Source organism: Impatiens glandulifera, chromosome 5 (genome assembly GCF_907164915.1).
Source record: "Impatiens glandulifera chromosome 5, dImpGla2.1, whole genome shotgun sequence".
Taxonomy (NCBI): domain Eukaryota; kingdom Viridiplantae; phylum Streptophyta; class Magnoliopsida; order Ericales; family Balsaminaceae; genus Impatiens; species Impatiens glandulifera.
The window spans coordinates 21,982,517-22,054,605 of NC_061866.1; the positions used below are offsets into that span (position 1 = coordinate 21,982,517).

The window sequence follows — 72,089 nt, forward strand, 5'->3', positions numbered from 1 at the left end:
AATGTTACAATACTTGTCGTCAATCATGCAAATTATGCCCTAGAGTAGAAATGGACACTCAAATTTATTAGTTGATAATAATGCATTACAATAGATGAATTTCAAAAACAATTATAGTTACACATGTACATATAGATCGTACATGGTACTACAAAATATCATAACATAGACATAACGCTAAGGGCTCAAGCCACGGTCGGATTATGCGAACTTGTTATCGTTGGTAACATGGAGCCTTTCAGAAGCGGTGTTTGCACGATTAAACTATAACATCAGCTAAGCATCAAGTGTTGCATCATAAGTATCTAACATCTCATGATCAGGAGAGGAAATGAAATGACTAGTCTTAGGATAGTAAGGTGATTCATCCTCCTTGGTGACTTTCATCTAGAGCACATTAAGATCAATCAGGTAGGTTGCACGCCACATATCCTCATATGTATCACATATAACAGTTGTGATATGACTTTTCTCAAAAATAATGGGGATCATTTTTAGATAAAATTAGATCGGTTAAACAAAACTTAACAAAAACAAACTCCTTGTGCAGGAACAGGCAAAGAATCGAACCGGTCAAAGAACTTAACCGGTTAAGAAACTCAACCGGTCAAGCAATAAAACCGACCAGAAACATGACCGCACAAGAAAATCAAGAACGGTCAAAACAGAAGGCCAGAATCAATTAAACAGTCGGTCAATCAGAAGCAACGGAAAAACCGGAAGTCATCCGGTTAATGTAAATAACCGACCAGCATAAAAAGACACTTCGGGTATCTGTTGAGAATGATACCGAAGGAACAGATTGAGTATTGCCATATTCATACAAGTCTGAGGACAGTCTGCAGGCTGTAGAAGACCGTCCTACAAGATCTGTCTACTTCAGGATAAATCAAAAAGGCAATCTTCCAAGTACAGACAACTGTCCAACCGACAGTTGCTATATTGAGTAAAAGACAAACCTAGCCGGTTTGACTTACACACTGGAAGACTAGACCGCCAGGTCTGAATCAATGAACCTCTGCTCAACCAATCAGATTCAAGGAAATGAAATGTGACCGTTGGCACATTTCACATATAAAAGAAGGAGCTGAAGAGGAATAAATGCGGGTTACAAGTTTTGAATTTTCTACAGCCTAAGAAAAATATTGTGTTCCATCTCTAGAAAGCTTAAGCGCTTATTTGAAGTGTATTCTACAATTTCGGTTAAAATTGTACGAGTGTTATCGAGCAGGAAATAAGTCTCGATCGGATTGTGTTTATATTCCTTAGTGAATATCCTTCTCGCGGTTTCGAGAGGAAGGGGTGACGTAGGAGTTTCATCTCCGAACATCCATAAAAACCAGTCTTCTCATTTACTTTCCGCCTACTTTACTTTATAACTGATCTGCATTAACCTACTAATACCGCTCCAACTGACTCTACATCACCTAAACCGAATTACTAAGTTCCAAAACCGACCCAGCTATCTCCAAACCTGTCTTATTCAAATCCGGTCCTGCCTATCTCGTGTGTGTGTTGCTTCAACCTGAAACAAACCACTTCCGCGCTTGAACTTTGTTCAAGGGTTTGTGACTGTTTGTGTAGTGTTTAAACTCCGGTATTAATCTTTAACCGGATTAATCACCACCCTTTGAGTGAGACGCAATAACCGGCCAACCCCGGTCCCCCAGCCTCGACCTAGATCCTAACAATTGGTATCAGAGCAGTTAGTTTCAATACTCAAGCAAGCATGTCTTTCAATAGGCCCCCAATGCTAGAAGGTGACGACTTTGCCAACTGGAAGGCACGCATGCACCTGCATTTAATCACCATGGATGACGAGATGCAGTTCATCATAGCCGAAGGACCGATAATAATTGACAAAGACAGAAAGGATTGGACAACTGAAGATAGGAGAAGAAACAATCTGGATAACCATGCCAGAAACCGCATCTCCAACGGTTTGGACAGAAACACGTATTGCAAGGTCCGAGATTACAAAAAAGCAAAGGAAACATGGGAAGTAGTGATTCAGATTCATGAGGGAAACGAAAGAACCAAGGAAAATAAGATAATGGTGGCTACTTAGAAGTTTGAAAACATCAAGATGAGACCGGGAGAAACAATGAGGGAATACAATGACCGGTTCACAAGTGTGATAGACGAGCTAGCAACTCTTGGCAAAAGGTATGACAACAAGGAAGTTATCATGAAAGCGTTAAGATCTCTTCCAAGTGCATGGGACATAAAGACAATGGTGATGAGGGAATCAAACTACCTAAGCAAGATGAAGCTACACGATGTATTCGAAGATCTTAAGGCATATGAGTTTGAAATGAGATCTAGGACTGAAGAAGAAGTCTCAGCCTCAGCCTCAACTAGAGCATTGATCACATCCACAGAACCTGTTGCACCTGCACCAATCAGAACCGCTGAACAGTTCACCAAGGATGCCATGGCAATGCTTGCACAGAAATTTGGCAGATTCATGACGAGAAGCCAACCGACAAACAATAACTACAACTATGGTGATAAGTCTAATGTAAAATGTTATAACTGTAACTATTTAGGACACTTCAAGTGGGAATGCAGAAAACCGAGGAGGGATGACCGGAAACCGGACAATCAGAATAACCGAAATAACTATCAACAAACCGGTGAAGGAAGTGAGGTTCAGAAAGCACTGATAGCCGATGATGGAGGAAGCTTATGGGCTCACAGTGACAGTGATGATGAACTCACATGCCTCATGGAAAACGAGGAACAATTATTTGACTCTCCTTGTGAAGAATTTACTAAAGATGAGCTATATAATGCATTGAATGATATGGTAGCAGAGTATAAGAACCTATTAATGTTATTACCTAATCAACCCAACTTTAGAGACGACCTCATAGTACCTACCTTGACCGAACCAAAGACATTACAACCTGATGAAACCCCTACCCTAGAAACCGAGGTAGCACCTGAATTATCCTCTGAGACCGAACAACTCAAGGAGACAGTTCAAGAGCTGACCGAAGAGGAAAATGCCCGACTCTAGTATAGAATGGTCGCATGGAAAAGATCTAGTGAAATGGTAAGCAAAATGTGTAGTTATAAAAGACACCCTACTTGCATGTTTGGTCTAGGATACAAAAACAATAGATCCAAAAACCAAAAGCACTTCGACAAAATGAGGCTCACAAAGGAAAATCTTCCCTTTGTAAGTTTTGTCAGAAGTTCCTTAACCGTTGAAGAGGAATTAACTGCCTATTATACGGAAGACAAACTAACCTATGTAGGTCCAACTGATGCTGAGAAATGGCTTCACTCTGAGAAAAGGAAAGCCAACCAGTCCAAAAATAGGCAAGCCAACTCACAACTGCATAGGACAAACCAAAAATCATCCCCACATAAGGCCTTTTTAGGAAAACAGAAAGATTCCAAACCGAGTGCAAGAAAATTAGTTAAGACATTGATCAGGAAAGCTGTCCGGTTTGTCAAAATATGGATACCTAAGGGACTAATCGCTTGTGGACCCAAGTAAATGTGGGTACCAAATAGTTGTAAATATGTACATTTTACAGGACATGAAGAAACGACTAGGAAACTCTGAATGGTACTTGGATAGTGGTTGCTCCAGGCACATGACTGGGAACAACAACCTTCTAACCGACATCAGAATAGAAACCGGTGCATTAATCACCTTCGGTGACAACTCAAAAGGTAGAACCTTGGGCAAGGGTAAGATTGTCCATGGTAACTTAACAATTGATAATGTACTCTTAGTCGAAAACCTACGTTTTAACTTGCTAAGGATTAGTCAAATGTGTGATGCTGGATACACTGTAGAATTTCTTAAACATGCATGCTTAGTTAAAAATTCTCAAGGTATTACACTGCTAACCGGAAATAGGTTAGGAAACATTTACAAGGTAGACTGGAAGACTAAAGTAGAATATCCTATATGCATGATAGCTAAAACCGATCAAACTTGGTTGTGGCATAAGAGACTAAACCACTTAAACATGAAAACCTTAAACTATATCCGCGGTAAAAAGTTAGTCGAAGGAGTTCCTGACATAGTGTTTAATAAGGATAAAGTATGTTCAGCATGTCAAATGGGCAAACAAACTAAGTCAACCTTTAAGAGTAAAGGACACATTCAATCTAACTGATGTTAGATCTCCTTCACATGGATTATTTGGACCAATTAAGGTCGTCAGCCTAGGAGGTATGCTCTACACTATGGTAGTTGTTGATGATTATTCTAGGTATACATGGGTAACATTCTTGCCATCTAAACGTGAAACCGCATTAAATTTGATTACACTGCTTAAACGTTTGCAAAATGAAAAATCAACACGCATTAATAGCATTAGAAGTGATAGAGGAACCGAATTTACAAATAGTACTCTAAATGCTTTTCTCGATGAATCCGGTATTAGACACGAGTTGTCTAGTGCTAGGACTCCTCAACAGAACGGTCTGGCCGAGAGAAGAAACCGAACTCTCAAGGAAGCCACACGATCCATGATAGCCGATTCGGGTATTGCCCAGAAATTATGGGCTGAGGCTATCAACACCGCATGTCATACACAAAATTGTTCTCTGATTAACAAGTTTCACAACAAAACACCTTATGTGGTATACTTTGATAGGGTTCCTAACCTTAAGTATCTTAAGATTTTCGGATGTAAATGCTACATTCACATAAATGGCAAAACTTATCTATCTGCTTTCGATGCAAAATCCGATGTTTGGATCATGCTAGGTTACTCAGTAGTTAGTAAAGCATATAGAGTGTATAACACTAGAACTTTAACCGTGGAGGAATCACTTCATGTTGTTTTCGATGAATCGGTTGAAAGCAACACTGTATCATGCTTTGATCTACACAACAGATTGGAAAATAACAATATCCATTCTGACAGTGAAGATGAGATTTCGGTTTTTAGGCGGTTTGTCCATGACCAAATGGGTAATGATGAAACCCAGCCGGATCAAGTTGTCCCACGACAGGAAGCTGACACCTCGGTCCAAATCGAGGAAATCGGTCGGTCTGACATTCCTGTTCAGCCTACCGATATGTCTAGCCTTGATTAAATAAACGGTGATTTGGTAGACACTCCTGAACCGAACCTCAAAAGGAACACAAATCATCCTCCTGAGCTAATTATAGGTGACCCTTCAGAACCTGTTCGAACTAGGCGTCAAATCCTGGAGGAATATTTTAATTCTGCTTTTATATCCCAGATTGAGCCGAAAAGAGTGGATGAAGCATTGTCAAATCCGGATTGGATCTTGGGAATGCAAGAAGAGTTAAACCATTTTGAGAGTAACAAAGTCTGGTACCTAGTTCCTAGACCGAAAGATCAACCGGTCATAGGAACAAGATGGGTATTTAGAAATAAACTCAATGAAGACGGTTTGGTCATGAGGAATAAAGCCAGATTAGTGGCACAAAGATATAAACAGGAAGAAGACATTGATTTTGAAGAATCATTTGCCCCTGTAGCTAGGATTGAAGCTATTAGGATTTTTCTAGCTTTTGCTGCATTCAAAAACTTTAAAGTCTTTCAAATGGATGTTAAAAGTGTATTTTTGAATGGTGACCTACGTGAAGAAGTATATGTCGAACAACCACCAGGATTCAAAAATGTTGAACTACCCAACCATGTATACCGGTTAAACAAAGCTTTATTCGGTCTAAAGGAAGCTCCTAGAGCCTGGTATGACACACTAACCGCATTCTTGTTAAAACATGATTTCACCATCGGTTCAGTGGACAAAACAATATTTAAGTTTAAGAAAAAGGAACATATCCTACTTGTTCAAATATACGTAGATGATATCATCTTCGGTTCAACCGATCCTAAGTTATGTGATAAATTTTCAACCTTAATGACTAACAAGTTTGAAATGAGTATGATGGGAGAATTAAGTTTCTTCATAGGTCTTCAGGTTAAGCAACTTGAAGAAGGAACTTTCATAAGCCAACCTAAGTATACTAAGGAACTTTTAAAGAAATTTGGGATGGACACGTGCTCCTCAGCCGCTACCCCAATGAGTTCATCGGTCAAACTGGACAAGGATGATGACGGTCAAGCAGTAGACCTAACAGCTTACCGAGGAATCATCGGCTCTCTTCTATACCTGACAGCAAGTAGACCGGACATACTATTTGCGGTCGGTGTGTGTGGAAGATTCCAGGCTAATCCAAAACAGTCTCACTACACAGCCACAAAGAGAATCTTGAAATACCTAAAGGGAACTCCTGACGTCGGCTTGTGGTATCCAAAGGACTCATCTTTTAACCTCACAAGTTATTCAGATGTAGACTATGCAGGTTGCAAGGTTGATAGAAAAAGCACCAGCGGAACATGCCAATTCCTAGGTGATCGGCTTGTTTCATGGCACAACAAGAAACAGACATCAGTAGCCACATCAACCACAGAAGCTGAATACCTGGCAGCCGGAAGTTGTTGTTCACAACTTCTTTGGATCCAACAACAATTGAAGGATTTCGGTATCACAGCCGAAGAGTCTCCAATTTTCTGTGATAACACAAGTGCCATAGTAATCACCTACAATCCGGTTCTACATTCTAGAACCAAGCATATTGATATAAGGCACCACTTTATTCGGGAACATGTCATGCTGAAGCATATCCGACTGGAATATGTATCGACAGAACAACAAGTAGCTGATATCTTTACAAAGCCTCTGCAAGAAGCTAAGTTTTCTCAATTCAGACTCACACTCGGTTTAACCGATATTAGCCAGCTTATCCCTAAAAATGCTTAAAAAGGGAAATCAGTTCAGACAGACAAAACCGGTAGTTCCTCCTAAATTGTCGGATTCCAAATTTCCAAAGGTATTTATGGAAGAACCGCATGGTCTATCAGTTTGAGTAAACCGACTGGTTACTTAGTGCATGCACCAAATAACCGCATCGGAACGAATAATTGAAAACCAACCGGTTTGGAAGTAGTTTACTTCGGATTATTTGGCCTCCAAACAAAAGTGGAATAATTATTTGTGTTTAAAAGTATCTGTTCTGAAAAACTGCCTTTTCAAAGTAAAATCGGCCATACCTCAAAAGACGTGAAGATACGATATCTTTCACCGTCCAGGCCTATGACCCACATCCTAGGTTGTAGACATGCTTATTTCATGCAAAATGCTTTATCCTATGGATAATAGACATAATTACCTGCAACACACTGGATAATAAGATCATCCCTCCACTAATATATATAAGTTAGGCAAACCTTAAACAAAATAATCTCAAGATACATCTTATCCTTTCATTAAGACAAAATGTCTCAGTTCCAAATATCCTTCAAGTGGATTTCGATTCTGCTCAAGGCACTGAGCATTATGAAGTCTTCAAGATGATTAAGTCACTTGAAGACATCGGTCTCAAACACTTTCTAGATGACAAACATGTCATCTTTCCGGAATCTGTCCTGGAATTCTTTTACAATGCCAGGGTTTTTCGAGGTACTCCTCATTTTGACACCCACATTCCTTCCAAGGTGGGAGGGACTGTGTTCGACTTCACCGAAAGTGATTTCGCTATATGCTTCGACCTACCGAAGCAAGGGTTGACCGACCTAAACGTTCCGGCTGAACTAAAGGCCGAAATAGCCTTAAGCTTTGCTCGGTCAGACCGCCCGGTCAATGACCACGGTGCCAGATCATCGCTGAGAGATGAGTATCAGCTTTTCAACGATGTCATTGGTCGAGGCATCCTGGGTAGGGATGTAACAAACACTTACTGTGCTGCGGTCTTTAACATGATGTCTGCCATAACCATGGGTACGCTAGTTAACTGGTCAAGGGTGTTGTTTGACGTTCTAATCTGGATGATCGGCATTCGTCTAACCGGTCTCATCCCTCAGATAAGCTGTCTACTTCTAGAGCTTGGAGTTCCACTCTGTCCGGGCGAAGGGTTGAACCAGGCCCAGGTAATCACCAAAGAGGTCACCGACTCATTCTATGAGCGGTTTGAGAAAGCCTGGAAGAGGAGGAACCGCCACATCAATTCCAACGGCCGCACCAACTCCAACGGACACTAAGTCACTCCTTCTTACAACCGGTCATTTTGATGTACGCACCGGTTGTATCTCTGTTCAACTCTATTATGATCATTTCGGCTTAGTTTATGTTATCTTCGGTTTTAATCAGTTACTTTTCCGGTTTCGTGTAGTATCCGTCATTAATGAAAAGTAACTTTCAACTTCCAACTACATAAGTAATTGCTATCCAACCAACTTGGTTACTTTTGAACTAGACTCCTTACCTCGAGCTCTACATCCGGTCAAAAGTAACTCCTTCCCAAGGAGTTTTGGAAACATAAATATTCTCTTCTTTAATAAGACAAAACTGATCTTCAACATTAATTGATGATATTTTCCCTCCAAATTCGGATCTATATAAGGAACCCCCTCCTTATCAACTTAACACATATCAAAACAAAAATCTCTTGAACTCTCTCTCTCCTGGCAAAGTTTGAATCATGCCGAGCCGAACTCTAAGAAACTTCTTGAGCATCGATTTTGATTCTTGTATGGAACATTGGGACATGGAAACCAAAGAGCTCATGTTTGAGTCCCTGGTTGACACCGGTCTTCGCACTTTTCTCGAAGAATCCGGACCCATACTCCTTCCAGACGTAATCAACTTCTTCAGAAATGCCTGTATAAGAGGGAATTACATTGTTTCTACAGTGAGAGACCACACCTTCTGGCTGGATGAAAACGAATTTGCTCAAACGTTCAATCTGCCCACAGAAGGGTTTTCCGACTTCCCGACCTGGGTGGGAAGTGCAGCAACCGATTACTCAGAATTTTTCTCCAGAACCGATGTACCGGTGGAGAACTACGGGCTGAAAACCCGCCTTGCCCACCACATCCAACTCCTCCACGAGATTGTCAACCGTTCCATCATTTGCCAGTCTCCGAATCAACGCTACTCTAAGAGAATGTTTGACATGATGACCTACATTGTTAGCAATACGCCTATCAATTGGTCGTCGGTCATTTTCCAAAATCTGAGGACTATGGTGGAGACCAAGAAAGGTCTCGGTTACGCTCCTCACCTAAGCCGGATCTTTCTTAAGTATCGTCCAGAATTTGGACCGGGTACACCGGCATCCCCTTCGAACATTCTTGATGTGGATGGGGTGAAGGAAAAGCTCTCCAAGATAGTCATTACATAGGTTGTAATTTCATTTCCTATGTATTCTAAACCGATAAATGAATCGGCTCTTATCTTGTATCTTTCATTTCAATGAATATCTATTTCAATTTGATAACCGGGTCAGTAATTGCAAAATCAGAACATCCATCCATCCATCTACCTAACCGGTTCATATCAATAAACTACTTCGTTGAAAAATCCGGCCAACATCAAAAACCGCATCATCGCGGTTAATAAATCGCATCATTTACTAAAAGGTCTCTAGAAGGACCGCTTCATCAAAGGCTAAAATAACCGAAATCAAAAGACCGCTCAAAGTCTTCGGAGGGAAATTTCCCGCCCATAGACTCCCGCCAATAGTTCCCGCTCAAATATCCCTCCTTTGGATTCCCGCCTTTGGCTTGCCGCCTTTGGTTTGCCGCCCATGGTTTCCCGCTCAATGCATTTGGAGGGAAATTTCCCGCCTAAAAGTGATGGGACGGTTTGCGACGGTTGGAATTCCAAACCGCAACTATAAATAGGGTCCTTAGTCATTTTATTTCATTCTTACGCGAATCGGCTTTCTCTCTCTAGCTCTCAACTTCCTCAAACTCTCAAATTCCTTATTCTCTTGCTCTTCCGGTTCGTTTATCCAGTATGGGTCGCGATTCTGCACTATTCAAACATATCGTCCAGGTCGACTTTGAGGAAATCCGGGCAAACAGTTCGGCTCTGGCAAAGCAAGTCTTATCCCGGATCTCCGAGTCCGGCCTCGAATACTTTCTAGGCGGTCCATTTATTCTATACCAGGAAGCGGTTAACGAATTCTTCCAAACCGCATCTCTCACAGGAAGAAAAATAATTGCAAACATCGACGGTCAGCAGCTCGAACTGACAGAAGAGTCGATTACTGATATACTACGTCTACCATCAGAAGGAAGCAACCTCTCGGCGGCTTTAGATGGAGAGTCTTTCGAGGCAGCTTGTCAGGTTCTCTCGGAAACCGCGGTTCCTATCGAGGTCTCCGGGAAGAAATCATCACTTCGACCGGAGTACAGACTGCTATGTGATATTTTCACAAAATCGGTCCAAGCAAGAGGGGGAAACTATGACAGTCTCACCCGGGCGAAGATTGAGATGCTTGCCGGTTTAGTCAACGGCATCAGAATAAACTGGGCTAAGGTTGTTTTCAACAACCTATGTGAAATGGTGGATCTGGCTTCCACCCGGTCATGGGGATACGCCATCCCACTTGGGAAAATTATGCGCCATCTCAACATCAACACCGGTCCTGGCGTCCACCTCTCATCTAGCAAAATAATAAAGTCTAAGCAATTTAAGGAGAGGAACGGCAAAAGGAAGGCCTCCGGTTCTATAGGTGGCCGAAGGAAGAAGGCAACCGCTAAGAAAGCAGCTCCGGTCATAAAAAAATCTGGAAGCAAGAAAGTTAGACAACCAACCGGATCGGCTGATCCGCGGTCAGAAACACCCAATGATGAAGATTCGGCATCCAGTTCTGACCGAACCGCTTCACAGAATACCGGAGAAAATAAGTACGGTAAATGGAAAGGACCGATGGTCGAGGATCAATCGGTAAGTCATGATAACGCTGACATCGGTTCTGTCGGACTTGGGGAGGAAGATGCCAACGACAATGATGACACCCGGAAAACGGTCGAGGATCTCGTCAGCAGAATTATGGACGAAATACATCAAGAGGCTAACGCGGCATCCGAAGTATTCTGTCAATGGATCCGGCACCGGCATCACTTATTCTACAAAGACATGCTACCAGGTCTAACCGTTGGCCAAAAATTCGAAAGGTTGATGGAGATAGAGGAGGAAGTCATCAACCTCACAAAGGCTCAAGATGCAAAAACCGCCTTAGACCGATACGCAATAGTAGAACCGCGTGCTCGGTTACAAAAGCTCACCGAACACATTCAACGCCTTAAAGAAAGGTATACTCCGGGAACACCGAATTCTCAACTTCAACTCTTGGTGCTGGAGTTGCTTTGCGGTCAAGGAAAGGGCGCTGACCGAGGAAGTGGCACGGCTTGAAGCGGTGCCCGAACATCAAGATACAGCGAACTCATCGCCTCATGAGAATGTTGGCGGTCAGAATCCGACCAATGACGAACTACCATCTCCTCCACAGGATCAGACGATCAACATGACCGAAGTCAGGACAGAGACACCTCTCACCGACAATCGAGCATCTACTCAAGTCGGGGACTCGGAACCGGTCATAACGGAAGAGAGGGTCATAACTCTTATTGAAGAATTTGTGAACGACGAGGTTCGGCCTTTGAAGAAGAAAATTAAGGCAACCGCGGTTAAGGTAGTCAAGATAGCCGAGACAACAAAGGATGATCTTGGCGAGGCGGTCAAGCGGATCACGTCAGTTGAAACGAACTACGGTAATACGGATCAACTGTACGGCGCACACCTAGATTGAACCAAGGCATTGGAGGATATAACTCCAAAGCTGGCGAACGACCTAGTTTCGGTCAGCCAGAAGGTAGCCGATTTGGAACAATTTCAAGAAAAGACCGATCCAAGGTTGACAAAGGTCGAGGAGGACCTAGCGCAATCAAGTGCCCAAGTCGGCTCAACACTTGACAGGGTAATAATTCTTGAGGAAAAGAATACGACTCTTGAGGAACAGAACGCAAAGCTTGAAGCCAATCTCAAGGCGGTCACCGAACAGGTGGCAGAGCTAATAGAGGCTAAGCTGGCTACCGATAAAGAGATTGAAGAGGCGAACGCTCTGGCGGCTCAGAAACTCCAAGATGCGCTGAATGACCAGATCCGGACAGAGAAGGAAGCGACAGCGGCTGTTGCGAACATAGTCGGTCATATGCAAAACATGGCGGTCAATGCACCGAAGATTGCAAAGACCATAGCGGCTCAACAAGCCAAAGATGCCGAGCGGCTAAGGGCACAACAAGAAACATATAACATGTTCGAAAAAGCTCACAAGAAGCCCACGATGGTCAGTCCGGTAACACGCAAGAGGAAAGCTGTTTCGAGGAAGGCGCAACTCACCGGACTATTGGAAAGAATCACCGAGACAGTTGTTAAGCCTCCACCCAACCCGGCTAATCAAACCGAGGATGATTTCGAAGAAGATTTCTAGCCGCAACTCAGAAGACAACGGGTTTTAAATGCGGTTTCAATTAGAACGAGGGTCAACCGTTCTCTCCTCACACCGGCACCTCGGGCGGTCAAGGTCCCTCTTCAAGGCCGGATCAAGCGGACAAGGGAAATTCAAATGATGAACTGCTGGATATTTTCCTACCGTCAAGATCGAAGAAATATGGGCTTTATTTAATATATTTCCTTATGTTTACTTCGGTTTCTATATATATAGTATTTTGCCTTAGCATATCTCTTATATATATATATAAAGTGATTTTTGGAAACCGGCATACATTTCAATTCTTGTATTATTTTGAATATTTTAAATAAAATAATCAAAAAGGGAGAAATTGATAAGATAAAAGATAAAAAATTTCAAAATTTTTCTCAAAATTTTCCAAAATTTTTCGAAAAATTCTCCCAAGTCAGTTTCCAAAAATTCGGCCAAACAAATTCTTAAAAACAAAACCGGCCTACATTTGCAATCTTACATGATTTTGAATATTTTAAATAAAATAATCAAAAAGGGAGAAATTGCTAGATAAAATTAGATCGGTTAAACAAAACTTAACAAAAACAAACTCCTTGTGCAGGAACAGGCAAAAATCGAACCGGTCAAAGAACTTAACCAGTTAAGAAACTCAACCGGTCAAGCAATTAAACTGACCAGAAACATGACCGCACAAGAAAATCAAGAACGGTCAAAACAGAAGGCCGGAATCAATTAAACAGTCGGTCAATCAGAAGCAACGGAAAAACCGGAAGTCATCCAGTTAACGTAAATAACCGACCAGCATAAAAACACACTTCGGGTATCTGTTGAGAATGATACTGAAGGAACAGACTGAGTATTGTCATATTCATACAAGTTTGAGGACAGTCTGCAGGCTGCAGAAGACCGTCCTACAAGATCCGTCTACTTCAGGATAAATCAGAAAGGCAATCTTCCAAGTACAGACAACTGTCCAACCGACAGTTGCTATATTGAGTAAAAGACAAACCTAGCCGATTTGACCTACACACTGGAAGATTAGACCGCCAGGTCTGAATCAATGAACCTCTGCTCAACCAATCAGATTCAAGGAAATGAAATGTGACCGTTGACACATTTCACCTATAAAAGAATGAGCTGAAGAGGAATAGATGCGGGTTACAAGTTCTGAATTTTCTACAGCCTAAGAAAAATATTGTGTTCCATCTCTAGAATGCTTAAGCGCTTATTTGAAGTATATTCTACAATTTCGGTTAAAATTGTACGAGTGTTATCGAGCAGGAAATAAGTCTCGATCGGATTGTGTTTATATTCCTTAGTGAATATCCTTCTCACGGTTTCGAGAGGAAGGGGTGACGTAGGAGTTTCATCTCCAAACATCCATAAAAACCAGTCTTGTCATTTACTTTCCGCCTACTTTACTTTATAACCGATTTGCATTAACCTACTAATACCGCTCCAACTGACTCTACATCACCTAAACCGAATTACTAAGTTCGAAAACCGACCCAGTTATCTCCAAACATGTCTTATTCAAATCTGGTCCTGCCTATCTCGTGTGTGTGCTGCTTCAACCTGAAACAAACCACTTTCACGCTTGAACTTTGTTCAAGGGTTTGTGACAGTTTGTGTAGTATTGAAACCCCGGTATTAATCTTTAACCGGATTAATCACCACCCTTTGAGTGAGACGCAATAACCGGCCAACCCCGGTCCCCCAGACTCGACCTAGATCCTAACAATCATTTTCGGGGATCCTCTACTTAACACTAAATAGTTGATACAAGTGGTGTACTTGGTGGGTACAATATGAAGTGATCTCCTCAAGACTGGTGATTAAGATGTGAGGAGAATCATTCATACATTAAGCCATAACAAAGATATTATACAAGGGAACGACGAAAATGATAGGATAATCTATATCAATAAAACGCGTTATCAAATCTTGTTGAAGTCTCTTCTTCGGTAGACCATTATGAGAAGAATAGAAAAAGTCGATCACTAGTGGGAGGAAACTGATTTTTTCCATCATTCATATATAAAGAATCAAAGGCGAACCTCTTTTAGACATGCGAGGCTGGTCATTGGAAATCTTATTAATGCCAAGTATGGTCTTAGTAAAAACCATACTGGAAAGAACATTGCGCTCATCCTCTAAGTGAAGAGCTATTGTTGGGATCGGTGCTATCAATAGAGAATAGGGTCTTACTAATGTTAACAGTTTATGATAAACTCTTCGATAATAATTCTGTGAGGGATTAGTATCTGTTTCTATTTTTCGCAAATTCTCCAAACTCTTGAAGCAGATTCAAGTGCAGAAGTGTTCGTCAGATTTGAAATTTTAGACAACTGAATGTAAAATGGCAGAAAGTAAGAACATTGGGAGTTTTAGGGATGTTTGGAGATAAAACTCATACGTCACCCCTTCTTCCACAACTGGAAGGATATCCACTAAATACTTTGAAACAAATACAGCTCACTAATCTAACTAACTCTCTATTGAACAAAACAACTTTTGTTCAACTTACAGCACTGAAGTTTCTCACAGAAAAGAAAGTATGCAATTACAATGTATTCACAACTAGACAATAAGTGTTAAGTAGAGTGTATTTCAGACTTATGTATAAAAAATGGCAGTTCAACCGTTGTCCTTTGGCTTCCATATATAATTGAAATACTCCAACGGTTGAATATACTTTGAGGACATGTGGAATGTGTCCGTTGGAAGGCCGCCTATAGTACGAGAGTACAGTAGGATTTGAATGTTTATATCATGGCCGTACTGAACGAGTAGTGCACTGAATATCCTCTGATCTTGTACGGGAAATGCTATTGAGGGATATTCGTTTACGTGGCATTAATTCATTGATAGAATTAGTTGGCTTTAGTCAGACTGCTGAAAGAAGTGGAGTAGAAGGAAGTGGAGCTGGAAGCTAATTGGTTGTGGGTAGACGGATGCTTCCTTTAGACAACTGTTAAATCAAGGCATCAGACATTTTTCTTCAGACCGCATCTGAAGGGGTTAGACGCTATCTAACTACATTTCCCTTCAAACCGCGTCTGAAGGAGTTAGACCTCATCTAAATACGTATCCCTTCAGACCGCGTTTGAAGGAGTTAGACCTCGTCTAATTACGTATCCCTTTAGACCGCGTCGAAAGGAGTTGGACCTCGTCTAACTATGTATCCCTTCAAACCGCGTCTGAAGGAGTTAGACCTCGTCTAACTACGTATCCCTTCAGACCGCGTCTGAAGGAGTTAGACCTCGTTTAACTACATTTCCTTTCAGTCTTCGTTTGAAGGAGTTAGACCTCGTCTAACTACGTTTCTCTTCAAACTCCATCTGAAGGAGTTAGACCTCGTCTAACTATGTTTCCCTTCAGAATCTATCTGAAGGAGTAGACCTCGTCTAACTACGTTTCCCTTAATTCTCTGACTGAAGGATTTAGACCTCGTATAACTACATATCCTTTCAGACCCCGTCTGAAGGAGTTAGATCTCGTCTAACTACGTATCCCTTCAGACCTCGTCTAACTACGTATCCCTTCAGACTCCGTCTAAAGGATTTAGACCTCATCTAACTACGTATCCCTACAGACTCCGTCTGAAGGAGTTAGACCTCGTCTAACTATGTAAGACGTCTAAGACAGCTTTCTTTAGACCGCGTCTAAAGTAACGATGTCTTATATTTGTTCATGCACAAAACAAATAGACCACTTAGATTTATTCACAACTAAGTTTATCATATATCATCAAAATGAAGTCAGCATTAAATAAACTTATTCCCTAGTTTATTTTAGTCAAAATAATTTGACCTAACAATTTCTCCCTTTTGATGATGTTAAAACTTAATTAGAAGATTAGGAAAAGAGACATAATCAATAAACAACAAAATTTCATATATATTTTAGAAAAAGATCTGGGGAAGATAAACATTTTAATAGAGATTTCCCATAAACTACAAAAGTTGGGTCTTTTCCTATCCCTTACTACCCTTGATTCTCCCTGGGCCTCAGACCACTTCTTTTTCCCCTTTTTGACATCATCAGAAAGGACGAATTCATAATTAGCTCCCTGAAACTCCCGATTTATTCTCTTTATCTTCAGTATTCCTACCCTAAGAACATAGTCCAGGACTCTTTGATAGTCCAGGACTCTTTGATAGTCCAGGACTCTAGAGGACTTGATGAGGACACCATGTCCAATATTTGGAAGGAGAAAAGAGATCAGCATGTTGAATAGGGAAGCATAACCATAGGGTTTTCTACGATAAGTCATCATCTTCGACAAGCTAGTGAAGATGATTTTGGACCAGTTGATGTCAGTCTCCTTGGTCAAGCGACCATCATTTCAAATACCTTTTTAGAATAGGTATTAAAGAAACTCTTCCCGAGGAGAGACTTGGAGATGATATCATTGAGGAGGAAGAACTCGACCTTTAGAGAGGTCTTTGGTCCATGAGTATCATCCGGAAAGAGACGTCCCTCGAAGGATGAATCTGAGAATGCAAGCTGCATCACAAATAGAACCATTTCAGAAGAAGGGGGGAACTCGAACAGCCCCTCCGATGGGAGTCCGAAGAAAGAGGAGAAAGCTTCCTCATTGAAGAAAACATTTTCTCCAACAATCTTTGACACAATAATCCTATTGTCGACAAACCTCCCAAAGTTGAAGAATTCACGAACTTCTGGTTCATGAACGACGACTAGAGCCCCCAAAATTTTTTCCAATCCTGATGCTTTAAGGGATTCAAACATGGCCACCATTTCTGGGGTCGCTAAGGAGGATACATAATCGAAATTTATCTAGATAGTTGATGTTGCAAGAGAATCCATTTCTTGAAGGAGGGTGTTAGAAGTTCTAAGGATTTTCAGACGCTTCAGAAATACAAAGGTTAATCTTGGTGAGAGAAAGCAAATATTTAGAATCGCAAAGAAGATAGCCGGTCTTTTCGATTGAGAGATTCACTCTATGTAGAATAGAATAAGATTAACGTAAGACATTGAAAATCATCATTAGAACAGAATCGTTAAAAGTGTGTTCCCAATAAACTCATAATGAGAAGATGTCAATTAATATCTATCATAAAATCCATCATAACTTCAGAAGATAGAGAGATGCACGCTTTTAGAGATATTAGTCATATCTTTAATATTGATAGACACGAGTCTTCAAGTTATTCGTGATATGACTTTTCAATTTTGAGTGGGAAGAATTCATGGACAGTTTAAGAGATGGTGGACAGTTGTCGTATGGTTGAAGATGAAATGTCTGAAGGTACACGTAGTTAGATGTCTTACTAGCTATTCGCATACCTTGCGTCTAAGTTGGGTAGACGTCTGTCCATACGACGTCTAACCATGTGCATCTACAGGAGCCTAACATGCGTTTGTTTAGACGACGTATAACTACGCCCGTTTACAGGTGCATTAGACGTCTTTCTAACAGGTAGACGTCTAACCAGACTTAATTTGCAAGTTGTTTAAACAAGTTTTCGTCTAAGTACGAAGTACCTTTAGATGACTAATCAGAGCAGACTAATTAAGACCTCCGTTTATATATAATGTCCAGTCATTGAGACAACAAATTCCCCCTCAATTCATGCACGTATAATTAAAACAATTTAATTTAGATCAACAAGTCCTAAAATATTTCTAAAGTAAGAAAACTTAGTCTTGGGGAGTGGCTTCGTAAACACGTCTGCCACTTGCTGATTTGTTGGGACATATTCAAGGCGAATATACTTCTAACTGGCATGCTCTCGAATGAAATGATGTCTTATTTCGATATGCTTCGTCCGAGAGTGACACACCGAGTTATATGTATTCGCAATAGCGCTTGTGTTATCGCAGAAAATGGGAGATTCTTCTGCCTCAATGTCGCAGTCCCTTAGTTGTTGTTGAACTCACAAGAGTTGAGCGCAGCAGCTTCCTGCAGCAAGGTACTCGGCTTCAGCTGTAGACGTTGCGACAGACGTCTGCTTCTTGTCGAACCAAGACATCAGACGATCACCAAGAAATTGGCAAGTTCTACTGGTACTATTCCGATCAATTTTGCACCCTGCGTTGTCTATATCTGAAGTTAGATTTGAAACTAGAATCATTCGGATACCACAATCCCACATTTTAAGTTCCTTTTAAATATTTCAAAATTCGCTTAACAGCAACATAATGAGATTAATCAGGATTAGCCTGAAATCTCCCGCAGAAACTAATATAAAACATGATATCTGGCCGACTAAAAGTAAGATAAAGTAGAGAACCAATGATCCCTCTATAGGCGGAGATGTCCACACTCTGGTCATCTTCATTCTTGTCAAGTTTGCTCGAGGAACTCATTGGAGTAGCTGCAGACGAGCAGCTTTCCATGCCAAATTTCTTTAAGAATTCTTTGGTGTATTTGGCTTGGTTGATGAAAGTTCCTTCTTCAAGTTGACGAACTTGAAGACCAAGGAAGAAAGTTAGTTCTCCCATCATGCTCATCTCGAATTTGTCTTGCATCAACTTGGAAAATTTCTCACATAATTTGGGGTTAGTTGACCCAAATATGATATCATTCACATAGACTTGAACAAGAAGAATATGAGAGTCTTTAAAAAATTTAAACCATATTTTATCTACATTGTCAATAACAAAGTCATGATTAAATAAAAACTGAGTTAGAGTGTCATACCAAGCTCTAGGAGCTTGTTTGAGACCATATAATGTTTTATCAAGTTTAAAAACATGATTTTGCAATGAATGATCTAAAAACTCAAGTGGTTGCTCACATATACATCCTCATTTAAAGTTCCGTTTAAAAATGCATTTTTCACATCCATTTGAAACACTTTAAAATTCTTAAATGATGCATAAGCTAGGAAGATCCTGATTGCTTCAAGTCTAGCCACAGGTGCAAATGACTTCTCAAAGTCAATTCCTTCATCTTGTCAATATCCTTGAGTAACCAATCGGGCTTTGTTTCTCATAACTAAGACATCTTCACTAATTTTGTTTCGAAAAACGCATATAGTTTCAATAACCGATTGATCAATCGGCCTTGGAGTTAGATGTCACACTTTATTTCTCTCAAATTGATTCAACTCCTCTTGTATTGCATTAATCCAGTCTGGATCAAGCAGTACTTCATTAATCTTCTTTGGCTCAATTTGAGAATTAAAGGTGGAGTTTGCCATTTCATCCAATAATTGGTGTCTGGTCCTAAGAGGAGCATTAGGATTACCAATTATTAATTCAGGTGGATGATTTTTGTTCCATCTAAAGTTTGATCCTAAAGGATTAGAAATCTAATTAGATGGCTCCGCGTCGTCCGAACTATCAACAATCTGCTGACTAAAAGTTTAGACGTCTGGTTGACTCTCAATCGGTTTAGCCATCTGATTAGACGAATGACTCATGTTGATCGTAGCTTCATCATCGCTATCAGATTCAAGACTTGTCTCTTATAATCTGTTAGCAATGTCAATGGAGTCGTTAGAATTATTTTCAATAGATTCATCAACAATTTGTGTTCGACTATTAAATACTCTAAGAGCTTTACTGACTGAAGAATAGCCTAACATGATTCCACTATCTGCTTTAGCATCAAATGCGGTCAAATAATCTTTCCCATTGTTGTGAATGAAACACTTACACCCGAATATTCGAAAGTATGAAACTGTAGGAATTCTACTAAAGAATAGTTCGTAGGGTGTTTTATCAAAGTGTTTATTGATTATTGACCGATTTTGTGTATAGAATGTTGTGTTTATGGATTCTGCCCCAAACTTCTGAGGAACACCTGAGTCGGCAAGCATAGATCTCGTTGCTTCCTTCAGTTTTCTTACTCTTCTCTCAGCAATACCATTTTGCTGTGGAGTTGTGGAATTAGACAACTCGTGTCTAATACTAGACTCCTCGAGATAGGAAATTAGGATTCTATTAGTGAACTATGTTCCTCGATCACTTCTAATCTTGATAATGTTTTAAGATTTTTCGTTTTGAAGTCTTCTAAGAATCTTAATAAAATTCTCAGTCGCCTGATCCTTAGATTGAAAAACATATCCCAAATAAATCTTGAAAAATCATTGCGAGCTAACAAGCTAAATATAAATGCTTAGAGCTTATCTCGTTTAAGTTTTAAACTTTTAAACAAGTTCGAGCTCGACTAGATAAGACTAATGAACGAGCTCAAACGAGTTTTTTACCGACCCGATATTCGAATAGTTGCGAACAGCTATTTTTATTTACATCCTTAGGCATATATATTTTGTATTTAAGCTTTTGACCTATTATACTTATCAACACTTGCGTGAAATTATGTATTATTTACTTAATACAACATACTTTATGCCTTAAAATCTAACTACATGAAAATATATTTATGTTATCAACTCTTTCAGAACTAATATCATCACTAAACATAAATTAATTAAAGTATAATGTTATAAATGTGAAATTATGTATTATTTACTTTTTTTGGGGGAAAAACGACTTAGCGTCATTTCATTAAAAATTCTCAAAAATGGGAAAAAAAATCACAAGTTTAAGAGATCATTATAGACAAGCCTAAAATGATTTTGAAGTCGTAACATTCTGAATAAAAACTAAAAAGCTAAAAACGTAAATGAATTAATTGATTACAATACTTTCAATTCTAGTGAGTTTAAAAAACGGTAAATTCCAATTCCTGTAGATATTCTAGTTCTGCTCCGTGCTTGGAATTCTTCTCCACGTTCTCGCGAGGGAGCTGCAATCCGATACAATATCTTTCCATAACTCTTCAACGCTCCTACGGGTTCTGTCATATACCCTTACATTCCGTTCCAAAGCCGCATTTGAACACTCTTGTTGCAAATCTATTTCCCTTGGTTTCGAGTAGCGTCGCTTCTTTGATTTCATTCCATTCGCTCAGAAAACTGATAAGCTCCAGACTTTTATAGAATTTGTCTCAAAGCAACGAAGCAGTACAGCAGCTCCTGAATAGGTGATCTATGGTTTCTTCATTTCCTCTACATAGAAGACAACTCTTGTCCAGGATGCTCATATACTTGCTGATACGATCACAAGTGCTGAGTCTTTCCCAGAAGGCGAGCCATAGGATGAATTCGTGTCGAAGGATAATCTTCGTTGACCATACAAGAGGAGCTCATTCTACTTTCTACGCTTTTTCCCGGGTTACCTCCCATATTTTCTTCAATACCAGCTTCCTATTGTCCACGTTCCCATGAGGGCGCTACAATCCGATACAATAACTTTCCATAACTCTTCAACGCTCTTGCGGGTTCTCCCATATACCATTGCATTCCGTTCTTGCCAAATGTTATACACCACTGCTTTAAAGCCGCACTTGAACACGCTTCTTGTAAATCTATTTCCCTTGGCTTTGAGTAGTGTCGCTTCTTTAATTTCATTCCATTCGCTTGGGAAACTGATCAGCTCCAGGCTTTTATAGAATCTGTCCTAAAGCTCCAAAGCAATACAGTAGCTCCCGAATAGGTGATATATGGTTTCTTCATTTCCTCTACATAGAAGACAACTCGCGTCTAGGATGCTCATATACTTGTTGATACGATCACGAGTGCTGAGTCATTCCCAGAAGGCGATCCATATGATGAACTGGTATCGAGGGATAATCTTCCTTGATCATACTTGAGGAGACCATTCTACTTTCTGTGCTTTCTCTCGGGTTACCTCCCATATTTTCTTCGATGTCAGCTTCCTATTGTCCACGTTCCCGCGAAGGTGCTACAATCCGATACAATAACTTTCCATAACTCTTTAATGCTCTCGCGGGTTCTGCTATATACCCTTGCATTCCATTTTTGCCAAATGTTATACACCACTGCTCTAAAGCCGCACTTGAACACGCTTCTTGCAAATCTATTTCCTTGGCTTTGAGTAGTGTCGCTTCTTTGATTTAATTCCATTCGCTCGGGAAACTGATCAGCTCTAGGCTTTTATAGAATCTGTCCCAAAGCTCCGAAGCAATACAGTAGCTCCCGAATAGGTGATATATGGTTTCTTCATTTCCTCTGCATAGAAGACAGCTCGCGTCTAGGATGCTCATATACTTGCTGATACGATCACGAGTGCTGAGTCATTCCCAGAAGGCGAGCTATATGATGAACTGGTATCGAGGGATAATCTTCGTTGATCATACTTGAGGAGACCATTCTACTTTCTGTGCTTTCTCCCGGGTTACCTCCCATATTTTCTTCGATGTCAACTTCCTATTGTCCACGTTCCCGCGAAGGCGCTACAATCCGATACAATAACTTTCAATAACTCTTTAATGCTCTCGCGGGTTCTGCCATATACCCTTGCATTCCATTTTTGCCAAATGTTATACACCACTGCTCTAAAGCCGCACTTAAACACGCTTCTTGCAAATCTATTTCCTTGGCTTTGAGTAGTGTCGCTTTTTTGATTTAATTCCATTCGCTCGGGAAACTGATCAGCTCCAGGCTTTTATAGAATCTGTCCCAAAGCTCCGAAACAATACAGTAGCTCCTGAATAGATGATCTATGATTTCTTCATTTCCTCTTCATAGAAGACAGCTCGCGTCCAGGATGCTCATATACTTGCTGATACGATCACGAGTGTTGAGTCTTTCCCTGAAGGCGAGCCATATGATGAACTGGTGTCGAGGGATAATCTTCGTTGACCATACAAGAGGAGCCCATTCTACTTTCTACGTTTTTTCCCGAGTTACCTCCCATATTTTCTTCGATGTCAGCTTCTCATTGTCCTCAACTTTCTATTCATGAATATCCGGTCTGTCGTGTAGTTGTATGTTACTTATATGATCAAGTATCATCTGTCCTTGTGAATTTCTTCTCAATAGTGACTGAGTGAGTCACAATTCCCGTATTTAATGTCTCTGATTTTTGCTTCTGCACAGTCCCTTCTGATACGGGTATTTTGAAACTCCTCCTTGTGGATGATAGGCTGGTTTTCGAACCAGAGGCGTGCCAGAATAGAGTGTCTTTCCCGTCCCCTAGCTGGATGTCATAATGATCTGCAATATCGCTTCTTAGTTTAAGAATGTTTGTTAGAGACCAGCTCATACCTTCATGAATTTTGCAGGTCCAGATGCTGGTTTCGTATTTCATAAACCTCGTATGCACCCATTTGATCCATATTGACTCCTGATTGCGCTCCAAAGCCCACAGATGCTTGAAGGTGAGAGTTTTGTTCCACTAGATACAGTTCTTCAAGCCGATGCCTCCCTCATCCTTCGGTTTGCAGAGAGCGGTCTATTTGACTTCCTTTCATCCTCTTCCACTACTGTCTCAGATAAAGTTCCTCATCAACGTGTCGAGCTCTTTCATTACCTTCTTCGGAATGACCATCTGCTGCACTTAGTAGCCAACTATGTCCATGACCACGATTTTGATAAGTTCGATCCTTCCTGTATAAGAAAGTTTTTTCGCTGCCCAACCAAATATCGTGTTTTTTACCTTTTCAATCAACGGTTTGCAGTGTGAGATCTCGATTTGCTTCGCGGTTAACAGAATTTCTAAGTATCTTACGGGAAAGTTACATTCCTTGATGTCCATGATGTTAAAGATGTCCTGTTTTGTTTCGTCCTTAACGCCTCCATAAAATGCCACACTTTTATTTTTATTAATAGTTAAACCTGTAACCTCATAAAAGAATGTTAGTGCAGCCTTAATAGTTTTATGGAATCAATATATTATTTACTTAATACAACCTATTCTATGTCTTACAATATAACTCCATGAAAATATATTTATGTTAAATTTTTTTATAATTAGCTAAAATAATGGGTTAATAATTGTAAGGTCATTGGTTTGAAACTTTTAGTATTTTTAATTTAAATGACCGGTCTAGATTATGTGTTAATGACTTGTTTACACCCCCAAACGATATATGATGCAAAAATTCAGTGATATAAATAAAAGACGCTTTTAATTATCTATTTTGTGGGAATTCCTTTAATTATCCACTATTTAACTATTAATATTTTTGTGTTTGGTTAGGATAATTTATAAGTAATTAACGATTAATTAAATAAATAACTAAAATTTCCAAGATTTTTAAAAGAAATCTAAAGTTAAAAAAATAGATATCAATAAATATTATATTATATTAATTAAATGAAATGAATCTATCTATCTATCAAATAAATGAGCTATATGATCAGATCATGTTATAATAATCGAAATGAGGAGCAACATGTTCAGATCATGTTATAATAATCGAAAGAGGACAAATGAGTGACCTGGTTTCCACAAGCAAGAGAAGAGAAGAGAAGAGAAGAGAAGAAAACTAGACTAACCTTTCCACTCAACATACTAGAGAAGGAGGGAGATGGAGAAAATCGAGAATGGAATACCAGAACAAACTGAGAAGAAGGATTCTTCAGTTTGTGGATTCGAATCTCTACATCGCCTTCTCCATGCGAACCTCAGCCCTGAAAGTTTCCAGGTCCACACTCTCTTCTCTCTCTGTTAGTTGCTTACCTATTTCTGTGTATTTAGATCGTTATGGACCCAAAAGATCGGGACGGTTGTTATCCCAGTCAGGATTTTGACTACGTTACCTTCTTCTACTCGATAATTCATTTACTGATCTAGCATCTCAATATGTTTTTTCTTTGGGCATAGAAAGTGAATTGTGTTATGGAAGATCGTCACTGATTTGCTAATTCTCATTATTCATTATTGTGATTTTCAATAGAAAGTTCATAGAAATAGATACAATTTGATTATCAATATCAGATTAAGATTTACTCTGATATCTCTTACTCAGCAATTATAAAATGCAATAAATTTCTCTTCTATAAGAAGATTTTCATTCTCACTCTTCCTTTGAAAGGTTATTATTCTTAATGTAAAACTTTTGTTTCATTTATGACTACAATAACAGAGATGGAGTTGGTTAGAATTTTATTTTTAAAGTTCATGTGTTTTTTACAAACTGACATTTTTTCATCAGTCCCCTGTACCGAGGAGACTGCATACACTTAGGGAGTAAAAACCAATGTCACACAAGTTATGATAGTGATTGTCAATAGTTAAACTTAATGAATCCCATCAACACAACAACAAAAAATAGACTAATAGTCGGACAGTAAAAAATGCAACTAAAAAATAATCAATGGAACAACTGTCCCCTTCAATCACCTCTCATTTGCGAGGCAAATTCACGTGTTGTGTAGTTCAAGACATTCTGAAGCCTGAACATTTCTCTTTAAAGTTGAGACTTCGTTGTTTTATCTTGTTTCTTTTCAACATTTCTCTGAAGTGAATGAATACTGACTCAATCATTTGTGTTTTGCAGGAAGTCAGCCGTCTGATCTCAGGACTGAATTGTGGAAGAGCACTTGAATCCATCACTCTCCCAGAGGCTTCTAAAGCATTATCTTCAGAGCATGATTTTGACCTTCAGGTTTGCACTTCCATGTTTTCTCTTCTTACCATTAGTGAAGAGAAGAAGACATGGATAAAGATAACATAATAATTGCTACATAAAGAAAACAGGATATATACTGTTGAATTATCTCTCCAACTTCTTTAGAATTTGTGCAATTTTGCTTACACTAAACATATGGTTTGTTGTTAGTCATTCTTTTTATTACACTCAATGTCCTTTAAATATCTGAATTTCTCATTAAACCTTAACTCAACATCTAAATATTATTATCCCTCTCTCAATATTTCTACATGGTATCAGAGTGTTCTTGAGTTCTTTCTCGACAATTTTGTCATTTCAAAAACTTCACCTTATATCTCGGCCGAATATGTCTCTATTCGCGTCTCGACAGATTTCTGTCCAAAATTATCACTTTTCACTTCCGTCCAGCGATACTTCGGCGATTCAAAGCCAACTCACTGTCATACAAAATTCAGCGACACTACAACGATTCAAAGTCCACTCGCTGTCATCAACATTCAGCAACACTCCGACGATTCAAATGTCACTCGCTTTCCTCATCATTTTCTCTTAGGTGACTGACATACTCACCAAAACTCTTTCCCAAGTCGGATTTCGAGAAATATGTGGGGGAGTGTTGAATTATCTCTCCATCTTTTTGGAATTTGTGCAATTTTGTTTACACTCGACATGTTGCTTTGTTTACACTCAATATATTTCTTGTTGTCAGTCATTCATTTTATTACACTCAGTGTCTTTTATATATCTAAATTTCTCATGTAAACCTTAACCAAACATCTAAATATTATTATCCCTCTCTCAATATTTCTACATATATACTTATAAATATTATTATTCTACCAAGGTAACCCAGTGGTAAGAGTTGGTTTAAAATATCAAAATGTCACGGGTTCGAATTCAACTGGAAGCGGTTTGAGTTAAAGCGGAGTGTCATGGATGTGGGGTGTCATGCTAGTTCTTCTTAATTTAAAAATAAATGTGGAGTGTCTATTTCAAAAAACACATTATAATCATATATATAAATATATTTTTTGAAATAGACACTTCACCACATGATATAAATGGCTAACAGCTTTCTTAACCCATTCTAAATAATAACATATTCTTTCCTGTAAACATTTCTTAAGTATTAAATTGTTAAACAGAATATTGTTGTATTTGCCATTGATTGAAAAAAATCGAATTACCCAAAGTAGTGTCTCCTTGCATAATATAAATTTGACCGATGCTGAAGGTGTCCTTAGGAAGGGTCCCATTGTAAGAGGAGTAGTATTCTACATTGTTGCTTTTGTTGTTCATGTAAGCATCATATACAGTGATCATTATTTTTAAACAGGAATATTAGAGTTATAAAGGTAGTATTCCTCCCACGTAGGAGGCCATTTCTTACTACTGATAAAACTAGTTGGAAAATTAAGATTGATCATTAATGAGTTGCTTACGTTTTGTAGTTCAAATATGACATTTAATTGGCTTTCTTTCTATTTGATGCTAACAAATATGTAAGAGATCAGCTGAAATGTACACCTTTGCTAGGTTTCGTTTAATTTCTTTACCCACTGTTTGGTTGTGATAGGCTTCAATGTAAAATTTTGTAGGCATTCCATTTTTCTGCTGACAAGGAATTAGTCAGACAACCTCGGATAGTTAGGGTTGGTCTTATTCAGAACAGTATTGCTTTTCCAACAACCTCACCACTTTTGGACCAGAAAAGAGCCATCTTTCAGAAATTGAAGCCCATTATTGATGCAGCAGGTGGTGCAGGAGTTAATATATTATGCTTGCAAGTGAGTTGTGAGGCTTTAGCATGAAAAATTAATAATTTACAAAGGCTAATATTAATATCGTTGTCTAATTCTTCCTTTCGCCTGACTTTTAATTTACCCTTGATGCAGGAGGCTTGGATGATGCCTTTTGCCTTTTGTACACGTGAGAAGAAATGGTGTGAATTTGCTGAGGAAATCGATGGAGAATCAACACAGTTTCTGCAGGAGTATGCAAGAAAATACAACATGGTCATCATAAGTTCAATTCTAGAGAGAGATGTGAAACATGGAGAGACCCTTTGGAACACCGCTGTTATAATTGGTAATAATGGAAACATAATTGGCAAGCATCGTAAGGTATTTAATTACTTTCAAGATTTTAAGAATTGACACCAATAGAAAGAAAAATACAAATAAGAGTTATGACATTCAATCTCATATTGAGAGAAATCCAAGAATTTCATATTTCAGAAGGTGAGATGGTAGAAGTAGAGAGTGGCAGTGCTAGGTCAACTTCTGGTTTTTACATCATGACAACCGAACAATCTGACCCATTTAGCTGTATTTCATAGTATCTTTTCTTTCTAGAAGCAGAGATGATGTCATGTCTTGGCATCCTCATTTCTTGTATTGGGCAAGACAATTTCTGTAATTATTTTTATAAAGGATCCCAATTCATTTCATTGCGAGGTGTTTGTTTGCTAAACATACGTAACACATTCCCAAAGATTCATCCTACACAAGCTTTCTCCTTAATTCATAGTGATTTGTTGGGGCCTTCTAAAAATTGTGTCTCCTTTGTTGAGACCATACTTGTATGACGTGTGTATCTCATGAAAGAAAAAACAGATGTGAACTGTACTTTTCAAGCCTTTGTCAAGATGATCTGAACTCAATACTAAACCCCATTCAAGTTCTAAACATAGACAATGCCTAAGAATATTTTAGATCTCACCTTGAAAAATACCTTTAACTACATGGCATTGTCCCTACTAGTTCTTGTGTGCACACTCCCAAACAAAATAGGGTGAGAAACTGTGTTTGGGAATGATCTAATTCCGGTAGGAACATTCATGTAAATCCTTAAGTCTCCAGTAAGAAAAGCATTTTGGATGTCCAGTTGGTCATGAACAATCTTTGTTGGCGGCTAGGGAAAGAATTCGTTATTGTGTTTTAGTGCTCATTGATGTTGTTTGGTACCTGTATGTTATCGAAGAGGTTCCTACATTATAGGAGATTATGGTTATCTCTCTAAAAACTCACATGAACTAACTAAAGCACTGAAGTAGTGGTTGATTACCATTACTTTCTTTATTTTTAATTTCACATAATTCAATATAGAAAAATCTGAAAAGTTTTATCCTCACCAAATCTCTCTAAAACTCAGAATTTCCCACACGATCCATTTTTTGTTTCTGCTTCAATTTTGTTTTTTACTCACAATATCTCACATATGACAGAACCATATACCTAGAGTTGGGGACTTCAATGAGAGCACATATTACATGGAAGGCAATACTGGCCATCCGGTGTTTGAGACAGCTTATGGAAAAATTGCGGTTAACATTTGCTATGGCAGGCACCACCCTCTTAACTGGTTAGCTTTTGGCTTGAATGGTGCTGAAATTGTTTTCAATCCATCTGCAACTGTTGGGGAACTTAGCGAACCAATGTGGCCAATTGAGGTTTGCTTATTATTTGCTTCTCAAATTTTTTAAAGTTATTTTTTTCTTGTGTTTTTCAATTACTACTCAGGCTTGATAAAAACAGTATATCTACCAATTACCACCTTTGTCCTTACTGAACTTTTCAAGTTCAAAGTTTCATCTTTCTTCCTCACATTAAAAGAATTCCTTCTAACAGTTGATGGTAGCCACACTTTATTTTATAACTATTCATTTTAGTTTCACTAACTGATCGGTCATCAACTCTCAAACCTTTAATAGTGTTTTGTTTTATTTTTGCTCAAAGACGTATATGGCCAAATCCTTCTATGACAAAGATGCATCATCTTATCGCACATCTACTTTTTAATAATTCATGCATATATTTTCATTCATCCAAGCTTGCCAAATATTTCTTAAAGATAGCTGATACATATACTCTTAACCAAATCAACATCAAATTTATGGTGTCAAGTGGGTGCCAAATCATTGTGTTGGCATCTACATTAGTTTCTTAAATACATAATGGTGAATACTGAATATTAAGTGTTAACGTTGAATACTGAATATTAAGTGTTCAATGTTTAATACTAAATTTTAAATTCCGAATGAGTTAAGTATTTGAAAATAAATGTTGAACAAACCAAACAAAAATATATTAATTTTAAGTACTTGATCAAACGTGGAACTATTGCCGGTGAAGTCCCTAAAGTATATTTTACCTTTATAATGACATAATTTGATTAATTTACAAGATTAATGTTATCTTTTGGACGCTCTTACTATATAACCTAGTTGAGTCATCCATATCTTACTGAATTAAGCCAAATATATATTTTAGCTTAATTTAAGCTAAATTACAAATGCTTAAGTGGTTTTGAATAATATTTATGAAACAAACTTAATTCAAATAACATTTAATCCTTTATTATAATCACATCTGCTTGCATGTGCAAGTGTTGATACACTATTTTGGTCGATGAGTATTTGTATTAATTTTTCTGCAGGCACGGAATGCTGCAATAGCAAATAGTTACTTTGTTGGATCAATAAACCGTGTTGGAACAGAGGTATTCCCAAATGCATTCACTTCTGGTGATGGGAAGCCTCAACACAACGATTTCGGCCATTTCTATGGGTCAAGTCATTTCTCTGCTCCTGATGCTTCATGCACGCCATCCCTCTCTCGTAACAGGGACGGGTTGCTCATATCAGACATGGATCTGAACCTCTGCAGGCAGCTGAAAGACAAATGGGGATTCAGAATGACAGCTCGGTATGATGTTTACGCCGAACTGCTTGGCCGTTATGTTAGGCCTGACTTTGAGCCACAAGTCATTTCTGATCCTTTACTTCACAAGAAGTAGATTTATAATCCGCAAAAGTGAAAGTGTTGAAGGAACTGTAATATTTAAATAATTTGCAGTGGAAAAGTTGCTTCAGATTATTCGCGAATAAATATAGGGTATGATTTGCCACATTGTTATTATCTCTAACTTGTGCAAAACTTTCAACCGCTTATCCGATTCTGGTTTAAGAGTGATTGGAGGATTCGGATATGCAGAGATTAATTGTGGGTAAGGCCTCTTCAGGCTCTTTGTTGAATTAAAGGAGAATACTTATATCACACTTAACTCTACAAAATGGCAGAAATATGTATGTTTGGAATTAGTGGCATTATTTGTTTTAGCTTTAGTATAGTTAAAGGAATCAAAATGGAGTTGGAAAAACTGTCTAGAATAGAGAACTGAGCTCAATTATTGGCAAACAAAAACTTGATTATGGGTGTTATGGGCAGATTGAGATGCCGTTTTTTTTTTGGAAAACTTTCTCCCACAATCTAGGAAGCTGTTGCTATTGAAAGAAGAACCATCTTGTTAGGTAGAACAATTTTACGAGAAAATAAAATTTCCTTCTTGTCGGAAACTTTGGAGCGACGATGTTATGTGCTTCGTGGATAAGATTGCAGCAGAAAAAGTGATCAAAATAGAGTTAAAATTGTCGCCAAATTTCAACTTCTGCCACTTGGAAAACTCAAAGTTGCGCGTGTAGTCGACCGAGTCCACTTGGATACTTATGGCTGGAGGATGTTGATGGAGTTGGTGTCGTGAAGATCGATTGTTGAGCCTGAGTAAATGTCTTATCTGTGTGCTGATTTGGTCAGTGGATCCTACATATGAGCAGAAAGGAGTCTGGAATGTCCAATTGCATCAAAGATGCACTGACCGATGAGACGATTTTGGTTTGTCAACGACGTAGAATCACTATGCAACGAATTTGACAAAAGTAACAAGAAAAATATTATAAAATGATGTGAGAACATCAAATGAATTTAGAGGGTGAGAATATATATTATTTAAAAATAATCTATTAAATATAAATAAAATTATCCAAATGTTTATTTTTCTTAGCAATTGTAGGCCAAAAAAATCAGTCCCTTACAAACTTTAGTTATTCTACTAGTTTTATGAGTTGTCACATCATTTCTTTATTGCGAAACTATGAAAGAAGTTATTAGTTTTTTACGTTTGATTTTTTCTTTTCTTTTTCGTCTTTCTTCTTGAGAGATTATTTTTCGGTTCCGTGATTATTTAGGTGTAGGAAAAAGGGTTTAAACGTTGTGGCCTGCACACATGTTCGAATGCACACATGGACGAATGGACGGTCTCTACTACGATGTTGATGACTTTAGACATGACTATTTTACATCATTTAGTTAAAGAAATCTATTTTAGATATGTTCCAAAAACAAAACCTCTTGTTCTAATATAATTTTAAGGGCCATGCCTGTTATGTTCCTAATCATTTTCTATTTTTCGAATGACATGTGACTAGAAAATGTTAGGAAATTGTATAGAAAGCATATATATGTATAAGAGAGGGTAAAATGTGATTAAAACCTGAAATTATTCCAATATTCAATGTTAATGTATTTAATAGTTAGGTTATGCATGTTATACATATATTTAGTGAGTTTGGATCATTATTTAATTCACTATCAAATATCTATTAAACCATGACATAAAATATCAATAAACTAATTAAAAAATCTCACTGTCTTGCCTTCATATGACATGCACAAGTTAGAATTGACAGAACAAAGTTATAGATATATTGGTCATCTAGATCGTGTAAAATTTTTAGATCAATTTGTGTTAAAATAAGTTCACAGTTGGCTCCTCCAAAAAGTTAAACCAAATAATCAAATTTAGGTTTTATCAAGGACACGTTTTCTTGTGGCCTTCAATAGACACATATAGAGTTTGAATTTTGAAAGATGTTGATTGACGTAGGTAGATACGAGGGTGATCTAACATATAACCAAAATTCAGAACCATTGGAGATATGGTTGAGTCGTAATCATCTCTCAATGTTTTCCAAATTTATGAATATTCATTTTTCGAAAATTATCAAAAACTTATTTGATTTACACTGAAAACTTTAAATAATGACCATAGATGACTTATACAAGTATCAAAATATTATTTACACTATTTAAGCATACCAATTGAAGTCCAATTCAAAGATTATTTGAGAAATACATAAGATAGTTCAAAATAGAAACTAAATTTATAAATTACACGAGAGAGATCAAGATTGATTTATAATGGTTTCTTATCATATAAGAATCAAGAGGGGAATTAATCAACAAATCATAAGAAATGAATTTGGATCATCAATTGCAGTAAAGAACAAGAACACAATACAAAATTAAAAGATTGAATCAAATGGGGATTCTATTAAATTGAAGTATGTGTTACATGAATTTTGGGACTACAGATAACTTAGACTATTTCAATATACATGATTAATCTAGTACTAACCTTAAAAGTTTTCATTTTGCTTAACTCTTCCTCCTAGGGATGGCAATGTTGGGTTTGGTTGGGGAATATGATTACCATTCTCGATTCGATCCCTGCTATGATCCTCAATGGGGATTTTAAATATAAACCATCCCCGCCCAAATCGGGGACAGTGTTTCCCCAAGATACACCAAAACCGAAAATATAAAAGAATCAAAATAACTAAACTAATCTAAAACCGAAATTATCGTTGTTAAGATTAGATCCAAGAAATGTTGTTTTAACAAGAGGACATAAAAAGAGAAAAACCCTACATCACTAGAAAGATGGGGTGAATATTGTTTATATTAATTAGTAAGAAAAATAGTAAAATACTATACAAAATTATATTAGCAAATAATTAAACTAACCTCAAACCTTAAATCGTCCTCATAATTCAAGAGCAAAGGGAGATGTAACCAAAAGAAGTAGAATTGAAGTATCATCAATAGAAATATATGTAAAATAGGAAGACGAAGAGATCACAAAAAATCATTTAAGTAGAAAAGAGAAGATATAATCAAAATTATAAGAAACCTAAGATCACATAAGTCACAAACTTACATAAAATGATAAAGCCAATAAAAACCCAAAATGAAAAGCCTAGACAAGACAAGTAAATATTAAAAATACACAAAAGGACCGTGGTTAGCTTCCATGGTCCTATAACCTGATTTTTAGCCAAGTATGGACCCAACTCGGTCAAAATTGCACCCTCTGTTGGTCCTCAGGTTCAGCCAACGTTGGTCCCTTGTCTTCATTCCTCAGTCCTCGGTCTTGATCCTCGTTCTTGGTCTCAGTCCTCCTCGGTCCTCGGTCTTGGTCTCGATACTCCCTAGTCTTGGTCCTTAGGTGCTCGGTTTTTAGTCTTAGTCCTTGGTCTTGGTACTTAGTCTCGGTCCTTGTTTTCAGTCTTTCTCGGTCCTCGGTCTCAGTATTGGTCCTCGGTCCTCAGGTGCTCGGTCCTGGGTCAGCTTCATGTGTAGTCCGTGGGTTTTAAGCGTCGCTAAAACAGCAGACCTGCTGTTCTTTTCCGTTTTTTTACCTGACCCTATTCTAACTAATTTTTGGTAATCCAATAATTAAATATAAACAAACAATTAAATTCATTATTTAGTTAAAAAAAATAATTTAATATAATTAATGAAAACAAAATAACAAATTAATAACAAATAAAAATTTGAAAAATTCGTTAGTAAAAATGAAAAAAAACGTTTTCATGTAAAATTTTATTATCTTGTTTTATTTTTTTTGTAAAGTGATTTAATTAATTAAAGCTCTTTTACATAATAACTTATTTAATCAAAAGATTCAATTAAACAAATTAATTAAACATAATATCCAAAATTTCATTAAAAGTAAAAAGTTTTCCCTTTTAAAAATTTATTTTATGTTTTAAGGTTATACTAAATTATAAAACACCTTAAATATATTAAACATGATAAAACTCTTTTGTTTCCGTAACTTAAGCTAAGTATCATCTTAATTTATTGAAATCCAACATCAACTATTCTTAAAGTTTTAATTTTTTAAAAAATTGTTATTTATAAACTATAAATTTGGGGAGTGAAAAATGAGTGTCTACATAATGCCCTCTTGGACAAAATTTGTAGAAAATACTAGGTTTTGAAAAATGCATGTCCAAGCTTGAACTTAGGGACTGCATTTTGAAAATACCCAATTTATAGTTTATTTTGGATTCCTTTAATCAAATGAGAACAAACCTGGCGAGTCTCTCGGGTGACTCATGTAAGTACTCTTCATTCATCAATGTTAGTTTATCATCCACTTGTTGACGATTTGCCTTTGTTTAGAATATACATCGCTCCTGGTTTATCGATGATGGAGATCGAGCCTGGTTGTTTCGACTATATTTTTACACACCTCACTTAGTCTTTGGATTGTACGTGAATACACATCTTGAGTTAGTTTGCTAATTGTGTTCATTTAGTTCCTCTCATTGGGGAAAAAATTAAAGATTATTTCATATTGAACCAATCGTCTTTGCTTGAAGTTCAAATGAATTTGTGATAACACTAAACGTGTTTGATTGATCGGATATTCTGTCTCCCATGAAATATCTGATTTATTTCGTCGCCTTTGAAACATTGGTTGTTTTGACATTTCGTTTCCCATGAAATATCAAATTTTCATTTTGTCTCTCATGAAATTTGGTTGATTTGATATTTGTCTCCCATAAAATATCAGACTCATTTCGTCTCCCATGAAATACCAGACTTATTTTGTCTCCTATGAAACTTTAATCAGTTTTTGACATTTTGTCACATTTAAAATGCCTTGAAATTGTCTCGTTACTTATGAAACGTTTTTAAAATTTCTTGTTTTTTTTATATTTCATCATCACTTGTGCAATATCTTGAAATTGTTTTGTCACATTTAAAACGTTTTCGAATTATTTCATTACATTTGAAACTTTAATCAATTTTAACATTTTGTCACTTTTAAAATGTTTTAGAATGTTTTGTCACTTTTGAAACATTTTCAAATTGTTTCGTCACAATTGAAACTTTGCATTATTTTATATTTCGTCTCCCATGAAATATCTTAATCACTTTTGATATTTTGTCACTTTTAAAATGTATTGAAATCGTTTTGTAACCTTTAAAACGTTTTCAAATTATTTTGTCACATTTGAAACATTAAATTTTGATATTTCGTCTCCCATGAAATATCATAATCAATTTTGACATTTTGTCACTTTTAAAATGTCTTGAAATTATTTTGTCACCTTTAAAACATTTTTAAATTTTTTTGTCACAATTGAAACTTTAAATTTAGATATTTCGTCTTTAATGAAATATCTAAATCAATTTTGACATTTTGTCACTTTTAAAACATTTTCAAATTGTTTCGTCACATTTGAAATTTGAAATTTTTGATATTTCGTCTTCCATGAAATATCTTAATCAATTTTGACATTTTGTCACTTTTAATATGACTTGAAATTACTTTGACACTTTTAAATTATTTTCAGAAATTGGTTCCGTACATTCTCCTTTGCAATGTGTCTCGAGGAGACCGAATGCAACCAACATTCTTTGAGATTGACGTCATCACTTAAGGGATTTTTCTTTCACTATGATATTTCACCCTGAGTTTCTTCGAGGAATTTATTCGCTCGAATGCTTAATCTTTCAACTGTGCATCATGAGGTTGAGTCTCGCTTCTCAAATTTAGAGGTCAGCGTACTTCAGATTCTAAGGCCTTGGGATCTTTTTATACTCAAGGTATATTTAATAGAATCGGTACATTCTTGTTCTTGCATTAGAAATTAGACAAGAGTCTAGATGAACAACGAATGGTGATTTCAATATCTCAACCTCTATGTGTATAGTTGTATTTTCTCCGGACTCTTTTCTTGATGACTGGAGTGTATTTGATAGACTCAAACACTTTGTTTTTTCTTGGAAATTAGGTAAAATCTAAATGAACAACAATATTTTATTTCATATCTCAACTAGGGAACAAAAAATATTCCTTTATCCAAAAATATGAGTCATCTGTCCATAAATAAGACCTTAAAAAACCAACTAATTTAAAAATTACATATGAAGGTCATTTTGTAAAAAGAAAGGGAAAACCAGATTTTGTTAAATTATTTTCTTAAAATGCAAAGAGTCACGACTGATACTACAAAAGAAAAATAAGAAAAAATGAGTCTCCAAAACTTATGTGTTGATAGGTACGTGAGATCGTTTGTACACGATCCCATTTCCAAACCCTAGTTGTTATTAGGTTTCTAAACTCTATCTATCGATAAGTACGTGAGATCGTTTGTACATGATCCTGTTTTAAACCCTAATTGTAGTTAAGTATAAAACCTTATATATTGATAGGTGCGATAAATTGTTTGTATACAATTCCGCTAAAAACCTAATGTATTTAGGTATTTGAAACCATATCTATTGATAGGTGCATGAGATCGTTCATACACGATCTCATAAAAATATTAATTTTAGTTAGGTATCCAAACCCTATTTGTTGATAGGTGCGATAGATCGTTTGTATACGATTCTGTTAAAAATCTTAATTGTAGTTGGGTATCTAAACCATATCTGTTGATAGGTGGAATAGATCATTTGTATACGATTCCGCTAAAAAGCCTAGTTGTTATTAGGTATCCAAACCCTATCTATTGATAGGTATGCGAGATCGTTCGTACACGATCCCTTTTTAAACCATAATTATAGTTAGGTATCCGAACCTTATCTGTTGATAAGTGTGATAGATCGTTTGTATATGTTCCTGCTAAAAACTCTAATTGTAGTTAGATATCTAAACACTATATGTCGATAGGTCGAGACATCATTCATATACGATCCTTTAATAACCCTAATTGTAGTTAAGTATTCAAACCCTATCTATTGATAGGGGCAATAGACCGTTTTTATACGATTATGTTAAAAACCTTAGTTGTTATTATGTATCAAAACTTGTAACCCCCGGAAAAACCCTTACATTGTTTCGGTGAAAATATCGACGTTCGAGAATTTTAAGCTTAGTTTGCGTGTCAGAAAATTTCTTTTAAAATAAAACATTATTTTAAAAATATTTTTAATTATTCTTGACAGCTTTTAAAATTAATTAAAAATTATTAATTTGGGTTTAATTTTAAATAATTCGGGGATTCATGGTAATCAAATTACACAATGCCACATCCACAATGCATGTGTCCTATCGGACGACTCATTGCCAAAGGGTGGGGTCGATCCCATGCATTCTTGTTTTTCTTCTCGTAACATCACTCGTTTGGTAATAAATTGTCATTCCTCATTAACAATCTTTGTACATAGGTGTAAAAGTACCGATCCCGGCCGTGTACTTCTGTATAAGTAAGAAGAGGATGCTGTACCCTTTTTACACATAAATACTTTAAATAGGGTAAAATATATGCATCTTTTACGTGTTGTACCTTTCAAGAAAAATCTATTAAGTTGAAAATGTGATACAAACGTTTCAAAAGTCAAGTTTATGTTTTCGAGTTAAACATTTGGTCTCTAGTAGAGTCGCAGAAAGCTGTAACCCCTAGAAAAACCCTTAGGTTTTGATTTTCATAAAAAGCTTGAGGTTTGAGAATTTCAACCTCGGTTTGCATTTCAAAAATTTTATTTAAAATAAAATATTATTTTAAAAAGATTTTCAATAATTCTTGACAGATTTTGAAATTAATTAAAAATAATTAATTTTGGGTTAAAGTTTAAATAATCAAGGGATTTACGATAATCAAATTAATTTTTTTTAAGAAATTTGCTAGTTTAAATTATTTAAACATAATTAATTTAAAAGATTATTTTTTTTTGGAAATAGAGTCGCCAATTGATTTTTGAAATCAATTAAAATGGCATACATGTACAAACGTATTGACTAGAGTTTCATTTTTTGGTTCATAGTTTGGTGATACTCGGAAAAGAATTCCGCACTTCATCCTCCGTACCCGTTTTAAAATGGTGTCTACTTATAAAGTTGGCTTTAGATAATCGATTGTATCACGTTTTATTTTTACCTATTATTCTTTCGGTCCTAGTTATGATTTTATGTTTTAGCGTTATTTAAAATATTGAAATAACAATATTTAAATGCTGGTACATGTTGTTGATGATAACTAAGGAGGATTATACCTGAAGAATATCAGTCATTTTTAAGGGTGTTAAGGCTTATAAATAAATACCAAACATGCCTGTAACTATTTTTTTTGTGAAAATCTCTCAAAAATATTTTGAAATATTTTTCTAATCACTTGAGATTATTAGAAAATAGTCTGGGTTCCAAAATAACAAAAATAATTTTGGGTTTTGAAAAGTGGAATCAAACATGCCTTTGGACCGAAGTCCTAATCCTTGGGTTCTTTCTTATGGATCGGGGTCAAAAAAACCTCAATTTGGGTTGAGGAGCCTCTCGGTCGAGGCTCGGGATCTTCGGTCGGAGTTATGAAGTCCCTCAGTCTAGGTGTGAAGGACTCTCAGTCCTTGACTACGATTACCGGTCTAGGTGTATAAACCCATCGGTCTTGGGTTAGCACTGGAATAAGTTCATCGGCCCTAGGTTTAGGAATTCTCGGTCTTGGTCCAGGGTTTAGATCTCTCGGTCCTAGATATAAAAATCCTCAGTCGGACCTCTCGGTTCTAGCTTAAGAACATCGGTCGGACCTATTAGTCCTGTTGAAATTCTCGGTCCTTAAGAACACAAAAGTTGCAAATTTTTTAAATTTTATTTAATCTTTGATTCTTCGATCCAAAGGTTTGGGTAGTTTCACAAAGCTCAAAGGAAACTGTTGATTATCATCTCAAGGCATCAATCAACCTGTATGCTAATCAAATCGTTCAAAATAGTTTGTGATAAAAAATATTATTTTTGATTTTAAAGTTGTTTTGAAGAGAAAGGACATATCCAATAGCTTCCTTATATATCATATACTTGATTGGTACCAAAACAAGAACATTGACTGTTTGTTTTGACCAAATTAAGAACTCAAAAATATCAATTATTTTAAAAAACTTGACTTTGATCAAACATGACCAGGATGGATTAAACATGATTCAAATAGTTATCCAACATGATTACAATCATGTTGGGATGCATTCTAGGCAGTGATTCAAGAGAATTAGCCCAAGAACAACAAATACGTTTTATTTTTATTTTGAAAAATCAAATTTGGAATTTTCTGTTTTAGGCTAATTGATTGTTTCTAACATATCCAGAAAGTTTATAAATGATCCTACGTTTGATTTCCAATCATAAAATACCATAAACATCAAGCATACAACCTTATGCAATTTGAAATATAAAATTTTCAAATTCAAACTTTAAATATGAATTAGAAGATGATTGAACCTTACGAAGGATTGGAGAACACACCTAAATCCTAAGGGAAATTTTTGGTATGCTTAGATCCAAGCTTTACGACCTTAAATAGAAAATTCAAAAAACCGAAAGCTTGAAGCTTTAATGGAGGATTTTTTATTTTCTTCGATTTGAAGGTGGAAAGTTGATATATTGCCTTCAGAATGACTCAGGGGGAGTATTTAAAACTGCCCGAGGTCGGTGGAAGCTTTTAGTGGATTAAATCAGCCAAAAGCCATTAATATCGTTTTGGCTATTCTTGAGCCAGCTTGGCAAAATATGAATGAATCATCCCTATTAAAGTAGCAGAAATGATCACTGAAGTAGCGTGATCATTTCAACTTTCGAATCAGCTGCAAAGATGGAATGTGGAGAAGTTCCATATTTTCAAAATCAAAACGGGTCTTTGATGTTTATCCCTTTGGTGATCGTGATGAATATGAAGGTGACGCTTGAAACGACGACGTTGTTTCATATGCGTTGGGCGTTTCTTTCAGCATTCCGTCAATAATCGTTTCGTTTTAATGGATGGTGCTAACGTCCATTTAGTTGATCGGGTGCGCGCATTCCCTCTATTGCAGCGGGCTACGAGGGCGCGCCTAGGGTGTTGGATGAGATTCCAGCGCCCATCCGATGATCCTGGTTCATGCACAATTTTGGCAAACTAGATCGTGATTTTTATTTTTATTTTAAAATCTTAAGGGTTTGTTTGAAATTAATTTTTCTTTCATCGTTTTGGCTTTAATTTTTTATCTTTGTAAATATACAAAATTTTAAAATAAATATGTCAAATATATTACCAATTTATTTTATTTTTCTTTTACATATTTAAGGGTTAAATAAATAATTTTGGAGGATGAAATTGGTACCTCATTTCATACTAAATTATTTATTTTAATCCCATAATTTTTCTAAAATTATTTTAAGATAAATGAGTACAACATTATCCTAAATAATAATATATTTATTATTTTGACCATTTTCCTTATTTAATTAGGATTTAATTATCACAATAATTAGTCTAATTAATTGTTTTAATTGTGTTTTGGTCATGGGGTTAATTATTTTGATTTTATTTATTCAAAAATAAATAAAAATAATTATTTTAATTTTATAAATTGGTATGTTGAGTTTTAGTGCTTACAAAACCCTATTTGTTGATAGATACGTGAGATCGTTCGTACACGGTCCCGTTTTAAACCCTAATTATAGTTAAGTATCTAAACCCTACATGTTGATAGCTTCAATAGATTGTTTGTATACAATTCCTCTAAAAACCCTAATTGTAGTTAGGTGTCCCAAATCCTATATGTCGATAGGTACGAGAAATCATGCGTACATGATTATGTTGCCTTGTTTGTTAACATGTAGAAAGATCATTTGTAAGATTGTCCATTAACAATCTTATATATTGACAAGGAATTGAGATCATACGTATATGATCTAGTGAAAACCTTATATGTCGATAGGTCGAGACATTGTCTTTATACAATTTCGTAAGAAACCCTATCTATTTATAGGTGTGTTATTTGTTCGTACACAATTCCGTCTAAAAATCATATATGTCGATAGGTCGAGACATTGTTTGTGTACAATTTAAGTTAGAAACCCTATTTGTTGATATGTGCGTTAATCATTCGTACACGATTTCGCTTGAAAACCTATATGTCGATAGGTCAAGACATTATTTGTATACAATTCCAGTAGAAACCATATCTGTTGATTGGTGCACTAATCGTTCGTACATGATTCTGTCTAAAAACTCTATTTGTCGATAGGTTGAGACATTGTTTTTATACAATTCCGTTATAAACCCTATCGATTGATAACTGCACTAATCGTTAGTACATGATTTCGTATAAAACCCTATATGTTGATAAGTCGAGACATCATTTGTATATGATTCCATCAGAAACCCTATCTGTCGATATGTACGAGAAATCGTACGAACACGATTCCGTTATAAGCCTTGTTTGTTAACAGGCACATAGATTATTTGTAATATGATCCGTTAACAATTTTGTCTATAGAAAAGGCCCTGAGATCATACGTACATGATCTAGTTTCAACCTTATCTATTGATAGGTGCACTAATCGTTCGTACACATTTCCGTCTTGAAACCCTATTTGTCAATAGGTCGAGACATCGTCTATATATTATGTTAAAAATCTTGTCTTGAAATATTAAAAAAAATATATATATAAATGATGTTACAAATAAATGAAATAAATAAAATATATAAAGAATGATATCACCGAATAAATGGTTGATTTGAGGCATGTGATTAACACATTTCCCTTAAAACAGTTCCACCGCCTCCCCTTGTGTTAGAGCTTTTTGCAGATGACTATCTCTTAAGGTACAACAAATCTAGTAGTGATTCAACATTGAAATAACAACGCAACGAAATTGACAAAGTACCTGAATCAATCATCGGGTTTCAACGGAAATATGACGAGTCAAAACCTCGAAGAACACTCAATTTAGTGAAAAACTCAAAGAACACTCAAGAAAAAAAAGAAAAAACCTTTCGAATTCTTGAGAGATAGTGAAATGAGTGAAGAAGAGATATGAGATATATGAAGAGTTCTAACATGAGGGGATATTTATAGCTGGAAATTAAACCATCACAATAAATTCATTTATCAATCCAACGACTGCCATTCCTAGACTCTTGACATTTCAAGACTTTTGGCATTTGATCTTATCCATTGGCATTCGATCTTATCCACTAGCATTAAATTTCACTAAAAATTCACTTTTGAATTTGGTATGAATTTATATTTATTTAAATTAAATTATATTTATTTAATTTATCCAAAATCACATTTCCATTTAATTAATGGAATTACTTTAAAATTTCAACAATCCTCCGCATTAATGTAAATTGAAAAATTAACCCGGTGAAAGTTTTAATAGTTGAATCCTACATAGGATAGGTAGGTGTAACCCTTTGAACATTATCTTATAAAAGTATATAACTTTACTAGCCGATTAGTAGACTCGATGTCCTTGAACTATTCTACCATTTGTGTAAACAATTTCACACTTTCATATAGAATTCTTCCTGATACATGTCAAGCTCTCATGATTGTGTCCGTTTTGGCCATGGAACACGTGCATGGTTCACTAAGAGAATCTAAAATTGAGTCGTGCAATTCCTTCGAAGCGACCCCACTTCTCCCTCACATAGGTGATCTCTTTGCTCAAAAAGAATCATTAAAAGAGACATGCTTATCTTCGTCAAAATATATATTGTTTTGTTATTGGATTAATCCTCAACAATAATCTTCCAAGTTAGTACAATTAGGTTGTTCTATTGAACCTAGTTTTTGGGATCTCCAATATGCATATGTTGGGTTTTCTTTCATACCAACTCATAGTAAACTAATGTCTTACAAGATTTCAAACTAAATCTCTATTTAATAATTTGATTAGTGGATGCACATCATCTTTGACTAACATAGTCAAATGAGATAACTCTATTAGAGAGTATAGTCTAATGACATTATGTCTAAGACATTTATGTCTAGATTTTTCATTTACTCTAAGATTGTCCAATTTCATATAATTATCACAATAATTAGAAATATCCTTGTAGACAATCTTAGAATATCTTCTAATAAGCATAGTCATTCATACATACTTATCATTTAAACATTCTTTTGTGAAAAATATTATTTACTTGGCTAATTAGTAGACAAAATATCATTGAACTATTATGCCTTCGTGTAAATGATTACTATTAAATTAAGTCAAAAGGGGGGGAAATGTTAAATTAAGTTAAAGGGAGAAGTCGTTAATTTAAGTTGAATTATGAAAAACATTTTAATTGATTAAAATGAACTTAGAATAATTAAAATGAACACACATGGTATTGATGAATGAACAAAACTAAGTTTAGCAATATTATATATGCGTGGGTAAATCAAAGACTCACTAACAGTAGAGTTGCTATCAGCTGCCTCGCTATCAGCAGAGTTTCTAAACAGTAGAGTTCGCTGGCAGCAGAGTTTCTCAAACAACAGAGTTTTCTGGAAACAGAGTTGATCAAACAACAGAGTTCGCTGGCAGCAGAGTTTAACAAATAGTAGAGTTAGATGGCAATAGAGTTGCTCAAACAACAGAGTTCTTTGGAAGCAAAGTTGCTCAAATAACAGAGTTCGCTGGCAGCAAAGTTGCTCAAACAGCAGAGTTCGCTAGCAGCTGAGCTGATCAACAACTGAGTTTTCTAGCAGTAGAGCTTGCCATCAGCAGAGTTTTCTAGCAGCTGAGCTGATCAACAGCTGAGTTTGATATCAGTAGAATAATTCATCAACAGAGTTGATCATTAGTAGAGCTCACTATCAGCTAAGTTCCACATCAGCTGAATGCTTATCAACTAATCCAAGTAGCTGAGCACTCATAAATTGCAATACGACAAAATGTACAACTAGCTCTCTGCTCTGAAATGCAAAACAATGAATGAATATTCCATTCCCCTGGACCCTAAAATTCCATACACTAGGCATACGACAAACGTACCGTTCCCACGTATCGAAAAAATGGATTCGATTGTTACCATGCTTCAAGTATAAAAATGCATTAGAGAACAATGATGAAGGCTCCCGTTCGTCCCAAGCTCTCCCTCTTCTCCAGTTCTCTTGAAAATAACTACGTTACACATACAAGAGACGATATACATTGAGAGACGTTAACATACACGATGGTCACACAAGATAGTTCACTCGATAATCTTTTGTATCATTCGATAATCATTTTACTTGTGTTAGTTGAACATATAGTCATCTGTTCAACAAGATAGTGTGAGAGCTAGAAGTTTAGTAGGCAAATGTTAAGACTTGTAATCTGAGTGGGTTTGTGTAGTGTCTATACAAATCAAAGTCTTCTAGTGGAATCCTTCTGGAAACAGAAGAAGGGGTGACATAGGAGTTTCTTTCTTCGAACATCCATAAAATCTGATGTTGTCTTTTCATTGTTTCATTCATTCTTATATATGCTACTTCAATTCATGCAAGCATTTTCCACAATTGAAACCATTCAAGAGATTGTTACGATTTGTCCAAGAATAGAAATAGATTTTCAATCCTTAATATGAGACTATAACTAAGTTCGACGAAAGATTCAGCAGCATAATCATCGAACTCTCAAGCCTAGGAAAGGTATATAGGAACAGAGAAGTTCTTATCAAAGCTATGAGAGGTTTGTCCAGATAATGGGATATCCAAAGACCTCAACAAGATCGATCTGTATGATCTCTTTGCCGATCTGAAGGCCTATGAGTAAAATCAAGGAATGATGAGGATCCTTCCACCTCCATCACAACACATGCATTGATGATTGCTGAAGAGTCATCTATTTCGACATCTGCCAAGTCTGCTGAACAGATCAGCAATGACACAATGTCATTATTTGTCAAAAAGTTTCGCAAATTCTTGAGGAATAATCATTCTAACTCTAATCTGAACAGAAATAATTATAAAAATGAGTCTAATTCCAATTTAAAATATTTTAATTGTGACAGACTAGATCAATTCATGGCTGACTGCAAGAAACCCAAAAGGGATGACAAGAGCCATTCAAGAGGAAGTACAAGGAGGATCGCAAATCTTCCAGGAACAAGAAGGAACAAAAGGCTCTACTTGCTGAGGAAAAAAAGAGCAAATGGTTTGAAAATGTTTTCGATGAGAGCTCCTCAAGTGAAAGTGAAGAAGAAATTATCAAATTCCTCATGGCAGATGATAATGAGGTATTTGATTTCACCTCTGATGAATTCACAAGAAATGATTTAATTACTACACTCAATAACATGGTCATTGAGTACAAGAAACTATCAAATATTTTTAATGAAATAAATTTGAAAAACAAATATAACAATGCAAGTTTCTCAACTCAAAATAATGAACCAGAAGTTTTGAAAAACAAAATGAATGAGCTATCAGTTGAGAATGAGAAGCTCAAAGAAACAGTTTAGAGTTTATCTGTTGAAAATCAAAGAATAAACTATGTGGTTAGTTCATAGAACAAGTTTGGAAATGCTCCCAAGAAGTTGCATGAGTAGGAAAGGCCTATCGGATGCAAATCCGATCTGGAATTTGTTGGGGGCAAGCCAACTGAGTCCTGCAACAAGTTGAACCTGGTAAAAGACAAACTTAATTTCATAAGTTTCGTCAAGAAAAATTCAACTGACATTCAAACTAATCAAAACTGTAATAATTTGACTCTTAAAGATGAAATTAAATATGTTAAGCCAACTGACCAAAAGTCAAGCTGACTTAAACCCAAAAACAGGGCAGCCAACTGGTCTGGTGAGCACAAATCTGACAGAAAGCTAGAAATATTTTTATCAAAAATAATTTTCTAAAATTAACAAATCATCAACAAGCAGAAAGAAATCTGCCAAGTGTAAAACATACACATTATTAAAAACACAAAATGGGAGATTCATAAAAATAATTCAAGTATGGATCCCCAAGGGACTAACTAACCATGGACCCAAATAAACATGGGTACCAAAGATGTCAATGTTTATATGTACATGTAAAATAGGACAACAACTTGGAAGATTCAGTATGGTATCTAGACAGCGGTTGCTCCACGCATATGACATGCAACAACCAACTGCTGACAAACATATCAAAATGTACTGGACCAAAAATCACTTTCGGTGATAATTTGAAAGGTAAAATCATGGGTAAGGGTAAGACTATTCACGGTAGTTTTACTATTAATAATGTTTTATTGATAGAAAATTTATGTTACAATTTAATTAGCATAAGTCAAATGTGCGATAATTGACACATAGTAGAATTTCACAAGCATGCATGCCTTGTTAAAGATCAATAGGGGAACACACTTCTGATAGGAAGTAGAGTAGGAAACTCCCATAAAATATCGTGGAAGAATAAATATTCTGATCCCGTATGTATGATTGCCAAAAATTACCAAAACTGGTTATGGAATAAAAGACTTAATCACCTAAACATTAAAATAATTAATAATATTTCTACAAAAGAACTTGTAACTAGAATTCCTAATCTGATATTTAATAAAGACAAGGTCTGCCAGCTTGTCAAATGGGAAAACATATTAGATCAATATTTAAAACAAATGGAATATCCAATCTGATAGATGTTTGGAATTACTACACATGGATCTGTTTGGTCCAATTCCAGTAACTAGTTTAGGGGGAATGAGATATACACAGTAACATGTTTGGTCATAATCGATGACTACTCAAGGTTTAATTGGGTAATATTTTTAGCATCTAAGAATCAAACTAGTGTTAATTTAATTAAAATTCTTAGAATACTACAAAATGAAAAATCCTTAAGCATTATAAATATTAGAGGTGACAGAGGAACATAATTCACAAATAAGAATTTGTCGTCTTTCCTTGAGGAATCTAATTTTAGACACAAGTTGTCTAGTGCCTAAACTTCACAGCAAAATGGTATTGCTGAAAGGAGAAAAAAACACTAAAGGAAGCAGTTTGATCAATGCTAGCTGATTCTGGCGTGTCTCAAAAACTTTGGGCAAAAGCTATCAATACAACATGTTATACTCAAAATAGGTCAATGATTAATAAACGATTTAATAAAACACCTTATGAAATTTTGTATGTCAAAGTTCCTAAAATATCATAAATTAGGATATTCGGTTGTAAGTGTTTTATTCACAAAAATAGAAAAAATCATCTGACTGCCTTTGATGCCAAAGCAGATATTGGCATCATGCTAGGTTATTCTTTAGTCAGCAAATCCTATAGAGTTTTCAATAAACAAACTCTAACTATTGAAGAATAAACCCATGTTGTATTTGATGAATCTGTTAAAAATAAATCTAATGAATTTAATGAATTATCTAACAAATTGGAAGCAACTAATCTCCAATCTGATAGTGACGATGAAGTTCAAGTAAACAGAAATAATCCATTTGATCAACTAGTTGACACGGTTGATGTTCAACCAGTCATCCAGATTGAAAGTCAGCAGGCAACTGACAGTTTGGATGTTGCTGGAACAGCTTATCAGACAACTGACCTTGTAGGACCGAACTTCAGATGGAACAAAACCATCCACCATAATTAATCATAGGAAATCCCTCTGCACCTCTTAGGACCAGAAACCAATTGATTGATGAATATGCAAACTCTACTTTCATCTCTCAAATTAAACCTAACAAAGTGGATGAAGCATTGCTTGATCTAGATTGGATCAATGCCATGCAAGAAGAACTAAATGAATTTGAAAGAAATAATGTTTGGCATCTAATTCTCAGATTAGATAATCAATCTGTTATTGGAACTATATGGGTATTTAGAAACAAACTAAATGAAGATAGACTAGTATTAGAAACAAAGCTAGGATAGTAACTCAATGATACAAACATGAGGAAAGAATTGACTTCGAGGAGTCATTTGCTCCTGTAGCTAGGTTATAAGCTATTAGAATCTTCTTAGCATATGCTGCTTTCAAAAAATTTAAAGTATATCAAATGGATGTTAAGAGTTTCTTTCTTAACAAAATACTCAATGAGGATGTTTATGTTGAACAACCTCCTAGTTTTTAAAATCATACTTTGCCTGATCATGTTTTCAAATTAGATAAAACATTATATGGACTTAAACAAGCTCCTAGAGCTTGGTATGACACATTGTCAAAATTCTTATTTGAAAATGATTTTGTTATTGACACCATAGATAAAACACTCTTTAAATTTGAACATATTTTACTTGTACAATTTTATGTAGATGACATTATCTTTAGGTCAACTAACCCCAAATTATGTAAAAAGTTCTCTAAGTTGATGCATGACAAATTTGAGATGAGCATGATGAGTTTGCTAACGTTCTTCCTTGGACTTCAAATTAGGCAACTTAAAAATGGAATATTCATAAATTAAGATATGTACATTAAGGAATTACTAAAGAAATTCGGTATGGAGAACTGATCATCTACCTCAACTCCTATGAACTCATCGAGAAAACTGGACAAAGATGAAGGCGGTCAAGATGTTGATATCACAGTCTATCGAGGGATCATTGACTCCCTGCTCTATTTGACAGCCAACTAACCATACATCATGTTTTTTGTCGGCATGTGTGAAAGATTTCAGGATAATCCTAAACAATCTCATTACATAACTGTTAAACGTATTTTAAAATATATTAAGGGAACTCAATGTGTTGGACTGTGGTATCCAAAGGATTCCAGATTCAACTTAATTAGTTACTTTGATGTAGACTATGCAGGATGTAAGATTGACAGAAAAAGCATCAGTGGAATGTGTTAGTTCATTGGTGATCATCTGATTTCGTGGTTCAGCAAGAAGCAGACGTCTATTGCCACTTCAATAGAAGAAGTATAGTACCTTACTGCTGGCAGCTATTGTGCTTAGTTGTATTGGATTTAACAACAGTTGAGTGAGTTTGGCATTAAGACAGATGAGTTGTCAATCTTCTATAACAATACTAGTGCCATAACGATCACATATAATTCGGTGTTGCACTCAAGGACAAAGCATATCAACCACCAACCGATCAACAAGTGGTTGATATCTTCACAAAACCACTCTCTGAGACTATGTTTTCTTACTTTATAAATATTTTAGGTCTTTTAGGTTAAAATTAATTAACCATGCATAAACTTAGGGGGAATCTAATGGTCAGTTGATAATCCAGACATGTTGAAACACTGTCTTTAACCCAGCTGAAAGAAGAGTCGGTTGATGACACTGTACATCATACGAGTGCATAAGCAACCTGTAATTTCATCAGAGTAATGACACTCAGTTGATAGGCAAAGTCTGTTGTCAGTACTTTATATTAGTTGAATACTACATGATATTAGTTGAGTACTTCAACTCAGCTTATGAGCAAGGTATGGGCCAAACATAGTACATCAGTTGTTACTATGCGTCAGTAGAACGCCTTCAGCACAATAGTGACACTCATCTGAAATACAAGGCATGCAGACAACACGGTGTGTCAACTCTCTAAGTGAGTATCAGTCGACCACTCTTAAGCTGAGTGGAAAAACATGTCGACCTTATCAATACACTGTCGCATTATCTCCCTTATGATAATGAACAGTCACATTTATAAACTTATTAAAAATAAATACTTCCCTTTATTTTTTATTGTGTACGGCAATTTTTGTTCAAATAACATGAAGACACGTGGATTGTCATGTTATATAAATATGTGACCAATATTTCTAAACGATTCACATTCTCTCTTGCGATCTCAGCCCTAAAACCTAACTTTCTTCATCTTCTCTCTGAAATCCTAAGCATCAGTAATGGTGTCTTTCTCTCAGAACATTCTTCAAGTAGACTTTGAGTCTGTCTACACTCTAGCAATTCCTAAGATCGTAAAGATGTTCCGATCCCTGGAGGCAACTAGCCTGAAGAAGTTCCTAGGGGGAACCAATAACGTACACAAAGAAGAGGTACGCTATTTTTCTCGACAAAAAGGTCATTGGGGACACCAATTAGTGCATGGTGATAGGAACTGAGCTCATTGTCTTAAAAGAGGTGTTCCCCAAACATTTTGAGCTTCCGACGGAAGGGCTCATCGCCTTTGACTAGGTACCAACAACCGTGATTAAGGATATGCATACAGCTTTCTCGGAATTTTCTTAGCCCATTCTTCTTCATGGAAAGAAGAAGTTGATGAAACCATAATATCGGCTACTCAATGATATTGTAGCAAAATCCCTTCAAGCAAAGGTAGGGTCCTTTAATTCTTACACTCAGGACCATTTCGAGATAATGGTGGGCATCATCACAAAAGGAATGGCCATCAACTAGTCATCAGTCCTCTTCACAACCCTAATGGCCATGGTGACACTCCCGAAGAAGTATCATATTGGATTTGTTGTGCTGATCAGTAAGCTGCTCGAGCACTTCAAGGTAAACATAGGAAGGCGAGTGAACATCCAATCATCCCGGATTCTGACCAGCATGACGGTCAGTACCTCATTCTCAATATAAGAGGGGTGCAGGACTCTAGTCTCAAAATATCCGCACATCAGTCAAGCGGACAGTCAACAACCCTCTCATAGCGACCAACAACATGTAAGAGAAAGAAGCTGATAGTTGAGGAATCTGCTAAAAGCTCAAGCAACCGAGCCCTTGACTTAACTAAAGAGTCAGCCGAGACTATTTCTAAGGCCAAGAAGGCATGACTGGAGGAAACAATAGAAGTAGAGGTAGCAGAAGACTCTGATGTAGTAATTGAAGTAAATATCACTATAGTAGCTATTAAAACTCTTACTATTACAATTCTTGAGGTAACCCCTGTAGTGGTACCAGCCGAATAGTCAGTTGAATGTCCTACCGTAGTGCAAGCTGAAGTACCAGTTGTAGTGTCAGCTGATAATCCTGCTGAAAGACCTGCTGCAACGTCAGCTGAAGGCCCTGCTGCAGCACAACCAACAACAACTACACTAGAAACTGTTTCATTAACAGTTGTCTCACCAGAAGCTATCGTAGCACCAGCTCCAGCTACTAAAGGTATCCAAATAAGAGAACCAGTCCCAACTACTGAACGACCTGCCGAAGTTACAGGTAAAGGAAAAGAAATTTTGATCGTTATACCGAAGGCTCCCTCTCTAAAAACAACTCAACATAGATCTGATAATGGAGGAGATCGAGGAAAAAGCGAAGAAATGGTTAGAACTCTTCGACAACTAGAGTGATAGGAGGTTTCATGGCAGGTTCTTTGATTTCCTAACAGTCAAGAATATTGAAGGCTAATACATCAAGAGAACATAATCCTGTAGTGGACATCAACTACCAACATACAAGAGGCTCTCAAAAGGAAAGAGTTAGTTGCAATCAACGTTAGAGGAAAACGGCTAGTTACAGGCCAATGGACAAAACCGCATGACTGGATGGCAAAGTTAATGAGAAATTGCAACAGATCCTAGAATCACGCAGCTCACGAGCCATGAAATTCAAACATGGTACTGAGTCTTCCGGGGTTGCTAAGCTACCATGGGCACCACTCAATGCATCTAGCATTAGTCTTCTAACCTCCCAAGCGACGGAAGTGCCCGACTCAACTCCTCCACCCGAGTCAACTCCATTCAATTTAGTGGCAACCAACCCATCTACCGAGCAACAACTCTCCCCATCCGAGAAACAAACCTTCCCGGCTGCATTTAGTCTCTCTACATAAGCAACTAAAATAATCACAGACATATGTGCAGAGATTCAACAGTTCAACTTCTCACCTCTAGAGCTGAAACATGTGCCTCTTCCATGATCCTCTCCATCTCCAAAGAGCCTATTCTAGTCATTAACAAGAAATTATCCATTCAAGAAGGTGAACCAGTTCTTCCCATACAAATCTTACCATCCGTCTCCACACATCAACTATAGACTCCTCATTTAGTAGAAGAGTAATCACAAAGGACGGTGGATCTCCGCGGAAATATCTAGGACTCCCTTGCTCCCCTGTAATAGAGCATTGCCATTCTATTTGGAGAAATAGAATCTCTCAAGGAGCGGGTGTCAGTTGCCTCGACAACATCAGCTCGGGACAAACCTTTTGACCATGTCACGAAGGGTAATCAAGAGATTGAAATAATCAAGAAATCTTTGAGCAGGCTCAAATGCGTATTAAGAAAATCCCTTAGCACTCACAACAAGGAGCTCTCCGTAAATATCGATACAACTGGAATGCAAATTGCTGAAGTCATAAACTTCCTTAAATGATCAAGGGATGCTGCTATTAAAAAGGGGAAAGTAGTAAAGGAAAATCAGTGAGGAGGAAACTAAGAAGGGGAAGGTAACTTGAAAAAAAAGCCAGTTGGAGCGGTCTTAATCAAGTTATAAGGGAGAAGATAGATAATGAATTTATTTATTTATATTTATTATTGTCTATATCTATTTATTTTATATATAGTTCCTTGCGCATCATCACTTAGTTTTAACATCACGAAAAAGGGGGAAATTGTTAAATTAAGTTAAAGGGGAAAATCATTAAATTAAGTTGAATTATGAAAAACGTTTTAATTAATTAAAATAAACTTAGGATAATTAAAATGAGAACACATGGTTTTGATGAATGAATAAAACTAAGTTCAGTAATGTGTTAATGCGCAGGTAAAATCAAAGACTCGCTAACAGTAGAGCTGCCATCAATTGCCTCGCCATCAGTAGAGTTCGCTAGCAGTAGAGTTCGCTGGCAGCAGAGTTGCTCAAACAACAGAGTTCTCTAGCAGCAGAGTTGCTCAAACAGTAGAGTTCATTGGTAGTAGAGTTGCTCAAACAATAGAGTATTCTGGCAACAGAGTTGCTCAAACAACAAAGTTCGCTGGTAGTAGAGTTTCTCAAACAACAAAGTTCTCTAGTAGTAGAGTTCGCGATCAATAGAGTTCGCTAGCAGTTGAGCTGATAAACAGCTGAGTTCGCTAGCAGCAAAGTTCGTCATCAAGAGAGTTCTCTAGCAATTGAGTTGATCAACAACTGAGTTATCTATCATTAGAGTAGCTCATCATAAGAGATGATCATCAGCAAAGCTCGTTATCATCTAAGTTCTACATCAGCGGAATGCTTATCAGCTAAGCCAAGTAGCTAAGCAATGATAAATTGCAATACGACAATATGTACATCTAGCTCTATCTAACATGCAAAATGATAAATGAATATTTCATTCCCTTGTGCACTAAAATCTTGTATGCCAGGCATACGACAAATGAATCGTTGCCACGTATCGACAAAAGGGATTCGTCCATTTCCATGCTTCAAGTATAAAAGGCATCACAGAACAACGGTGAAGGCCCCTGTTCGTCCCAATCTCTCTCTCTCTCTCTCTCTCTCTCTCTCTCTCTCTCTCTTCTTCAGTTCTCTTATATATCAATACGTTACACATACAAAATACGATATATGTTGAGAGACATTAACATACACGACGGTCACACAAGATAGTTCACTCAATAATCTTTTGTATCATTTAATAATCATTTTACTTGTGTAAATTGAACAGATAGTCGTCTGTTCAACAAGATAGTGTGAGAGACAGAAGTTTAGATAGACAAGGGTTAACACTTGTGATCTGAGTGAGTTTGTGTAGTGTCTATACAAATAAAAGTCTTCTGGTGGAATCCTTCTGGAAACAAAAGAAGGGGTGACGTAGGAGTTTCTATCTCATAATATCCATAAAATCTTGTGTTATCTTTACATTGCTTCATTCATTCTTATATTTGTTGCTTCAAATCGTACAAGTATTTTACGCACTTCAAATCGTTCAAAAGATTACTATGATTTGTCCAAAAATAAAACAGATTTTCAATCCTTAATAGGATTAAAATCGCATTTAAGTGAAAAATAGAACAACAGTATTCAACCCCCCTTCTATTGTTGTCTTCGATCCTAACAATTATATATTTCATAAAAAATATTATTCGTTAGAAGATTTTCACCCATATAGTTGCACTTCCAAATGTAAACATATTCACTTGTAGACGTAAAATCTTTCATATCACTTTATCATTTGATAACAACATGATACATTGTTTAGTACAACTCACATTCTTAATGGATTTAATCATCATCACTAGAATTACTACGCAACAAATTTGACAAAGTACCTAAATCAATCACCAGGTTTCAACGAAAATATTACAAGTGAAAAACTCGAAGAACACTCAATAAAAACAAAGAAAAAACCTTTCGAATTCTAGAGAGATAATGAAATGATTGAAGAAGAGATGTGAGATATATGAAGAGTTCCAACATGAGAGAATATTTATAGTTGGAAATGAAACCATCACAAAAAAATCATTTATCAATTCAACGGATGATAATTCATTCAACGGTTGCCATTCCCAAACTCTTGTCATTTTAAGACTTTTGACATTCTATCTTATCCATTATCATTCGATCTTATCCATTGATGTTAAATTTCAACAAAAACTCACTTTTGAATTTGGTATGAATTTATATTTATTTGGATTATTTTGCAATTAATTTATTTATCCAATTTCACATTTTCATTTAATTAATGGAATTACTTTAAAATTCCAACATATTATTCCGCTAAAACCCTATATTTCGATAGGTTAAGACATCGTTTATATATGATTCCGATAAAACCCTATTTATCGGTAAGTCGAGACATCGTTTATATACGATTCTACTAAAATACTATCTATTGATAGGTCGAGACCCTATCTATTGATAGGTCGAGATATCGTTTATATACGTTTCCTCTACTCTATATATCGATAGGTATCCCTTTCGCAACAACACTATGTCCAAATATCTCAAAACAAAATCCCAATCGCTCGATAGGTACTCAAACAAAAACTATATCTCTCGATAGGTATCTAAGCCTTGTTTGTTAATAAGCAAACCGATCATTCGTACATGATCCTGATCAAACCCTATTGCTCGATATATACTCAAATAAAATCATATTCATTAATAGGTATATCTCCTCAGTTTGAAAAAATGCTAAGCCTTGTTTGTTAACAAGTACATCGATCATTCGTACATGATCCAGACCAAACCCTATCGCTCAAATAAGTATCCAAACCATATCGCTCAAATAGGTATCCAAACACTATCAACCGAATAGGTATCTAAACCTTAATGTCTGAATAGGTATCTCAAACCCTATCGCTCGAATAGGTATTCCGAACCATATATCTCGATAGGCACTCAAGACAAAACCCTATATCTCAATAGGTATATCAAAATTTTATTTCTCAATAGTTGTTCTCCTTCTAATCACAATAACACCAAAACCTATATGTTGATAGTACCTAGATCATATGTATATGATATCCTTCAAACCTTACCTATTGGTAACACTTATAACGAGTTCGCAAGCTCCCGCAACAAACCTATCTATGGATAGTACCTTGATCATTTCTATATGATTTATCAACTCTTTATTTATTAGTAAGCCCTATAAGTAAGTGTTGGGATCGGCGTTGCCAATAGAGACTAGGTTCTAACTATTGTTAACAACTTACGATAAACTCTTCTATAATAATTCTGTGAGGGATTACAATCTATTTCTATACTTCAAACTCTTGACACAGATTCAAGTGCGGAACTGTTCGTTGAATTTGAAACTTTAGACAACTGAATACAAATGGCAGACAGTAAAGAACACAAGGAGTGTTATAGATGTTCGGAGATAAAACTCCTACGTCACCCCTTCTTCCATAACCTGAAGGGTATCTACTAAATACTTTGAAATAAATACAGGTCATTGATCTAGCTAACTGTCTGTTGAATAGAACAACCTATGTTCAACATACAATACTGAAGTTTCTCACAAAATGGAAAGTATGAAATTACAGTGTGATCATAGCTAGACATTAAAAGAGATGTTTAATTTCAGAAACATTCTTGAATCGAAATAGTGAGTAAGTCCGTTCGACCGTTGTCAATTAGCCTCCATATATAGTTAAATTACACCAACGATCGAATATTCATTGAGGACATGTGGCATGTGTCTATTGGACGGCTGCCTAGAGTACAACAGACTTTGAATAATATGATTGTGGCCGTACCGAATAGGTAGTGCGTCGAATATCCTATAATCTTATCTTGTACTGGAAATGTATATTTGAGAGATATTCGCGTACATGGCATTAATTCATTAGATAGAATTAGCTAGCTTGTCATACTGCACAGAAGAAAGTGGAGCAGACAATAAAGAGATCGTGGTTAGACAAATGCTTTCTTCAGACGGCTGCTAAAGCAAGGAATTAGACGTTCTTCTTTATACCGCATCTAAAGGAGTTAGACGTCCTCGTCTAACTATGCATCCCTTTAGACCTCGTCTAAAGGAGTTAGACGTCATCGTCTAACTACATTTCCCTTTAAACCGCGTCTAAAGGAGTTAGACGTCCTCGTCTAACTACATATCCTTTTAGACCTCGTCTAAAGGAGTTAAACATCCTTGTCTAACTATGTTTCTCTTTAGACCTCGTCTAAAGGAGTTAAATGTCCTCGTCTAACTACGCATTCTTTTAGACCGCATATAAAAGAGTTAGACGTCATCGTCTAACTATGTTTTCGTTAAGACCGCGTCTAAAGGAGTTAGACGACCTCGTCTAACTACGTTTTCCATTAGACCGCGTCTAAAAGAGTTAGACATCCTCGTGTAACTACGCATTCCTTTAGACCGCGTCTAAAGGAGTTAGACGTCCTCGTTAAACTACATTTTTTTAGACCGCATCTAAAGGAGTTAGACGTCTTCGTGTAACTACGTTTCCCTTTAGACCGCGTCTAAAGGAGTTAAACGACCTCGTCTAACTATGCTTCCCTTTAGGCCGCGTTAAAGGAGTTAGACGACCTCGTCTAAATACGTTTCCCTTTAGACCGCTTCTAAAGGAGTTAGACATCTTCGTCTAACTACGCATTCCTTTAGACCGTGTCTAAAGGAGTTACACATCCTCGTCTAACTACGCTTCCCTTTAGACAGGGTCTAAAGGAGTTAGACGTACTCGACTAACTACGTAAGACGTCTAAAACAACCTACTTTAGACTATGTCTAAGTTAGTACTGTCTTTAGATTTGTTCATGCACAAAATAAATAGACCACTCAGCTTGAACGTAATAACATCATCAAAATTATGTTCCAAAATAAAAAGACTTTTATATTCTTTTAAAGTTAATTAAACTATTTCTTTCTTAATTAACTTTCTTTCTTTTCTTGTTTTAATTTTTCCCAATAATTTTCCTCATTTTTGATAATTTTAAAACTAGGCAATCAGAAGTTAAGTTGAGAGAATAAATCAAAACGAATTCGAATGTAGTAGATGAAACATTGTTCAAAGTATAGAAAATAAGATATTAGATTTAAAATCCTTCCCTTTTGACTCTTGAATCAGGACATTGAATTATATCATCCCTAGTTAGAAGAATTTGAAGCCGAGGCAATTTTCGACCACCATTACCATCGCCTCTATCACCTCCACGACATTGGTCTCCTCTATTAGGTTGACAACTACACTACCTCCTTGAGAAGTTTTTTCTTTTCGATCGAGTTCCATGAGGGCTTGACCCTCCTCTATTTCTACATTCCCCCATTTTAACATTATAAGGATTGACAACAACAAAGTCTCTCTCTTTTGCAGCGGCGGCTTTAACATCTTCTTTAGCCTGAAAACGCCTTGTAACAGTCTCCGCTTGCTCAAGTTGTTCGGCTTCTACACTTCTTAGTGAATTGGCAAACTCTATTACTTGGGAACGAACAAGTTCAATCATGGATCTTGTCTCTTAGTGAAGCTCTAATTTGAAGTTCTTTGATTCAGCATGATGATCCGACTGTTGTCTATGAAGGTTCTTTTCCAGCTTTTTGTACTAAGTGTGAAGGAGATTCACTTCGAATGTGTTTCGCTTCAGAATTTTGTCTGTTTCTTTTTGAGTGGCAACAATGGAAAAAATGGCTTCTTTATTCGATGTAGACTCCTTTTCAAGATTCTGCAATCTGGACAAAATATCCATCAAGTTTTGTTGCATAGCACCTAATGCATCCATAATGTAATTGAGAAATTTTGCATTTTCGGGAGACTCTTCCTCAAACGATTGAGGAGTAGAGGATATAGCATGAGAGTATGCTAGAACGGAGCGAATATGATCGACATTCAGATTTACCTGTAAGGACCTTTCTAGTTCGCTGTCCTGGGCGTGTTCAAGAGAAGCATCCTTCATAATCCCAGAGTCATTTCTGTTGTCTTGGATCTCATCATCCAACTGATTGAAAACATCTAAAATGTCTTCAGTTTAAAGAGGATCTTCACATAAATGTTCATGAAGAGAACCGGCTATCCTCACAGAAGATGGTTGACAAGTGGATAAAAGAGAGGGAAAATTTTCTTCTGAAGATGAAGAGGTGTAGACACCCCATTTTTATACCCTATATACCTAATAGAAAAAGCCGGCCCAAAATAATACTCATGTTTGTTTATTGAACTGGGAAAACAAAAATAGAATCACCTCGTGGAAAACTGACCCGGTAAAGCTTAAAAGATAACGATCCAAAGGTCGAGTTTCATAACGACTCTGTTTTCCCAACCCGTGACACGTTCATGTTGTACGTTTTGAAAAATCTTGAATTTTAAGTATAATGTTATTGTTTGCAAATTTGTGCAGAAAATGCTCAAAAAGAAGGAAAAACTACCGATTCAAGTCCTGGGAGCTAGCTGAAGCTATGTTGCACTTCTAAAAATCATATCATTTGCACCAATGATCCATATTCAGTGTATGAGCTACCGTTGGAAAGCCCTTTGAATTACCTTTCCAACGACACCAAATACTTCTCCCAGTTCTCCCTGAAGCTCAGTCCAAGTCGCCCGCAGCGAAGGTGATGCGTGAACTGACACGTTTTTGTGAGGCTAGTCTCCTGACCAACACGGATCATTTCGTAAGCAAAGGAGAACATGGGGATGTAGGCCAGAGTCTTGCCTTTCCAATGGTAACAACCTCATTGTGGGGAAAGCTCTGTGCACAAAGTTATGGGCTATTAAAGTTATGAAAGTGAAAACCGCGGGATTGAAAAGATTGAAATGGAGGGGTGGCTTTTAAATTCATAACTTTGGATAGGAAGGTCCGTTTGGAATCATTCAAAAAGGAGATTCATGTTCGTGGTGTTAAGAACTGACCATAAAATTTTCACAATTTTCTGAGCAAAAACGCGACCGGGGTGATTCATTTAGTGTGAAGGTGCAAAAAAAGAAAAATGGAAAAGGAGTGAAACGAAAAGAAAAAAAAAGGGAAAATATATATTTTTTCTTTTCCTCCAAGCGTGCCCTTCAATTTTTGGGCTAATTACAAATGAACCCCTGTAATAAAATTAAAAAAGAGGGGAAGATGAGTTGGGAAGAGAGTTTTGGAGTTGGTGAGTTTTTAGAGAAAGAGAGCAGTTTTTTTTTCAGTTCTTGGAGCCAGAGGAGCGGTTACAAAAATCTGAGAGAGTTTTGATATTGCTTCCATCGTTGAAGAAAGAGAAGGAGTGATCCGAGCTCATTGCCTGGGACGATTGGATTGATGAACGCGAAGAACGGCATAAACTTTGGCTGAAGCTTCTTCGAATCCGGCTGACTCATTTCGTTTCTTCATCTTGTTTCATCTCCCTTTGCTAATCAGGTAAACATTCAAACTGAATGATGTTCTTGAAAAGTTGATTGGAGGCATCGGTTATGAACACCGATGCCGCTTGATGATTAGAAATTGTGATTACATTTGTTTCATACAAATTTCAAGTATGTTTCCTTTGCTGCTGTAGTTATTTCCAATTGATTGAATGCTTGGCTGATTTTCGTTTGATTCTGGCTGATAGATCTTTGATTTGATAGATCTTTGATTAGGATTAGTTAGAATTGAGGAAGATTAGAAACCAGTCCCTTCCCTCTCTCTCTAGTTCTCTCCCTCTGTCATCTTCCTTTGTGCTCTCTGTACACCATTTCTTCTTTGCTCCGCCTTAACCTCTCTGTGATTGCGCCAATTCGAGCTCTGCGTATCAGACGACCTGCAAATCGCGACTAAGCTTAGACTTTCTTCAGACTTCAGAGTGATCAAAGAGGAAGATAATCAATCTCTGTTTCTGTTACTGCCATTGTTCTACTGATTCATTTCTACAGTAGAAACTTGAAAGTTCAAGCCGAGCTGTAGTAGCTGTTAACTGTCGGTGGTCCAACTGATAATTCACATCTCTCCTGTATTGTCTCCTATTACCTCGCGCCTCTCTCTTCCTACTATATAGATGCTGTTGCTTGCAACTTTTAGGGTTTTGACAGAAGAAGAATTCCACCCTTTATTCTTTACTGTTCCTACTGCAATGGATGTCGCGGCAGGTGCTGCATCTGCCTTCGCCGCCGCCGCAGGACGAGGTGTTTCGCTTGGGATTCCTCCTCAGCCACCCGGGCAAGAGGGGCGTGCTGTTTCCGAACCTCCTGTTCGAATCACCGCTAACGAGCTGGGTCGGGACACGGGTCATGTAGATTTCTGTACCATAAATCTGGATGAGGACATCTTGCAGCAGCGGCTTCATGATGTTGTGAGACGGAGGGAGGAAATGCAACGCAGTGAGGTTGAACTTCGGGCTCAGATTATTGCTAGGAAAGATGTAATGTTAATGCAGAAAGATTTTGATGCCCAGATAGGGGTGAGCAAACGGGTAAACCCAACCCATATTCAACCCAAATTAAATTTACCCAACCCATAATTCAACCCATATTATTTACTAATATGGGTTGGGTATGGGTTGGGTTGAGTATGGGTTGGGTAACTCAAACTATTTTATTTTTATTTTTTTATTTAACATGTATTTGACTCATTAAACACATTTTTATTCGTTTAACACGTTTTTCACGTTTTTGATATTTTTAATACGTTTTTCACACGTTTAACACGTTTTGACACGTTTAACACGTTTTTGGCACGTTTAACACATTTTGACACGCTGAACACGTTTTTGACATGTTTAACACGTTTTTAACACGTTTAACACATTTTTGACACGTTTGACATGTTTTGACACGTTTTCTCACGTTTTCGACACGTTTAACACATTTTTGGCACGTTTAACACGTTTTTGACACGTTTAACATATTTTTCACATTTTAAACACGTTTCACATGTTTTTGGCACGTTTAACACGTTTTGACACGTTTAACACGTTTTCGACACATTTAATACGTTTTTCACATTATTGACATGTTTCACACGTTTTTCACATTTTTGGCACGTTTAACACGTTTTGACACGTTTAACACGTCTTCCACGCTTTTCACGTTTTTGATACGTTTAATACGTTTTCGACACGTTTAATACGTTTTCGACACGTTTAATACGTTTTTCACATATTCAACACGTTTAACACATTTGACACGTTGGACACAATTTTCATGTTTTGACATGTTTAACACATTTTTAACATGTTTGACACATTTTCACGATTACGGCACATTTAAGACATTTTGACACATTTTTCACATTTTTGGCACGTTTTGACATGTTTAACATGGTTTTCACGTTTTTCACATTATTAACACGTTTGTAACATATTTAACATGTTTCACACGTTTTTCACGTTTTTAGCACGTTTAACACGTTTTGATACATATTCCACGTTTTGGCACGTTTAACACGTTTTCCTCGTTTTGGGCACATTTTGATACGTTTAACACGTTTTTGACACGTTTAACATGTTTTTTACATTTTGACACGTTTAATACATTTTCACACGTTTAATGTCAAACGTGTGGAAAAACATATTAAACGTGTCAAAATACCTAAAACATGTTAAACGTGACAAAAATGTGTTAAAAACTTATCAAAACGTGTTAACGTGCAAAAAAATATGTTAAACATGTCAAAAATATGTTAAATGTGTAAAACGTGTTAAGATATCAAAAACGTGTTAAACGTGCCAAAAACGTGAAAAACGTGTTAAACATGTTATAAACGTATTAAACATGTTACAAACATGTTAAACGTGTTAAGAATGTGAAAAACGTGAAAAACATGTTAAACATGTCAAAAACATATTAAACGTACCAAAATGTGAAAAACGTGTTAATGTGTGAAAAACGTGTCAAATATGTCAAAAACGTGTTTAACATGCCAAAAACGTGAAAATCATATTAAATGTGTGAAACACGTGTTAAACGTGTGAAAAACGTGTGAAAACGTATTAAACATATCAAAAACGTGTTAAAATGTTAAAAATGTGTTAAACGTGTCAAAAATGTGAAAACCGTGTTAAACTTATCAAAAATGTGTTAACGTGTTAGTTATGTTAAAAACGTGTTCAACGTGGCAAAAACGTAAAAAACGTGTTTGATTTGTCAAAAACGCGTTAAACGTATTAAACATGTCAAAAACGTGTTAAACATGTCAAAAACTTGTTAAACGTGCCAAAAAACGTAAAAACGTGTGAAAACATGTTTTAAGTGTGAAAACGTGATAAAAATATTAAACACATGTTAAACGTGTGAAAAACGTGTTAAACATATCAAAAACATGTTAAAATGTCAAAAACGTGTTAAACGTGCCAAAAATATGAAAATTGTGTTAAACTTATCAAAAACATGTTAAATATGTTTAAAACGTGTTAAACGTGCCAAAAACGTGAAAATCGTGTTAAACTTATCAAAAACGTGTTATGTATGTTAAAAACGTGTTAAACGTACCAAAAACGTAAAAAACGTGTTAAACTTGTCAAAAACGCGTTAAACGTATTAAACATGTAAAAAACGTATTCAATGTGACAAAAACGTGAAAAACGTGTTATTAGTGTCAAAAACGTGAAAACGTATTAAACGTGTCAAAAATGTGAAAACGTGTGAAAAACGTGTTAAACGTGTGAAAAATGTGTTAAACGTGTGAAAAACGTGTGAAAAACATGTTATAAGTGAAACATGTTAAAAATATTAAAAACGTGTTAAATGTGTGCAAAAACGTGTTAAACGTATGAAAAATATGTTAAACATGTCAAAAACGTGTTCGACTTAAAGTTGGAAGAAGATGATTAGTTTATATTTGATTAATAATAGAGAATTAAACTAAATTTATATAATTTGGGTAATTTGGGTAACCCTAACCCAACCCAAATTAAACTCAACTCATACTCAACCCAACCCATACTCAACCCAACCCATATTAACCAACCCAAATTAATATTTTGGGTTTGGGTTAGGGTTGGGTTTGGGTAAACCCATATTATGCTCACCCCTATGCCCAGATGACGGAGCAAGTTAATGCCAATACCAAGCTTTAAGAGAAACTAGCTGAAATGGAGCGAACTATACATGAGCGGGAAAGGCAAATTCAGAAGAAAGAAAGGGAGATACATGCAATCCAGTTAGACCATGAAGCAGCATGGGCTAAAGAGGATCTCCTTAGAGAACAGAGCAAAGAATTGCATACTTTCAGGAGGGAGCGGGATAACTCTGAAGCAGAAAGAACCCAACATCTTAAGCAGATACTTGATCTACAGGAACATTTTCAGGAGAAAGAAAGGCTATTTCTTGAGTTGCAGGAACAGCATAGAGTTTCTCAGGAAACCATCCTTTTTAAAGATGAGCAATTGGGTGAGGCCCAGGCTTGGATTGCACGTTTCCAGGAGATGCAATCAACCTCTAATCTCTCTTTGCAAGCGGAGTTGCGAGAGCGTACAGAACAGTACAATCAACTATGGATTAGCTATCAGCAGCAGCTTTCGGAGATGGAGAGGATCTATGTGCACATTGTACACCAGCATCAGCTTGAGCTTGCTAGTGCAAGAGAAAGGAGTGGCTCTTTCCTGTATGAGTCACAGCTGCCTCAAATAAAATCCAAAGATGCTTCACAGCCTGCGTTGAACAATGGAAGCCAAATTGATGTGAATGGAAGTGGCACAGCAGATACAAGTTCTGGGTCTCTTTCAAATGGAAGTGCTGAAAATGTTACTAGTAATTCTTCCCACCAGACTGAACATGTTCATGGTGTTCCACTAGCCCCACCATCCCTAATTGGTGTGTCCACCTACCTTCAACATGGGCAAGTGCCAGCTATGCATCCATTTGTCATTCATAAGGGATTATCTGAATATTTCTCAGCGTGGCGGAAGCAAAGGAAAGAAAAAAAAAAGCAGGAACCAGCTGTGATGGCAGAGCTTGATGAATGAGAGATTTGGTGGTGGTGGGGTTGGAGTTTTGTTTTTTTATTTTGTTATGTTTGGGTTTCCTCCAACTTCTGTTGAAGTTGTAAGTTTTAAAATAACCTGAAAACTTTAATTTCGAATTAATTTATTAATTCAAAATTAAAGTAGTCCCTGATATCTTTCTTATGTTTTAATTGGACCCCTAAACTTTCTTTTCTTTTTATTTTAATTTAAAACTTTTAAAAAAAAATTATTAAAATAAACGTAGGTCCTGTTTGTTTTCCAATTTTAACAAACCACCTTAAAATGATGAATCTAACATTCAAAACACTTTCAAATTTTCCCCAAAATTCCAAAATATTATTTTCTTCAAAAAAATAATTTTTCCCGAAATTTTTAAGGCCCGTTTGGAAAAATGACTATCTTTGCAATGTCATACCAAGGGTTCCATAACTCCGAAAATTCCAAACTTGATTCCTGTGAGCTTTTAATAATATTTTTGACTATTATATGAAATTTTTGGGATTTGGGGAATTATTTTTGAAAATGACTCATTTTAATGTGTTGTGTTCGGAGTTCTCTTTAACTCTGAAAATTTTAAACTGGGAAACACTTGGGACCTTAAGTTAATCCACTCTTTTCATTCCTTTGAGCCAAAGAATAAAATTCTAGTCCTCCAATCGAATTGTTATTCTCCTCATCTATCCTCATTTGATCTGTCTCGGGAATTCTGATTCTCGTTTTTCGTTGCCAAGGTTGCTCTATGTTTTGCAATGCTCTTCGATGCTTTTCAATGCTTCAATGCTTTTCAATGCTTCAATGATTTTCAATGCTTCAATGCTTTTCAATACTTTGTCATCTTCAAACACCTCATGAATAGGACTATCCCCTTGCAAATGATTAAGATTTTCTCACCCAAGCAAAAGAGTTCTGAACTCAGAACGAAAACGTAATAATCCTTCAAACATCATATGGCCAATTACTTAGGAGTAGAGACTGTCTGTAAAGACAGACGTATAGGACATAGCGCCGTAGGCCCTTTCCTAATACGTAACCAAACACCGGACTCTTAAAATGAATCTCTGATTTTTCTTTTCTTTAGTTTCTTTGGGAAGTAAACTAAAGTGGCGACTCTCAAGTCAATTAGATTGACACATTTGCGAGTGTGTCGATTTAAAACCTGTACGGGCCAATTCAATTCGAAAAAAAGGAGCGTATGCCAATCCATTAAATAATAAAAAAAAATGGGCATGCGCCAAAGAAAATTCGGAAGGGAACGAAATGAACGCGTATAGAAAACTGGCGACTCTGCTGGGGATACCTAAGATGTTTAACTCAAATCTTTTTGAGGACGTCCCCCCTCAGCAAATGGAGTCTTCTCTTGATTAACTGGCTTAAAAGGTTCCCCCTAATCTTGTGAACCCAGTGCCTGTTTAGAAATCTTTGAGGGTTCCCCCTCAACGGATGGAGTCTTCTCTTGATCGGGCATCTCATTCTAACATAGTGGTACCTGCTCAGTTTCAGTTGCTGCTACTTCCTGTTCTTCTAAGTTTGGAGAGTCTTGTCTAGATTCATACTAAGTAAGTGTTTGCTCGTTTTCAAGTAAAGGGTGATGTTCTCCTTGTGGGGATGGAAGGTCATCAGTACGAGTGATCGGTTCCTCCTCTTCTTCATGATGAAACTCTACCCGACTTGATTTAGAGCGGAAGATTTCAGATCTGGAGGATCCAGTACCATGAACATATTGTAGGATAGTAGAGTAGTAGCCATCCAAAAGCAGGTCAAGTCGTTTAAGTGCCTTTTCTTCTGAATTGACATTCCTGTGAAGGGGGTTGAAATTTGTTTTTCTGGCCTCAAGTAAAGGAAAAAAGGGAACGACCCATTGTATTTTCCACAACGAGTTCCTTTTCTTTAAAGAGCCTCATGGACACTTAATGTTTTTTCCCATTTGAGATCACGCTTCTCCATTCTCATTAATTCTTTCCATTCTATTACAATCTTCTTGCTTGTGATGATTTCATTATATTGTGAAAATAATCTGTGATTCATCCAAGTGTTAAAGGCTTCTATCTTCACAACATCTTTTACTTCAACCTGCTCCATGATGAGATTGTAGATAAGGTTAGCCTCCGAAACATTTTCCGAAGTTTCTTCAGCAACACCTTTTCCTTTTCCAAGAACCATGGTTGGTTTGGGAATAGCCGCTAGTTCTCTGAAAGATATGCCTGGAGCCCGTCTAGCTGCTCTTAGAATTTCAAGAGGAGAAAGGGCCTTTTGAAACTCACCTTCTGGAAGCTCGAAAATAATTCTAGTTTCCTTTTGAACAGGTGAATCTTTAAATGTTTCAACAACAAGCGTCGCAACATTCGTCTAAATGGGTATTTGTTCGGATATAACAACAGTAATAGGTGAGGAAGCATTTACCTACTCTACTCTGTTTCTGTTGTTACATTAACATTACCAGCAGCATCTGCAACTACTGGTTCATCAAAGAAAGAAGACGTGTTTTCTTTTTAATGCATTCAATATTTTGACCAACTAACTCAATAGTTTTTCCTTCAGCATGTTCCACCACCGGAACTTCAATATTTGGCATTACGCCCGTAGGAGAAGAGGAGGTTACCTTAGATGTCATTTTGGTGTCTTTAGACATCTTCGTCTGATCATCAACATGAGAAGACGACCTAGCACGCTTCTTCATTGGGTTGGCTGTTGGTGATGGCGAGAAAGAGGAATAGGGACAACGGCGATGGGGGGGGGGGGTTCTTTGTCTTGTCCTTTCAGGGATGGAGTCAACTTCTCCTTAGTCCCTAATATGTACCCTCTTCTGGCCAGTAGAACTCGCTTCGGACTCCCTGACTGAAGATCTGGCCCTCTTTGTATTCGTCTTGTGGATTGAAGTCGCTTATCGTTTGGACCGAGTAATCGATTGACCACTCTTCTATTGACCGGAGGATTCAATATTTAACTCCTTAGAGATTTTCATCCTTGCCAAGGTGCTCTTTATTTAGATATCAGAAAATATTTGATAGGGGTTGAAAACCACACCCCTACCCATGGGAACGCTTAGATGCTCCAAGAGCCAGCCGAATTGGACTGAAAATTCCTCACTCTACTTTCTTGATGTAGAGACCATCTAGTAGAGAGTTGAGAACATAGTAAATGCCCAGTTGAATGGCACTCCTCTTGTTATAGCCACCATGTAGTCAAACCTGTCTTGGGAGTAACGATCGAAAGACCCTGCCTTGGCCAGAAGCGTCTTCGCTATAACATCGTTCAGAAGACTTAAATGGGGATTTAAGGCTTTCTTCTTCCCATCGGACTATCGGTGTTTGAGAAGGCAATCTGCATTTCAGAGATAGTCTTGGCCGTAATCACAACATCAAAGGTATGACCCTCAAAGGGAAGATCGAAGAACTCTTCGAAAATAGATTCAGAGATTAAAATATTTGACTCGTTCACCGTTGCCTCGATGGAATCTTCAACCACCTTCCCTATTTTGAAGAACTCGCAGACTTCTTCTTCATATAAAATAAAAGGACCACCGAGAAATTTCTTGAGGCCAAAGCCTCCAGAGATTTGAACATCTCCACGATATCTTGTTAATCAAGAGTATAGACCGACTAAAAATCGACCTGTAGGATGGTGTGAAAGAGAGAGAGAGAAAATCTTCTTATTAGTCATTTTTGAGTATGAGAGAAAGATCAGACAAGCAAGATTCGGATTTCTTTAAGAGAGAAGGTAGAGATCAAGTTAGGGTTTTAGAATAACAAATAGCATAAAAACCATTTGGGCATGGATGATGTCCTTAAATAGAAGATGAACAGTCACGTGTTCAACCGACGTGATTTGAAGTAAAGTCGTCATTAATTTTAGAAGCTTTTTCCCAACAATAGTTATCATTAACTGTACTTTTACCAAATTCTTAGTAATTACAAAAACCTGATGTAATTATCTGTAGGGTATATTAGTCATTTCCTTAATATTGAAAGACATGTGTCTTCAAGTAATTCAAATTTAGAAAATGACTATTTACTTTTTTAGCGGGAAAATTAAATGACAGCACATATTAAAGTAACAGTTGTCTTCAATTGGTCAGAAGATGAGAAGTCAGGCAGTGTCTAACTACACGCATTTACAAGCGTTTTAGACACCTGTTCAGACGGCGTCTAATTACACGCATCTACAAGCGCTTTAGATGTTTGTTCAGACGGCGTCTAACTGCGTGTGTCTATAGGCGCTTCAGATGTCTATTTAACAAGTTTACGTCTAACTAGACTTAATTTGCAAGTTTCTTAAGCAAAAATTCATCAAAGTACGTATCTCCTTTAAATGACTAATCTAATCAGATAAATTTAGTCGTCCATCTTAATAAGTCTGTCTGATTATTTGAAACATCAACAATTTTCCCTTCAATTAAGGAAAGAACATTTTAAGGAAAGAAGACTTAGTCTGGGGAGTGGCCTTGCGAACACATCTGTCATATACTGAGCATATTCTTAGAGGAATATGCTTCCGAATTCCTCCATGCAGTTGACCTGTTGTACCTAAAAAATACATATTTACAACTTTTTGGTACCCATATTCACTTGGGTCCTCGATCAATTAGTCCCTTAGGAATCCATATTTGAGTTATCTTGATAGATTTCCCATATTGTGTTGTGATTAATGCGTATGATTTAGACTTAACAGACGTCTTCATGCTAGCAGCTGAACAATTAACCTTGACTTCCTGTCAGGTTTTGATTTGCCAGACTTGTTGTCTGCTTCCTTTCTAGGTTTCAGCCAGCTTACAGTTGGCGGAACATATGTAATTTCATCCTTTAAGGCTATGTCCTTACATCTTGGATCAGTCCCTTTATTAATTAAACTGCCTTGCATCTGGCAGGCCTCAGCACACTTATTTGCTGTCTGAATGCATCTCCGGACCTTTTCCAGGAACTGACCACATATGTCAACAGTTGGCTTTCAGAAAATAATGTTTGAACCTTTTCCTTGAGCTTCTCATTCTCAGATGAGAGCTTGACCACGTTGTTTTCAAGATCTTTTGGTTCAGAAGTTGGAGATGAAAAATGTTTATCAGTTTCATATTTCAATCTCATTTCATTACAAGAGTCTGACAACTACTTGTACTCACTGACCTTGTCGTTGAGTGCAATAGTTAGTTCATCTCTTGTGAATTCTTCAGAAGAGAAATCAAATACATCAGAGTCAACTTCTTCTTTTGCCATGAAGCAAGTGACCTCTTCATCATCACTATCGCTGGATGACAAATCATCTGAGTCGCTTTGGGCCCATTTAAATTTATTATCAGCTGCCATGAGAGCCTTCAACTCTTTGTTGTCCTTCTTCTTCTCATCACGTTTTGGCTTCATACACTCCGATTTATATTGACCTAGTTTATCACAGTTAAAATAATTCACGTTAGCCTTAGAGTTATTCTTATCATCATTGTTATTATTTGAAGAGTTTGAGTTAGAATTTCTCTTCTTCTTAAATTTGCCGAATTTTTTCATGAAGAAAGCAATGGATTCGCTGCTGATCTTCTCGGCAGTAGTCTTCACATCAGTGGAAGAAGGTGGCTCCTCAGCAGTCATCAGCGCCTTAGTTGCAACAATAAATGTGGAAAGCTCCTCTTCATTCATAGAGTTCATCTCAAACTCATAGGCCTTCAGATCGGCTAGCAAGTCAATGAGCTCTATCTTGTTGAGATCTTTAGACTCCTCATCGCCATCGTCTTGATATCCCACTCCCTGAGCAGAGCACACATGACTTTGATTGTAACCTCTATATTGCTGTAAGTTTCTCCCAAGGTGGAGAGAGTGGTGATTATCTTGTTTAACCTTCCATCAAATTCAATCATCATCTCTCTAGGATGCATGTTGATGTTATCAAACTACAGTGTGGCAACTATAAGATTGTTCATTTTGGTCTGCTCATTGCCTTCACAGAGTTGAGTCAACCTCTCCTAGATCTCCTTGGTAGAGTTGCATGAGATGATATAGTTAAACATGTTGTCATCCAGAGTTTTGTATAGAATATCCATGGCCAGGTTGTCGAGGTTGTTCTTCCTCTTGTGTTCACTGGTCCACTCAGATCTGTCTTTCTCAATCTTTATCGGACCTTCGGTGATGATAAGCCACATGTCATCATCTATGGCAGATAGATGAGCATGGACTCTCTTCTTCCACATGATATAGTTTTCTTTTGAGAACATGAGAACCTTGGTTGTAGCGGCCATAAACATGATTCAGATTCTTATTGGTGCTTGAGAATAGAAAATGAGGCTCTAATACCACTTGTTGGGATCAGTGTTGCCAATAGAGACTAGGGTCTAACTATTGTTAACAGCTTACGTTAAACTCTACGATAATAATCATGTGAGGAATTACTATATGTTTCTATTCTTCGCAAATCCTCCAAACTCATGAAATAGATTCAGGTGCGGAACTGTTCATTGGATTTGAAGCTTTAGACAACTTAATGCAAATGGAAGAAAGTAAGGAACATAAGAAGTTTTATGGATGTTTGGAGATAAAATTCCTACGTCACCCCTTCTTTCACAACCGGAAGGATATCCACCAAATACATTGAAACAAATACAACTCACTAATCTAGCTAATTTTTTATTGAACAGAACAATCTCTATTACACTTACAATGCTAAAGTTTCTCACAGAATGGACCATATGAAATTACAATGTGATCACAGCTAGACAATAAGAGAGATGTTTGATTTCAGAAACTTTCATAAATTGAAATAGTGAGTAAGTCCGTTCCAACGTTGTCCTTGAACCTCCATATATAGTTGAAGTACACCAACGGTTGAATATTCTTAGAGGACATATGGAATGTGTTCGTTGGACGGCCGCCTAGAGTATAGAAGACTCTGAATTATATGATTGTGGTCGTACCGAACATGTAGTGCGCCGAATATCCTATGATCTTGTCTTGTACTAGAAATGTATATTTGAGAGATATCCGCGTATGTGGCATTAATTCATTGGATAGAATTATCTAGCTTGTCAGACTGCACAGAAGAAAGTGGAGAAGATAACAAAGAGATCGTAGTTAGATAAATGTTTTCTTCAGACGGCTGCTAAAGCAATGCATTAGATGTTCTTCTTTAGACCGGGTCTAAAGGAGTTAGACGTCCTCGTCTAACTACGCATTCCTTTAGACGCTGTATAAAGGAGTTGGACGTCTTCGTCTAACTACGCATCCCTTTAGACGGCATCTAAAGGAGTTAGACATCCTCGTCTAACTACGCATCCTTTTAGACAGCGTCTAAAGAAGTTAGACGTCCTCGTCTAACTACGCATCCCTTTAGACCGCGTCTAAAGGAGTTAGACGTTCTTGTCTAACTATGTTTCTCTTTAGACCGCGTCTAAAGGACTAAACGTCCTCGTCTAACTACGTATCCCTTTAGACCTCGTCAAAAGGTGTTATACGTCCTCGTTTAACTATATTTCCATTTAGACCGCGTCTAAAGGAGTTAGATATCCTCATCTAACTACACATTCCTTTAGACCGCGTCTAAAAGATTTAGACGTCCTCGTCTAACTATGCTTTCCTTTAGACCGCATCTAAAGGAGTTAGGAGACCTCGTCTAACTACGTTTCCCTTTAGACCACATCTAAAGGAGTTAGACATCATCGTCT

At 36.8% G+C, this 72,089-nt stretch overlaps 2 protein-coding genes across 2 annotated transcripts; both read left to right on the forward strand.

The window, feature by feature from the left end:
- Window positions 1-24,490: 24,490 nt before the first annotated feature.
- Window positions 24,491-30,598, forward strand: LOC124939852 (beta-ureidopropionase). The gene is made up of 6 exons (XM_047480306.1): window positions 24,491-24,710; window positions 25,566-25,673; window positions 27,278-27,466; window positions 27,575-27,802; window positions 28,906-29,130; window positions 30,117-30,598. Exons 1-6 carry the CDS (start codon window positions 24,594-24,596, stop codon window positions 30,474-30,476), a joined length of 1,227 nt encoding a protein of 408 aa, XP_047336262.1. The 5' UTR covers window positions 24,491-24,593; the 3' UTR covers window positions 30,477-30,598.
- A 32,982-nt stretch (window positions 30,599-63,580) lies between these two features.
- Window positions 63,581-64,453, forward strand: LOC124939123 (golgin subfamily A member 6-like protein 7). The gene has a single exon (XM_047479632.1). It carries the CDS (start codon window positions 63,581-63,583, stop codon window positions 64,451-64,453), a length of 873 nt encoding a protein of 290 aa, XP_047335588.1.
- The last annotated feature ends 7,636 nt before the right edge of the window (window positions 64,454-72,089 follow it).

Coding starts and splice junctions, on each gene's coding strand:
- LOC124939852 (XM_047480306.1), top strand. CDS start 24,594: ATGGAGAAAATCGAGAATGGAATACCAGAACAAACTGAGAAGAAGGAT. Junction 25,674..27,277: donor AGCATGATTTTGACCTTCAG/GTTTGCACTTCC, acceptor AAAATTTTGTAG/GCATTCCATTTTTCTGCTGA. Junction 27,467..27,574: donor TTAATATATTATGCTTGCAA/GTGAGTTGTGAG, acceptor CCCTTGATGCAG/GAGGCTTGGATGATGCCTTT.
- LOC124939123 (XM_047479632.1), top strand. CDS start 63,581: ATGGAGCGAACTATACATGAGCGGGAAAGGCAAATTCAGAAGAAAGAA.